Below are 72,089 nucleotides of genomic sequence, written 5' to 3'. Positions count from 1 at the left end.
TAATATTTTCTATAGGTCCAATCGACTTTGAAAAATTTTCATAAAAATAATTGAATTTTTGACTCTAATTATTTTTACAGTGTAGTTCTTTCCCTTTTTATTGTTGATTATTCCGATTGGCATAACAACCGACATTCCTGTCCTTATCCCGAGTCTCTAGCTCAACTCCTTCCCACTTCAAGTAATTTTGACAAGTGACATTTCCTATACTTATTAATTTGAATTTTGGTTAAAATTGGTTTATTGTTAATAACTAACGTGTATTACTTTTCAGATTCTTATTTTAAGACTAATTAGTATAATTATCCTCCAGGTTTCCGGACCAGGAGACAATTATACCTTTCTTGCAGATTCTTAATATAAGTTCTGTTATATCTTTTCTAACCTTTATAATTACTGTTTAATAAACTTTATTTATTGTGTTATTCTTTAAAAAGGCAATTTTAATCCCTAGCTAAGTGTCCATAGCCCGTGACTATGGCCACCGACAGAGAACCTTATGCCCTTAGGTCACTCCAAGCGACGGATAGAGCGGTTAACATGCCTTCTCTCTCTCCAGAAGGAGATGGGAGTTATACAAGTTACCGACATGGCGCCCAACTCACAGATCGAACATCACCACACCCTGAGACAACAGAGTCCTCACCGCCTGCGACGTCAGGCCTTTTCACACCACCCACAACAGCCCAACTTCCACCACAGCCTGCGACGTCAGGCAATGCAGACCTAGGACAGATGTTAGCAGCCCTCACACAAGCCGTGACAACACTAGCCCTAGCTCAAGGACAAGGAGTGAAGATCGAACAACCTCCCACACCACCTGCACCTACACCACGATGGAAGCCAGCACTAAAGAAATTCAGCGGAGCAGAGCACGAGAGCCCCGAAGAATTCGCCGCCTCAGCTACTCACCACCTACTGGACATGGCAATCGAAACGAGACACTGGACAGCATACCTCCTGGAGCATGGACTTGAAGGAGAGGCAGCCACATGGGCGAAGACACATACAGACCCCAAATTAGATCACACGACGTTCTTCAAGAGACTAGTGGACCACTTCAGCCACTCGTCTAGATTTGCGAAGTTGCTAGCCAAATTATACGGTCACAAACAGAGGCAAGAAGCAGCAGCAGAGTTCATCAACCAGAAGATGGCCCTGTTTGACCGTGTAGCACCTGCCACCACAGACGAGGAGCGCTGTGAGATTATCATTGACCAGTTGCGCCCTGAAATTAGAAAATACCTGAGGGGCAATCCACCACGTACTGAAGAAGACCTACGGCGGACAGTGGACGAACTGGAAATGGACATAAGACTCTCTACTCCCTCACCTGCCAATCAAAAGCAAGAGAGACCAGCTCCTAAGCCGGACCGTCCTCCACAGCCACAGCAGGACCGTCCACCACAATATCCACCACGTCACGACCGCCCTAGACAGTCAGAGACCCTCAATGAATGGCGCAACAGGGGAAACAACCGCAACCATGGCAGCAACAATGGCAACAACAACAACAATGGCCGCAACCAAAACGGCCAATCCAGCCAGCAACAAGGAGGTCAACCCATACCTCCACCACGAAACCAACCACCACGTCCAAACCAGGGAAACTCCGACGGGGGCACCGTCGAACACTAAGTCCCAAGACCAAGGTCCCCCAGCTGAACATCCTCCAGGTAGCCGCTGCTTTTTCACCACCACCCGAGATTTCCGTAGAAATCAACTCAGTCAGGATGATGGCCCTGATAGACTCCGGTGCAAGCCACAACTTCATCCGAGCGGGCCTTATTGAGACGGCAATGGTGCAGAACACTTCTACCAGAGTCCAGCTGCCCAAAAGAAGCCAATCACTGCAAACTCTAGGCTTCGTAGACGTGGACGTCCACTTTACTGATCAATTTTCAAGTAGAGTCCGATGTCAACTCGTAGATGATCTCCATCACGACTTGATTCTAGGCATGTCATGGCTGACGTCCGAGGGTGCCTTGCTAGACCTCACCAGGAGGTGAATCCACGTAGGGACCAACAGCCGCCACATCTTGTTCTGGGAGTCGTCTACAAAACCAACATCCACCAACAACGTCCACCTCCTACGAGAAGACCAGGCCCCAAGTTTTGCAGTGACTGAGATAAAACAGCTTCTCGAAACGTACCAAGACGTTTTCGATGACAAAGTCCGTCAACCAACCACCAAGGCCACGCAGATGACCATCAAACTGACTGACTCCACACCTATCAACACCAGGCCGTATAAATACTCCACGGCAAAGAAAAGGACAATGTATTCCGAGGTCCAGGACATGCTCTCGGCGGGCGTGATACGTCCAAGCAGAAGTCCGTACAACAGCCCAGTTGTAATCGTCTCAAAGAAGGATGGAACTCCTAGATTTTGCGTAGACTACCGCAAAATCAACGCCATCACCGTGGACGAAGTTTCAAACCTACCACCCATACACGATAGTATCAAGGAACTTGGCTCAGCTAACATCTTCACCACCCTCGACCTGAAGAGCGGATTTTGGCAAATTCCGCTGGCCGAGGACTCCAAACAGATAACAGCCTTCAGCCTTCCTGATGGGTCCCAGTTTGAATTCACGGTGATGCCATTTGGGTTGAAAAACGGACCTGCTGCATTCCAAAAGCTGGTGACCACCGTCTTCGCCGGCTTTGTGGACGAATTCGTCAAGGTGTACATGGACGATATAATCATCTACTCGTCCACCTGGGAGGAACACCAAAAGCACCTCCACCTGGTCCTGGAGCGCCTACGCACTCACGGCCTGTGGGTGTCCTTGAAGAAATGCCAGTTCGCCGCCAAAGAACTGGACTACCTGGGCCATACCATTACTTCCACCAACACACAACCGATGGAAAGACACAGAGACAAGATCCAAGGGTTCACGACTCCAAAGACTCTCCGCCAACTGAGGTCTTTTATTGGCACTGCCAGCTGGCTACGAGACTTCGTTCCAAACTTTGCGGAGATGGTGACCCCGCTGACTGATCTAACAGCGAGAAAACACCGTTTCCAATGGAACGAAGTAGCTGACAGGGCATTTAATAACATCAAAAATGCCATTGCCAATAAATTGGAATTACAACGGCCAGATGCCAGCATGCCTTTCAGCCTGCAGACGGACGCATCTGAGATAGGCATGGGCGCCGTCCTATTCCAAGGTGAACCTAACAACAGAAGGATCATCGCATATGGTTCCACCAAGCTGAAGCCAGCTGAGAAGAGGTACCATATAAACGAGAAAGAATGTCTTGCTGTCATATGGGCCCTGAAGCGCTTCAAACACTTCCTACAGGACCAGGCCTTCACCTTGTACACCGACAGCAGAGCTCTACTGTGGCTAGATCGTTACAAATCCGATAAAGCCAAGTTATCACGATGGGCTCTGCTTCTACAAGAATTCAACTTCAAGGTGATCCACGTCGCCGGTAGAGACAACCAGCTGCCGGACCACCTATCACGCCATCCGACCACCGAGGAGGAGACGATCCACGACCCTGATGCAGAAGTCGACCGCCTAGCCTGGCCACAGCAACCCATGATGGAAGACAATACCTTCCCGTTGCTGTGCCTCCTAGAAGCCCAGGAAGATGGTGCCAACCACCCCATCCTGGACGACCTTAATGACATGCCGCTGCAAGCACGAATCCAGAGGGCACACCTGACCCACCATGGAGTGCAGCGCTTCATTAACCGCTGGCGTCGCATCCAAACCAGAGGGCCTCGTGACGACGTCGAGACAAGCCTCCTCGATGAGTTTCTGGTCGAGGACGATACCGCCTACTATCTCCAGGATGGCTCGAAAAGACTGCTAGTCCCTGGTTGCTTCCGAACTGAGGTTCTGCAAGTTTACCACGACAGTGAGGAAGCTAACCATCTGGGACAAGAAGAAACTTCCAGAGCCATCCGTGAACTCTACTTCTGGCCCACCATGTCCAAGGACATCATACACCACATCCGATCTTGCCTGAAGTGTACCACCACAAAAGCATCGAAGAGACAACCCAGAGCTCCAATAGTTCCAAGGGCCACCGTCAACCCATGGGAGAGGATCTCCTTCGATGTTTTAGGTCCCTATCCTCCTGCTCGAGGAACAAGGAACCGTTATATCCTCCTGGCCACGGACTGCCTCAGCAATTGGGTTGAGTACCGATGCACCACCTCAGCAAAATCGAGAGACATCACGTCCTTCCTCCAGGACGAAATCTGCAATCGATGGGGACGACCGAACACCATCATCACTGATAATGGCTCCCAGTTCAGAACACCTACCTGGGAGAGATTCCTACGTCGTCACAACATGGAACACGAGAAGGCCCCCATATACCACCAGAGGGCCAATCCCATCGAACGTAGAGTCCAGGAGCTGAAGAAGGGACTACGGGCGAGAGTATCGTCACCAGAGGACCCCCGATGGGACTCCTACGTCGGAGACGTCGTCTTCACTCTACGAACCAGAGCCAACGACGCCACCGGACAGACTCCTGCGGAACTTCTCCTCGGATACAGGCCAAGACGAGCACAGGAAACCAACTTCCAAGCCAACCAGAGGGAGAACAGGGAACAACGAGTCCAGCGAGCGGTCCAAAAAACCACCGTCTACGCCAGGAACCTGTTCCCGGATAATCCTGATGCTCGTCCACCACCTCGATACGTTCCCGGGCAACAGGTGTTGGTGAGGAACCACCAGCGAGGAAATTTCGGAGAAACCTGGACAGGACCCCACTCAATCATCAGGGCAGCCGGCAACCATACCTATGAAGTCCACCGAGACAACGACATAGACCGGCTGATCCACGTAGATGACATCCGTCCCGCACCACCTCCACGTGTCGACGCCATCGTCGGAGAAGACGCCGAGTGACGTGGTGCAAAGACAATTCTTTTTTTTAGAGACATTTTTCTTTTGCATTTTCAATAACTTACACATTGTTTGCTTTCATTTTGGTTATTATTATTGTAAAAATCTTGTTTTTTTTTCAATAAAAGCAGAATCACCAGAAGGATCTTCGAAGCGGGGGGGATGTCGCCCAGCCTGCTGAATTGTGATTGGTCAAATGGCAACAGTAATTGCAGCCAATCATAATTCAGAAGTCTGTTGCTCATTTTCTGAATTATCGTTGGTCGAACGGCATCTGAGCTGCAGCCAATGATAATTCTGAAAAATGGGCATTGGTCGTCGTGCCGGTCCAATCGTAAAAAGGTCCAAAACAACCGTTACGATTGACCTACTTTTTTCTGCATAAAAGAAGTGCACGACGGCCAGGAAATCAGATCTGGTCAGGTTTGGTCCGCAGATCCAGCCTTCTAGGCATGTTAAGATCCTCTGGTCGATTAAGTTCCTACAGTTTCTTGTTTTATTTTTACAGCTCAACTTTAAACCCGGAACCTAACGTTCCCATCTTTAACCACGGTTTGTTTGCAAACCACCGGCGGCCATTTTTGAGGGATTTATCTGTGCTTTTTGACTTAGTCGAATTTGCTAATAAATTCCCTTAAGAGCGTCGTCATTTTTCATCGAATTAATCTGTGTTTTTGGACTTAGTCCAAAATCTGATTATTTCGATAGGCCTACAGGTCGTGTAAGAAAATTTCTCTTACAGGATTCAGCTAAGTTCCTACTTCACGGGACTTAGCCATCAGACGGTGAATATATCCTTTTTAAAAGATTGAGATTAAATAAAGACCTCCTACTTGTGTTTTATTTTCTCTTTCAGGATATTACTAACATATATTTCATACTTGAAAAATAAACGTATGAACTGTGTTTTATTTTTCCCTTTTATTTTCAGGTACACTGCTAAATTTTTATAATTGAATTTTTACTTTGATACTTATAATTTCAGGTACACTGCTAAACTTTTATATTTGAATTTTAACTTTGATACTTTGATAATTATAAACCTTATATTTAAACTTTGAATCTAATACTTTGATATATATAACTTGTATGCTATTTCTTTTCTCTGTCCCTTTCAGGTACACTATTAAAACTTATAATTTCTATCTTTGAATTTTAATATTTTATTTTCTGGTACACTGTTAAAATTTTGATTATTATTTTTCTGACTTTAATATTTGTTGTTATTTTATTTACAGTTATTTAAATTGGTTTATATTATTTATGCGTATTTATCACCACTTAAATTAACTTGTAATATTTTCTATAGGTCCAATCGACTTAAAAAATTTTTTATAAAAATAATTGAATTTTTGACTCTAATTATTTTTACAGTGTAGTTCTTTCCCTTTTTATTGTTGATTATTCCGATTGGCATAACAACCGACATTCCTGTCCTTATCCCGAGTCTCTAGCTCAACTCCTTCCCACTTCAAGTAATTTTGACAAGTGACATTTCCTATACTTATTAATTTGAATTTTGGTTAAAATTGGTTTATTGTTAATAACTAACGTGTATTACTTTTCAGATTCTTATTTTAAGACTAATTAGTATAATTATCCTCCAGGTTTCCGGACCAGGAGATAATTATACCTTTCTTGCAGATTCTTAATATAAGTTCTGTTATATCTTTTCTAACCTTTATAATTACTGTTTAATAAACTTTATTTATTGTGTTATTCTTTAAAAAGGCAATTTTAATCCCTAGCTAAGTGTCCATAGCCCGTGACTATGGCCACCGACAGAGAACCTTATGCCCTTAGGTCACTCCAAGCGACGGATAGAGCGGTTAACATGCCTTCTCTCTCTCCAGAAGGAGATGGGAGTTATACAAGTTACCGACAATACCAAACGCAAAGTATGTGTTATGACTGAAAAATAGGCCCGGAATTAGAGTGTTGCCTAGGGACCGCATTAGCGTTAGTCCGCCACTGAAAAGGTGGTATAGATACATTTGATCAACTCTGCCATTTAACAATAGTCGCCAGAAAAACTTGCAGATGGCCATTGCAAATTTTCTATGGCATGTTGGATATTGCAGGAGTTAACAGTTACGTCATTTTATCTTAGGGTGCCTGTCCCTTCCGATCATTGGCGATCATACGGCTATGATGACTTTGTTGGTTCCTATACGGAATAGCTGTGTTGAGGTCTTTCTATACCATGCTCTCAGTTTAGCAAGCCAGAATATTGTATTCGATACAGAGCAGCGACAAGCCGCTTATACGTATTTCGAACTTTTTAGGTCTCCTCAGAGCGGTATAGCCACTGCTCTGAACCAAATCAAAAATCTTTCCCGTCCTAGACAATAGTTATCAAAATAACTATATACGGGCGTAATTACGCCATCTAAAAACAAAAAGAGAAATCAAACGATTTCTAACTGGCGAAACCGAATTCAAATTTTAGAAGGCAAGGCATTCAAATTTTGCAAGTTTTAGAAGGCACAGTGGTAAAAATTTGAATTCGATTTCGCCAGGTAGAAATCGTTTAATTTCTATTTTTGTTTTTAGATGGCATAGTTACGTCCGTATATAGTTAGTTATTTTGATAACTATTGTCTAGGACGGATCTCTAGTGTAAGAAATAGACGTGTGTAAATTCTGCTCCATAATAATTTCAATTTTTGGTTATTGTGAGTCGATAATTTTGCTGATTTTGCGTGCAGTGTGTAATAAAAGAATAAAAGTGTTGGTGTTAAAAATGGTAATTATAGCAAAGACATTGGAAGAGAGGTAAGTGCATAACCTCGATAAATTTAGGAAGGTGAAGGAAATTTTATTTACTCTCAACACAAAAAACTAAAAACAAAACCGGCCCAGGCAATTAACGCTATATCAGTTTTAAAAGCTAGAGGTGACCGTTGCCACATCAAACCGTTCCAAAGTAACTGACAATTATTTTAATTGAAAATTAATTTATTCAGGAAGAAAACGTGAAAATAAATTACTACAAGCTACTGCTTGAGAGAACCATTTTCCTTCGACGCGTTGAGTGGGGAGGTTGGCTCTATCGCGAGTAGTAGCAGTAGAAATATGGATTCAGATGATAATACATCCGATGACAATCGGAAAAGAAATAGAGAAGAAGAGGGATTGTTATTTGGTCCCAGTAAAAAAGTACAAAGAAGTTCAGTTAAAAGTCTAAAAATACTAAATATTTAATAATAGAGTTACAAGAATTAAAAACTGATATAAAAGAAGTAAAAATGGAACAAAAACAATACAGAGAAGAAATGAGGGAACTCAAAACTGAACTAGCAGAACTAAAACAAGAGAATAGTGAAATCTGGAAAGAAAATTAACAAATCAAAAAGGATCTGAATGAGACAAAAGGACGCCTTGAAAGGCTGGATAGAATAAGAAAAGAAAATAATGTGATAATACAGGGAATGACAATAGAAACTGGAGATAGAAGAATACTAAAAGAAGTAATAGGAAATTTTATGACAAAAGAGCTAAATATTACCGTAAATATAGAAGAAGCAGTGAAGGTAGGAGATAAAACATGTTTTGTCAGACTGCCAAACAAAGAAGAAAAAACAAAAATTATGGAAAACAAAAGTAAACTTAAAGAAGTGAAAAAAGAAAAAATATATATAAACAATGATCTAACCACAGAGGAATTACAAATACAGAAGGAAATACGAAGAATAGCAAAAGATTAAATAAAGAAAGGTAAACGTTTCCAAATTAAAGCCAACAAACTTATAATAGATGGTCTAGAAAGGAGATGGAATAGGAACACCAACCAGCTGGAGGACCATCATGGAGGTGGTTCAAAAAACTAGCAAGGGATGAGACGATGCATTATTCGTTGACGGACGAGGCAAAGAAACAGGAAATGACTGCAGATAAACCCGGGTACAACAAAAGTGCAATAAAGAAAGATAGACAAGAAAACAAAAATAAAAAACGAAGACAACAGAACAAAAAAAAAATAAAGAGTTGAAAATAAGCACACGGAACATAAGAAGTATGCTAACTCCAGGAAAAATGCTAGAAATAGGAAAAGAACTCAAAAAGTATAAAATAGATATTGCAGCACTGCAAGAATTACGCTGGGAGGGACAGGGACAGATTGACAAACAAGACTTTACAATGTTATATTCAGGAGGAAAGAAGCAAGGGCAAAAAGGCGTGGGATTCATGATACTAAGGCACCTAAGAGAGAAAATTATAAATTTCAAGCCAATATGCGAAAGAATGGCCTATGTTAGAGTCAACAGCAAACCATTTAATATTTCAGTCTTGAATTTATACGCCCCCACAGAAACAAGTAATGCGGACGAAAAAGAAATCTTTTATGATAGGGTCGAAGAGGAGATAGAAAAAATACCCAAAGAAGATGTCATATTTGTACTAGGAGACCTCAACGCCCAGATTGGAAAAGAGGATTTTTTACAACAAATTGCAGGAAAGCATACAATACACGAAAACACGAATGACAATGGGCAAAGACTATATAACCTAGCAACAAGAACAAATTTGTTAATAAGCTCAACAAAATTTGAACACCCTAAAATACGTAAGGTAACATGGAGGTCACCAGATCAGAAAACATATAGTCAAATTGATCACATAATGATTAATAAACGAAAGCAATCGTCAATAAAAGATGTAAGAACGTTCAGAGGTGCGGGTGCAGATTCAGACCACTACATGGTCACAGCCACTATAAGACAAAAAGTTAAAATTGAAACAAAACGAAAAAACCAACATAAAAAGTGGAATGTCAATAAAATGAGTAATGAAAAAGTAAGAAAAAAATATGAAGAGGCAGTAACAGTTCAAATAATAAAAAATCAATAGAAGAAAGTGCAAATATGCAGATAGGTAAAAGTCAGGCTAAAACAAAAAACGAAAGGTATAACCAAGAATGTAGAGAAATAACAGGAAAAAAGTGCAAGCCAGAAATAAATGGCTAAGAACAGATAAAGAGGAAGACAGAAGAATATGAAAAATTAAGAAGGAATGCTAAGAAAGTGATAAGGCAAAATAAATGGGTAGACAAAAAAATGCAGGAAATAGAGCAGGAAAGAACAAACAGAAATACGAAAAGTTTTTACAAAAAGATTAAAGAACAAAACAAAAAATACAATGACAAAACAAACGGAATAAAAAATAGAGAGGGAATAGTGAAAATAGAGGACCAAGAATACAAACAAGTATGGAGAAATTACTACAGAGAGCTCTTGACGGAGGAAACAACAGAAGAAGAAATGCATAACGAGGAGGAAACGGTGCACGAAGAAGAAGCAGATGAAGTAGATGAAGTAGACATCGAAATTTCAAAAGAACCAACATTAGAGGAATGGATGAAGTAATACAGAGAAGCAAAAATGGAAAAGCCCCTGGTAAAGATGGAATTAATATGGAACTAATAAAATACGGGGGAAGGGAACTAAGAGGAAAAATACTGGCACTATTGAAAAATATATGGAAAGAAGAGAAAATGCCAGGGGACTAGGAGGTAGGGCAGATCATAACAGTACATAAAAAGGGAGACCAACAAATCTGTGAAAATTATAGAGGAATAACGTTACTAAATATATAAAAAGATCACAAAGAAGACAGTAGGACAGTACCAATGTGGATTCACAGAAGGAAGATCTACAATAGATGCAATACACACAATAAAACAAATAATGGAAAAAGCAAACGAGTATAAATTAGAATTGGAAATGTTATTCATAGACTTCAAACAGGCATTTGATTCAATTAAAAGGAACGGATTAATGATAGCACTTAAAAAAAATTAAAAATTTCACATAAACTGAGAAAATTAATAGAAATGACAATGAGAACTACAAAAATAAGCATAAAGACACAAAGAGGAGAGACAGAGGAATTCATTATAAATAAAGGGATGAAACAAGGAGATGCCTTATCAACAACGCTATTTAATCTAGCATTAGAATATGTACTACGAAATTTAAATAAAGGAAATCTCAGAACAAGAGGTGGTCAAATAATTGCATATGCAGACGATATTGCTATTATTGCAAAGAAAAGAAAAATAATGAAAGAAATGCTTGAAGAAATAAGAGAGAAAGGGGAGGTAATGGGGCTAAGATTAAATCAAGAAAAGACAAAAATATTAAGATTAGAGAAAAAACCAATGAAAGAAAAAATCAAAATAGGAAGTTCTGAGTTTGAAGAAGTAGAATACTTCAAATACCTAGGAGTTACAATAAGTAAATCCGGAGAAAGGAAATCCGAAATAAAAGAAAAAATATTAGCAGCGAATAAAGCTTATTTTGCAAACAAAACATTACTTAAAAGCAAAACACTGACTAAAAAAAGTAAGATGACCATTTATAACACCATAATTAGGCCAATATTATTATATGCAGGAGAAACAATGACGATGGTTAAAAAAGATGAAGAAGACTTAAGAATAGCAGAGAAAAAGATTATGAGAACCATACTAGGACCAATCAGAACAGAGCAAAATGAATATAGAAGCAGAACAAATGCAGAAATTAAGGAAGAACTTAAGGAAGACATCGTAACTAAAATAAAGCAATGCAGAGTTAGATGGTTAGGTCACATTTGGCAAGCAGGCGATGAGGCAGTGACATACGCAATGATAGAATAGAATCCAGGAGGAAAAAAGAGAAGGGGAAGACTGAGATCAAAGTGCCTGCAAGAAGTTGAAGAAGACCTCCAAAGGGCAGGAGTCAGAGAATGGAGAGGAAGAACTAGAGACAAGAAAAAATGGAGAGATATTGTCAAGAAGATAAGATAACAAAAAAGACTGATCCACTTAAGAAATCGGATCTAGAAAGCATTTGCGGTTTAACCTCACACTGGGGTGTATAGCCATTATATATATATATATATATATATATATATATATATATATATATATATATATATATATATATATATATATATATATTGTCTAGGACGGGAAAGATTTTTGTTTTGGTTCAGAGCAGTGGCTATACCGCCATGATTGACCATGATGAACGGCATGTAATATGCAATTTTAGATTCCCTTGCCGAGTAATTTATCAGGCTGTTTGCTTTGCAAGTTTTAGAAGGCACAGTGGTAAAAATTTGAATTCGGTTTCACCAGGTAGAAATCGTTTGATTTCTCTTTTTTGTACTATTATACGTTATTGCCATATTATCTATTTTTATTGCACTTCCTTACGCGCATAATAATATACCAGGTAATTTATTCATTATTGATTATTATTTTTATGACTTTTCATGATAATTTTGCTTATATTTTTGTATGGATAATTTTTAATTTATTAACTTTTTGGATTTTAATGGATATTTGATGATCTTATATTTCTGAATGGATATATTTTTTTTTGGCTAAGTAATTACTTTCAAATTTTATCGTACTACATAAGACTGTCGGATTTGTGTTTTCATTCTTAAATGCCTAGCAGTTGGGAAGATTTTGTTAGAATACTTGACACCATTACGCAGGATATAACTAAACAAAGCAAAAGAGTGTTGAAAAAGAAGATACCTAAAAGCAAGGAGGTAAAGATTGAGGTAACGATACAGTTAATTGAAGCATATAATAGATTCGTACACCTCATAACCAAAATATGGAAGGCCTTAACCGATATTCAGAGAGACACTTGTAGGAGATACTTTAGTAAAAACCGAGATAAAGTCATACGATCGTTCCAAGCCATAAATTCCAGAATATTAAAATCATGAATGTGTTGCTTGTGTGAGTCCATTTCAAAAGGTAAAAGAAATAATAAATTAGACTTACAATCAATTTAATTTAACTATCCAGACGACCGGTTTCGCTTTCTACAATATGCAAAGCATCTTCAGGTCTCGATACAAAGTTAAATAAATGATGCCGGTACTCTATTAATTAATGGTTGAAACAACACGGTTCAAACCATGGACGTATAAACACAGATGGACTCAGTTATTTACATAAAAATGTGAAGCCAAAATTATTTGACTAGGTCACATTCTCAGCACCTTCAAATGTTGTCACATTTTTTTATTAAAATATCTTATTCACGTATCGCTGAAAATATTACTATATTTATTTTATACTCTACAGGTGCTATCAAACCAAAATAATAATTTATTACTTATATTAATATATTTAATTGTAATTAAAACATCAAATGTGCACATAGTGTGCATATCATTTAATAATAGCGTATAACAGATACCAACCAATTATTTTATATGTATACAGCACTGAAACCTATTTATTAATGGCAACGGTGTTTACATTTCTCTGTCTTATGGCTCTACGTCAAACTTCAAATGCTGTTCCATGTCATGTCCATGTTTTGTTTACTTTTTACCCAAGATGAGGAAAAGTTGTTTTTCGATATTTTGTTATACATTATTAATGTATTATGTATACATTAGTAATGTAATTATACAAAATTATGTTTTTCTTTCTTCAGTCCTGTTTCATCAAATAATCTGTGCTCGATAGGACCACGAAATGAGGGAGCCTTATAACTGGCTACCTACACTCGAGGGTTGGAAATCTTTTGATTCCAAGCCTTACTTCAAAGGACTTGTGAGTGGATGTATCTCCATAGGTTTGGTTCTTCAGTGACCGTTGAAGGATAAGGATTGTTAATGTGAGCAAATATAGCTCCAGAGAAATAAAATCACTTTAAGTTTATCGACTTATAATTAAATATTTTTAGAGTAGAGAGGCCCAAACACAGCCGTAGCGTACTATACAATGTCAAATAATTCTTTCTTTATATCACGTGAAAGAGAAAACCGTTATTTTAGAGAAAAATGCCCGATTTCGGCGTAGAGAAATATTTTATACGTGAATTGAGAGTTTAAAATTTTACATGCCTTAAGGGCGGTGTGTAAGAACGAACTGATAAAATACTACTTGATGCGTAAAAGTGAACATTACCCCTCTTTTATTTAGGTGTGAAAACTATTTAAGATATTGAGGCCCCAATGAGTCGGGTGTCCCGAGCAAACTTAATATAGTGAATATTTTACTTATTCTACACTAAGAAAAGTCTAAAAAATTACATTTTTATTTTATATTTTAAAAACAATATGTTCATTTCTGGAACAAACGCCTTGTGGAGAACATTCAAAAGGCCTTCACCTAGTTTCCAGAATACACCTCCAGGGTAATCAGCGATCATAACAGCCACAATACACTTCTTAACTCACACGCTACGGAAGATGATTCCGATAGCACGTATGAGGAGATAACAGTGCCTCTCACTGATGAGGTGCCATCCACCTCTCGTGCTTCTTCTCAGCCAACAACTAACATCAAGGCCACTAAAGCCTTAAAACCAAATGCCAGTTCGGAGAACCAGATGAAACAACCGCAAAGTTTTACCTACAAGGTTCTCAATATTCCCACTGCATACGAAACGCAACACAAATTGTTTTAACTTGTTAACACTTAAGGACTTTTCAAGGGTGTTATGGTCAACCTTAAATTGGTCCCTAAGGACCGCTTAACATATCTGGAAACGTCCAAAACTTTGAACGTGAAAGATATGTCCAAGAAGTTACAAAATCGAACTGGCGATCCTGCTGTCACCATCGAGCCAAAAAACGTTCACGTCCAACCAATGAAAAGCCGTCACCATTCCACCTCGTGACCGATATAGACCACTCTATTTCCACCGAGGAACTAGCCGTGAGTCTGAATGAGACCGTCTTTCCCTTGTAGCATTTTTAAAATTCCCCAGTATGTATTGAAATCCCCTCGTATTTACTAAAGCAACGAGGAATATTTTCAGCGTATTTCTCTTTATTTTTGTACAAGTTAAAACACCGAATTCTTTCAATTCATCTTAGTTTCACCGAGGTCGAAAATAAACCATTTTAGAGTTTGTTTATTATTTCACAGATATGTATTTTCTCGGCATTCTTTGATCGTTAAACCGCTCGATACTGCGTTTTAAATAAATATTCCCGTTTAGTGTTTTGTTTATACCAAGTTAAGCGAATGAATTTAAAAGATAATTGCTCACTCTTGCTGAGGAGTTGTCAGCGCTGACAGCCGCTTCTAGCGTTTGTCCAAAATTCTACGTCAAATTCGTATTATTTCCTCGTCCTTCGTCCTTTTTTTATGGGAAAATGTGTAGCAGTGTGTAGTAGCAGTTTAATGGTTCAGTTACAGTTTTAAATGAGGTTTTGAAAGATATCCACATGTTCCAGTGTCCTGTTATTTTAAGAAGCCGAATCTAAAGTTTGTGTTCCAGTGCCACTTCAATCTCACTTTTGTTTTGTCCCTGGTCGTTTTTCCAGATAACAGATGTAGTCTATGGGTTCGTGTGGCAGAAAGTGTAAGCCCAGAAATACCAGTGAAGTCTGGTTTCCACCCACAGCATTTTTGTGTAAAACCCCAGTGAAATGCAGGTAACTTTTGTGTTTAAATTTTAAAGGAAAATTTTGATTAATAATTGCTTTCATCATTTAAAAAGATAATTTTTTATTTGTAATATTTTATTTGTGTTATAAATTATAGCCGAGTAACAAAAGTAAGTGTTTCTCTTTGTTATTTTTGTATTTACTTGTGTGACTATTAATAGAGTATTTTTGTATTGTCTATTTTTGTAACTGTTTGTGGTGAGACGACAAATAAAATTTGTTTATTTCTCTTAACTAGCTCTCTAACCCCTTTTTTGAGTTTTATTTAAAAAGATATATTTTTCATTTCTAATAATTATTTCAATAGTTACTAGTTGTTGTAATCGGTATAATTTGGCACCTCGAAGCGGCGTCCTTTTTAAATTACTAGAGGTCTTTCTTGTGTTTTGTTTTGTTTGTTCCAAGAGATTCATGTAAGTACACTTTGTTTCATTTTTGTAGTTGCCTTAATCCAGCCCCCTCGCCATTCACTTATCCACGATCCAGCTCTCCAAACAAACCCTGAGTGCCGTTCACACAAGTATCGTTTATTTTGCTTGCTCTATCTCCACCCCAGTAACTTCTGTCCCAATTTATATATATATATATATATATATATATATATATATATATATATATATATATATATATATATATATATATATATATATATATATATAATAACGGATTTATTACGGCTGTCGCCGCTTCTCCGCCCCCAATTTCCATCTTTTTCTGTCATATGCCGTTGCCTCTTCTAAGTCTCTTGTCGCCATTGCTTCATCAGTATCGTTGCGCCAACTTCTCCGTGGTCGTCCTCTCTTTCTTCTTTCAGGAGGGATCCATTCCAGTACTCTTCTAGGCCATCTGTACTCTGGCATTCTTTTAACATGTCCGAACCAGATTAATTTTTTTCTTTCTATGTCATCATTGATATTTCGCTCCATTTTCATTTCGTTTCTTATTTGTTCGTTTCTAACTCTCTCCAGTTTCGATCTACCGCAGCTTCATCTCAGATAATCCATTTCTGTCATCATGAGTTTGTTTCTATTAGCTTTGGTGACGTCCCATACTTCTGAACTGTAAAGTGTAATACTTTGGACTATACTACCGTAAATGTGTTTTTTGATTTCTCGTCGAATTGGTTGTTGCCAGAGAAGAGGGGTTAAGGCACGGGCCGCTGCTCTGCCCTTGTTTATTCTTTCCCTGATTTTATCTGCGCAATTTCCCTTCTTGTTGAAAATGACCCCCAAATATTTGCAGGATTGTACGACTTTGATTTTATCGTCTTCCAAGACTAGGTCACATATTTCATCTGTTCCCACTGAGAGATATTCACATTTTGTCATATTCATGTTTAGACCTGCCACCTCATATTCTTCTTGCAGTTTTCTTACCATATAGCTAAGATCGTAGTTGTTTTCGGCAATTACTACCTGGTCATCCGCAAAGAAAAGTATATATAGCTTATTTTCTTCCACCGTTATTCCCATGTTTCTACATTTTTTTACTCATTTCACTAAGGATCTGTCCAAATAGATTTTAAATAAGGTGGGTGACAGACAGCAGCCTTGTCTTAGTCACTTTGTTGTTTGAAAAAAAGGAGAGGTGATTTCTTGTCCCATTTTAATTCTTGCAAAGTTTTGTTCGTAATATTTTTGAGTGACGTTAATAAGAATTGGGTTTATTTTTAAGTTACCCATTTCTATCCATAGTTGGGAGATCGGTACACTGTCATATGCTTTTTCCAAATCTTCAACCCCTTCATTCCCAATTTTCAACCCCCTATAATAATACCCTATGTGGTAGGCAAAATATTTCTTTACAAATTAGCGCCCAACGTGGCTGGCCTGTTTTAGATTTGTGTCAAATTGTATCTTCATTACAATTTGTCGTACAACCATATGGGGCCTTTGAATATTCCTGTATTTGATGCCAAAGAGGCATCAATTTTCATTCGTTTTTCCCATAAGTACTTAGTCTTAACAAATTAAGACAGATTCCTTTCCTCCCAGCCATTTATCTTTTTATCAATTTTTCCCCTTGTTTTACGTCATTTATATATGAAACCCTCTCTTTCGAATAGTTCCCCAGTGTCTCACAAACAGTATTGTTTATGTATTGTATATCAACATATGTATTTGTTGTATATTAACATATGTATTGTTGTTTTTTGATATAATGTATTGTAGAAATTTATATGTTTTGGAAATGAAAGCAAATATTTTGGGATTGAATATTTAAATATGAATTTTAAATGATGTTTTGATATTGAAATGATTTTTAAAAGTTATTAACAGTAACAATTAATACAGATATTGTTTGCATTTATTTTTAATTGATTTGATAGGTTTTACAGAATAATCAGTTTTTGTAATTTTGTTTTTTCTGTCATTTTGAGTAGATGTGTGTATTGTTCGAGTGACTTTTGTTTAAGCTGTGTAGTTGTGTTTTGCCCTTTGTATCAGCTGAGTAGTCGTGTAGTTGTGTTTTCCCCAATGACCTTTGTTCCCTATTAGCCATCTCAGACGGTGTTTTTTATGCCACGGGTTAGTTGGAGATTGTGTTCCCCTGTGTTCCCTTTTTTTGAACGAGTTCAGCGTTGACCTTTTTCTTTGTTTCCTACTAAAGCCTATCTTGAACTGTGTTTTTTATGCTACGGGTTAGTTGGAGATTGTGTTTCCCTGTGTCCCCTTTTGTTTTCCTAAAGCCCATCTTGGGAGATGTTTTTTATGCCACGGGTTAGTTGGAGATTGTGAACGAGAAGCAGGGATTGTTTTTTGTGTTCCCTTTCTTGTATCTGAATGACCACAAGTGTAATACTCGTAATCGGAGGTGCTGTTTAGATTTGTCTAGGAGCAGTCTCATTTAGTCAAAACAAGAATTGGTTTATTTTGTGTTGTTTCTGTAGCTCAGTCAAAAGTCAAGTTTTCAATATTATTAGTATTTTTAATATTGTTCTGAAGCTATTTTCTTGTGGAATTTTAAAGTTATTACTATTTAAATGGGAGTAAGCCACAATTAAAGGCTAAAGTACGTTTGTATTACAAAATACAAACATTACTAATGTTTGTATTTTGAGAACGATTTCCGAAGTGGAAATTGAAACGTCAATAAACATATTTTAACCTTTAATTGTGGCTTATTCCCATTTAAATAGTAATTAATGAATATTTGTTTACGTTTATAAAATCGTTTATTTCGTAGGCAAGCCCTGACCTTCGTATAAAGTTGTTTTTTTTTTCTTTAAAGTGTTTAGATAATTATGCGTTTTTAAATCAGCTGAGATATTTCGATGACCCAGTTTTGTTCAAAAATATAGGTCAAATATTTTCGTGAGAGAAAGGAAGATTTCATAGCCCAGGTGTTTGTGATATAGTGTTGATGATTTGGCAGAAGCGGAGGTAAAAAACACTTGCATTGTCCATTGTGACGCTTTGATATGCTGAGGTGAAAGTACCTGGCCGCCGCTTATCTTGAAAATATTTTGTATGTCGACTGTGAGACCACGTTCTTGAAACCACGTGAGACCACGTTCTTGATGAGTTTTTTTTTTAATTCCCGAAAAAGAAAATGTTTTCTATTTTACAGTCCATGTTTTGTCCGTGTTTCCGTGTTGTCTTTTGTTTTACATTAGGAGGAAATAATGATGCGACTTTGCTTGTCCATGGCTAATGCCGAATTGTTAGTGACAAAGTGAAAGTATTGTTATGTTTCTTCTGTCTGTTAGTTCCGTGTCTCCCCGTGTTTCTCCTTGGTTCTTTTTTGTGTAAAAGTAAGAAGAAATAATGATGCGACTTCGTTTTGTCCGTGGTTAAGCCGATTTGTTAGTGAAAAAGCGAAAGTATTGTTATGTTTCTTCTGTCAGTTAGTGTTGTGTCTTCCTGTGTCTTTGTGTGGTCAGATCTTGTAGTAGAAGTATATTAGTGGTACTGGAATATATTAGTTTGTAGTTTGAATATTGTGTTTTTAAAATATCATGTAGGACGTACAGGCACGTGACCTGGATTTGTGTATCCTTGGATATTTCTGTTTGATATAAGACTGCGTAGCAGCATTCTTTTCCGTGAGTTTTCATTGTTGTGGTCTTTTAATAAAGTTTATTGGACCAAATACAAGGGATAAGCCTTTCTATGTGTTGATATAAGACTACTAATGTCTCGGTATGATTCATTTGTGTTGTGGTGTTTGTGATGTAGTGTTCATGATTTTGCAGAAGCGGAGGTAAAAAACACTTGCATTGTCCATTGTGACGCTTTGATATGCTGAGGTGAAAGTACCTGGCCGCCGCTTATCGTGAAAATATTTTGTATGTCGACTGTGAGACCACGTTCTTGAAACATCTGACGTAGTTCTAGTACTGTTTTTAAGTGACCCACTAAGAATTCCCCAGTCTTATGTTGTGACCCTGTTCGAGTTTTGTTAAAGAATAGTGAACGTTCTTTTTGATTTGTACGACGAATATGTTGGATTCAATTATCATCCGGTAGAATGATGAGGTTTATTTCTTGATGTTGCCCTTTCATTTCCTTCCCAAACTGTCTTTGACCTTATTAGTTGTCACGAGAGGAACGGCTAGGGCGATGAGTTTTGGATTCGTCCGTCAGGAAACCTGTTAAGCTTTTAAGGAAGATAATTAGTTTTCGCCTTGTATATATATATATATATATATATATATATATATATATATATATATATATATTCGTCTTCTTTACCCTTCTTGCCTTTAAGTTTGAAATTTGTGTACCCAGTTGAAAGTTTGATTAGTGATGACGGACTGTAATATTTTTTTGTTCCCTTTGGAAGATTGTCATAACTTTTTTTTTCTTTGGAAGACAGTTACGGTTTTTTTTTGTTTCTTTTGGAAATATTAGTTTGAGACTGAACTGTTTGTGTATCGATTATGCATATGTATCCCTTTTCTCCTTCTTTTCCAATATTGGGTATTACCATTTTGGATTGGTCTTTTTCTTTTGTCGTTTTGGGAGTTTCCTGACTTGGAAATTTTTCGTTGTGATCGATACCGGAGGATATCCCTATGGAACTATTGGCCATCCTGTTTTCTTCTGTTTGTGTTAGTTAGATTTTCAATCAGTGGTTGGAAATTCATTGTTTGACTGTTATAGTCAACTTTATAATTGTTTGATGCTATTTTGGTTATCTACATAGTATATAACCATAACGAAGCTTGCTTAAACTACTTTGTTCGCCATCCGCCTTTGTTGAGCTGGAAGCAACCCTGTTTTTACTCCCAGAAACTTCAACACTGGTCTGTTCACGTTTTTGGTTAGACTTGAACCATGTTTATAGAAATCTGCCATTGTGTGGTTGTGCTTAGAGCCAACAAGCTGTACCTGGTGCCGATTCATCAAGGAGGAATATTTTCAGTGTATTTCTCTTTACTTTAGTACAAGTTAAAACACTAAATTCTTTAAATTCACCTTAGCGTCACCGAGGTCGAAAATAAACCATTTTAGAGTTTGTTTATTATTTCACAGATGTGTATTTTCTCGGCATTCTTCGATCGTTAAACCGCTCGATACTGCGTTTCAAATAAATATTTCCGTTTAGTGTTTTGTTTATACCAAGTTAATCGAATGAATTTAAAAGATAATTGCTCACTCTCGCTGAGGCGTTGTCAGCACTGACAGCCGCTTCTAGCGTTTGTCCAAAATTCTACGTCGAATTTGTATTGTTTTCTCGTCCTTCGTCCTTTTTTTATGGGAAAATGTGTAGCAGTGTAAAGTATACTAGCAGTTTAATGGTTCAGTTACAGTTTTAAGTGAGATGTTGAAAGATATCCACATCTTCCAGTTTCCTGTTATTTTAAGAAGCCGAGGTTAAAGTTTATGTTCCCGTGCCACTTCAACCTCACTTTTGTTTTGCCCCTGGTCGTTTTTCCAGAATATAGATGTAGTTTATTTGTTCGTGTGGCAGAAAGTGTAAGCCCAGTTCTACCCCCTGAAATTCCAGTGAAGTCTGATGTCCACCCCCAGCATTTTTGTGTAAAATCCGATTGCAATCCAGGTAACTTGTGTGTTTAAATTTTAAAGGAAAAGTAAAAATAAACATTTTGATTAATTATTTCTTTCATCATTTAAAAAGATAATTTTTTATTTGTAATATTTTATTTACGTTATAAATTATAGCCCAGTAACAATAGTAAGTGTTTCTTGTTGTTATTTTTGTATTGTCTATTTTTGTAACTGTTTGTGGTGAGACAACAAATAAATGTTTAATTTGTTTCCTAAACCATTGTGTTTATTTCTCTTAACTAACTCTCTAACCCCTTTTTTGAGTTTCATTTAAAAAGATATATTTTTCATTTATATTAATTATTTCAATAGTTACTAGTTGCTGTAATCGTTATAATTTGGCACCTCAAAGCGGCATCCATTTTAAATTGCTAGATGTCTTTCTTGTGTTTTGTTTTGTTTGTTCCAAAAGATTCATGTAAGTACCCCTTTGTTTCATTTTTGTAGTTGCCCCAATCCAACCCCCTTGCCATTCGCTTATTCACGACCCAGCTCTCCAAATAAACCCTGAGTGCCATTCGCACAAGTATCGTTTATTTTGCTTGCCCGATATCCACCCTTCTGTCTCAATTTTCAACCCCCTATAATAATTCGTTACATCCTTTAAGTCGCTTCATCGGATTATCTCCAAAAAATACAACAAATCTACAAGGCTAGTCCGTATATTCCTCGATTCTGAGGATTACTTCACAGATGCTCTGATGAATGGCATCTGCATAGATGAACTTATCAGACCCTGTGAGGCTCCTCACAATCCCAACATTATCCGCCCGTCCTCCAAATATTGCAGCCGTTGCTGTAAAAGTGGACATGAGATCTCAGAATGCCAAAAGAGACAAACGACTTGCCCTAATTGCGGTAGTGGCAAGCACAAAAGCCCAGACTGCCCACAAATAAAAAACCCAAAATGCCTCAATTGTAAAGGCACGCACGCTGCCCTAAAAGGCAGGACATCCCTTCATCACACCAGGAGACCAGGCCTCTGATTGCTGAGAGAAGGATTCCTCCTGCAACCCTCACATCAGACGTTAGGCTGTGGATCCAATTCACAACCACGTTATTAATATACACCTTGCCATATAGAAGGGAAAAGATTGCCAAATATTCCTCCGATCTATCCTGTAAAATGTTTGGGCACTCCATAGTGCCCACCGTAAGGAACAACAAGGTCGAAATGATCTTTGTCTTCCACCAGTAAGCCGTAACATTCTACTTTTTCAGAATTTTCTTTTAATGTTTTATTCGAAGTCGCCTTATAATTTTGGTACGTCGTAGAAATGGAATCTTCTGCGTTTTAATTCCTGTCAAGTGTTTGTTTATTTTCAACTTATATGAACGAATTTTTAAATTCGTCATTCATGCTTGGGTCGCCGTAGGAGGTGCAGGTGTAGAGAAATTCTTACTTGGTTCGCTGTGTGGATCACAAGTATGGATCCGCAAATTCACCATCGAATTTGTATTTTCCTGTTTTTGGCCCCTTTGTGTAGAAGTATGTAGCAGTGAAGCCTTAAGTAGTTAGTGCATCCTAATATTTGGTAGATTTGTGCAGTACACTGATGAAATTTTGAAGCAGTATATATAACGTCCCACCAGTTTTGTTGTCATTTTCCTGTTTGATCCAACTCCATCCACGTCAGATTTTCGTTCCAGATTATGGAAATGGTTTCCTTTTGTTCCAAAGTTTCGTACTTGCAGTTTCAGTCCAGAGATGTAGCAAGTTTCAGAGTTATGTGCGAAATAGTGAAAAATTAAGGTAACATGTAATGTTTTAAATTTTAAAGTAAAGACAGACATTTTTTTGATAAAGTAATAATTGCTTTCATTGTTTAAAATGATAATTTTTTTATTTGTAACAATTTTTATATTTACCACAGTTTATACGTCAGTATCACTAGTAAGTTTTTGTAGCATCTCCTGAATTTGTAAATCAGTAGAACGCATGTAGGTTTTTTGTATTTTGCGACTATTGTAGTAATATTTTGTATTTTTTTTAAGCATTCTTGTGTTCTCTATGTTTTGTAACTGTTTGTGGTGACACAAAAATAAATGTTAAATTTTGTTTCTTAACATTTGGTTTATTTTTTTTAACTAACCCTTTTTTTGAGTTTCCATTTGGAAAAGATATGGTTTTTTATATTTAATAATTATATCTCCAGTTACAACTAGCTGTTTGTAATAGGTATAATTAGGCACCTCAAATTAAATGTATTGAGGTGTTTCTGGTTTATTTTCATTCTGTTTGTCCCAAGAGATTTATGATCCTTTATTTCATTTTTCTGTAGTTGCCCCAATCCAAACCCCCTTATCTTTTACTTATCTACGACCTCAGCTCTCCAGCAACCCCCTGAGTGCCGTTCGCATATGTTTCGATTATTTTGCTTACCCTTCTCCACCCCCATAGTTTCTCTTCCCTCAATTTTCTACCCCTTGTATTAATGCCGCGTGTGGTAGGCAAAATATATCGTTACAGTGTTAATGGGCGATCTGAATAGCAGACATACTCAATTTGGTGATACCTTCATAAACCTCCCCGACAGAATGCTCTGACACCTTCTTCTAGAGCTGCCCATTTCCAGAATCACCAATAACGAGGTCACGTTTTTCAATCACCGTGAAATGTCCATTGTCGACCATATCTTTTGCACTAACAGCTTGCTAGTTCGACGATAAATGCCCCATTGGAGATTCAATAACCTCTGACCACCTCCTACTCCTAGTCAAAACTGACTTAAATTCTCCTCCACCTATAAGAACTGCTATCTACAGGCCAAATTATAGCAAAGCAAATTGAGAACTTTTCCAACAATATACTCATATCAATCAAAACCTCCCTGAGTTAGGCAATATGTCAACACATAACCAAGTTGACGTAGAAATTTAAAAAATTGAGCTTCTTCAAGATTTTAAAACATTTCAATTAAAAAAAAATAGATTGCAAAATCTATTGATTTTAATGAAATTTGGTAGATTTCATGCCCACGATAGGAGAGCATACTGCATAGCATAGACAACCTCAGTAGCGATAATGAATTACGACTGATAAACTTCGCAGCAGCACTAAATACGACAGTCAATAGCACCTATTTTGAACACAAGAATGCACAAAAGGTAACCTGGACCTCTCCTGATGGAAGAACAACTAGTCAGATTGATCACATCTTAATAGATTCGAGGCATGGAACAAACGTTATAAACGGCAAAAGTTATAGAGGCGCAAACATAGACTCAGATCATTGCCTAGTGATCTCAATATTAAGGGCTACAGTTTCAAACATCAGTAAAGAAAATAAAATGGATAGAAAAAATGGAATGTGCAACATCTGAGAGATGCTACAATGTCAGACCGGTACTCAGAAAACATCACCAACAGGCTAAGGAATCAAAATGTAAATGAAGTAGGCCAAATAGATATAGACTTCTACGGGACAAGAATAAAGGAAGACATTGAAGGTGCAGCGAAAGATGAAATAGGAACAGAAATTTGTGCCCGTAAAAATAATTGGTTTGACGATGAATGCAAGAATGCAACAAAAGAAAAAAATGAAACCTACAGAAAGGTGCTTACCCGACGAACTAGAGTAACTGTAGAGAATTACCAGACAAAGAGAAGAAAAGAGGATACACAAAAGACAAAAACGAAACCACATAAATATATAGAAAACCTCAACAAAGAGAAAGAATTCAGAGCATTCTATAAGAAAGTTAACATCAGCAGAAAATAATTTAAGGCAACCACAAGCAAATGTAGAAGTCAGAATGGCGACCTAAAATTTAGTCGTTTTTTCACAAATCCGCCCGTCTATTTGCTTCGTCTTAGCCTTGATTCATATTAAAGTTTCTTTCAAGTATATTGGAAAAACAACTTTACTGGATATAAATAGTTATTTATTATAAAAGGAAAAAAATAAAACAAGAGCTAAAATCTAATATTTTTATTGTGTATCATACATATTTTTTTTTCTGTGACAGAAAAATCAGATTTAATAATGAAAAATATTATTACAAGTCAGAATACTATAAATGCGATGTACTTGTAGCAACATGTAGACCTACGTTGTTAAAAAAACCTTCAAAATAATAAATTTAAATCGAAATTAAAAAATAATTTCTGCAAAATTGTGAACTTAGTGGTTGTTTACATCTTATTATCAATGTATTGTACCAGTGTATTCATCTTTTTTTCTTGTTAGCCGGATTTAACTCTGTACGTAAACTATTATCTAATTATAATCGTAAACCACCTGTAAAAGAGACGTGTGGTAATTCTTCCACTTGTGGAAGGTCCCTTCTTCCTAAAATCCATCATCTCACAAGAAATCCACGATGATTTAAGTGCACTTAGCCGTACCGTTGAGCTTATTGCGGGAGACATCCCGACTTGTAGCAAAGGAGTGGTTGCCCGTTTTGTGTCCCTATCTAGTGTTTTTTCTATGTCTGAATTTTACAATAAAAATAAAAATTTCCCTCAAGGGGGAAAAACCACTGTTTATGTTAGACTTTTTGGTTCCTTTCTACCATCCTAACAAGTTTACAATTTACTAACCAAAAGGCCCTACTATACTAAGTGTCGATTGGCTCAGTTTTTACAATTTTTTATTGTTTAACTTTGCAAAAATAACATTTGGCATGGCATGTTTAAACTACTGTATAAAACTATTACCTAATATTATTATATTGTGTTATGCTAGCAGCCTGCATCCAAAAATTGAAGTGGAACTCTTCATCCTCAGATGCAACCTGCCAGTACACTTTTCCTATCTGTTAACTATAAGTAACCTAGTCTAGTACGGTCGAATTTTAGATGCGTGGCTTCTTCCTCTGGCAGTTCGGTGAGCCTTAGGCCCTTAGTCCAAAACCTGATCCAGAGTAGTTCACCACGTACCCGGTTTTTAAGTTTTTTTACGTAGTTTTTCCCTACTTTACTTCCACATTTGTGGTATATTTACTTTTTGTTTTTATTGATTTGAATTAATTGATTTAATTTTTTTTGTCTAGCTAGATTTCTTCTTTCATTGTAGAGTTCCAGTTGTTTTTTGAATACTCTATCCCCTAAATCGTTCAGGTAATTAAAAAGTTCTACCTCGTTTATAGTTCGTTTTCTTCTGATGTCTTCTACATCTGTGTACGTCATACATTCAAATAGCGCATGCTATGGTATCGCAACTTGTCCATACTCGCATGTACCATTTTCTTTCAAATTTAATTTTTGAAGATAGTTGTAGTATGGGCTCTGTCCTGTAAGGAAGTGGAAGTGGATTTTGGATTTAAGTATTCTGGTATGTTACCTAATCTAGTAGAAACTGAATTCTGCGTGCTTTTTCTGTTGCCATTTCTGCATTATGATTTCGTATAACTATTTTCTTGTTCTCACATATATTCCTAGTATATCAAACGCGAATTGAATTCCTAAAATAAAGGCAACCGCGTTCTTGTACTTCCAAATGCAGTGGAAGGACACCTGTGAGTACATTGAGAGCTTGTGTTACCGTCGTACTAAAGGCCCCTGTCATTCTGATTAGGAAGCCTCTTTGTGCTCTATCTAATTTTTCTCTGTTTTTAATATTTCAATATATGTGCCCACGCACTTGCACCGTACCTCACTATCGAGACGAGTATCGTACCCAGGTATAATCTTACTTGACCAAATGGAATCCTGTACTCCCTTTGTGCAAGGCTTGCAATTCTATGCATCACCATTGTTGCTCTTTCGCAGACCCTACTATGTTTTGGACATAATCTCTGTTCAAATATGATGATACCAAGATATATTGTTGTCGTCGATCTTCTAATTGGCTTTCCATGGATTTTTAACACAGGATCTCTCTCCAGCCTTCCTTTAATTAAGCAATATGTAGTCTTTGGGCTTGGTATCGTCAATCTGACTTTATTAGCCATCTGCTAATTTCTTCTTGGACTTTATTTGTCTTCTCGAATTCGCATCTATTATTATGAGTAACAGGTCATCCCCAAAGTCCATACCAGCACTTCAGGGAGCAAAGTCATCCGGCCAAGTAGTTCCTCTAACATGATGTCCCGAAAAATGGGACGACAAACTGAACCCTGAGGCCACTCTTTTATTATCTGCCTTGTCTTCTTTACACTTGGGCAGCTGTGGCTCGCATACCTATCTTGACAGTAGTTTCTGAAACTTCCCTACAAGTCCTTGGCGCACTACATAATTCGCAGTCTTTCAAATGCAGGCCATTGAAGATTGTCGAAAGCTCCAGAAATGTCTATAAAGACCGTCAGCACATATCTATTTAAGCTTGTGTCTCCTATTTCGTAGACCCTGTTAATATTATCATCGTCTGTAGATTTACCATTTCTATATCCATACTGATTCGATTGTAATGGCTTTTGTTTCCGCTACTTTTTTTTATAGTTATCCTTCAGATTTCTGTATTCTCCCAGAAGTCTTTGCCTTTCAAGATTTCTTCCACAGCGCTGGTACCGCTTTCGCGCATACCTAACTCTGCTTTTCAATCTTGTTAGGCTTTTCTTCCAAGCTGTGTTTGATACCATTTTGGCGGTAGCTACTTTTCGAATCGTCCTATTCATCGCTTTCCTAATTACTGTCGTAAGTTGTTTTGGGATCTCATGTACATCACATCCTCTCAATATTGGATGCGGTATCCTGAATTCAGTTCAGTACTTCCCAATTTGCTTTCCCTATATTATAGCTCGTGGAAGACATCTCAGCATTTCTTGATATTATGTCGCTAATCTCAAAAATTATTAAATTGTGATCGCTTGTGGTTGCATGTTTTACAATATTAGAGTTTTGGGCTAGGTTTGCAGACATCACATTCGATATGGTAATATATATGCTACTTGCTGCACTTGCCCCATTCTGAAATGTTGGTGGATTTCCGGGTCTATTGTGCACAATTAGTCGAAGTTCATTTATCATGTCATCAACTAATGTGCCTTTGTCATCCGTATGTGGAGCATTTCACAATACCGATTTAGCGTTCGCATCCGCTACGATCACAACTTTTTCGTTTCGATGGGCTATGAAAATAACTCTAATTTGTTCTACATATGCCTCAATGTCCTCATTGAACTAAAAATACAGGTTTGCAACTACTATCTTTCTGACTCTTGTTTATAACTCAACACAGACGCAATTCTGATTACTAAATTCTCTTTTCAAGAAAAGTTTCATCTCCCTGTTGAAAAGTATCCTATGGGATCATCACCTACACACGCTTTTTGTGATATTATGGACAATCATTGCATTTTGCGTTGTTTTGTATATGGTTCTTGTACATAAACCATATTTTCTGCGGCTACTTTCTCAATGAATCAGGGTCGTGCTACACATTCGTTAATTTTCACAATTCTAAGCCTGGTGTGTATATGGCCGAGTGGCTATTTCTGTGTTGCGATTCTCACATAGCTTTTTACAGTCACTGTATAGTTCCTCCAGGTCGAGTACATCCTTTCTTCTAACAAAGACTCGTTTTAGCAATTTTAACAGCTCGTCAGCATCAGTCGGTATATTTTTCGGAGAAAGTTCCTCTAACGTTGATAATCTCATATTAAGCTTCATATCTTCATCCAGAGCCAATACACCTTCACTATCTTTTTTCAGTAAATCACAAGTCTTTTTTTCTTTCTTCTTTCTTCTGAAAGAAAGCATTCTAAGTATGTTCCTTAGTCTTTTAGATGGTGTTTTAGACTGTCCCACTACATATGTTGATTGTATTTTACAATCTTCACTACCGAGTTTACCATAATCGGCTTTTTGGATAAAACGATCCAGCAACATTTTATAAGTAGGACAATCTTTTGTGTCTTTATTGCAAATTTTAACTCTTATCTTGCATGGTATGCACACTCTTGGCTGTCCCGTTTTTGAGCAGTCTTTCTTCGCATGGCCTTCTCCACAGTGACTACAAGCCGTTTCTTTGGTACAATGTTTGATAACATGGTCTAGATCCTGACATTTCACGCACTTTGGTACAACGATGTAATCTTTCGCATTTACACTGAAGAACCCAATGAAAATACGATTCGAGATAAGTCTCTTCCTTAGATCCGGGAAGACCTCTGCTACATAATGTACCGTTAGCTTTCCTCTAGGTCCGGTTTTAAATCTTATTCTAAAACCTTCTGCGAATTCTTTTTTTGACATGCCTTCAAAAATTTGCATATGTATTTTATCTACGATATCTTCCTCCTTTTCGTTGGAAGGGATATCGTATATGATAACCATCGATTTTCTTTTTCGCAAAAATTCAGACTTGAATTGCTCTTTAACTTTTTTAACATTGCATATTTTTTCCAAGTCTTCTTTACTTGTTGTTTCGATAATAAAAGCCTTCCCCGTTGTTCTCATTCTATTTATTCTTATCTTTGACTGTCTCGGATCTAGAACCTGTGTAAATTGTTCCTGTGCCTTTTTTTCCGTCTGTGCATTGTCACTCGTTATAAATAGCGTATTTGACTGCTTCTGCATTTCTATTTTTATCTCAGATTCAGTTTTTGCAGTTATACGCGCGTACGACACGCGCTCTGTTTGTTGTTTTTGGCTCAACTTATTCCTCAACAGTTCGTTTTCTGCTCTTTGTCTCCCATTTTCTTCTTTTAATACCTGTATTTGACCTATCAGGTTAGCCTGGTCCATAGCTGAGGCCATTATTCGTGTCTTTAGGCCATCTTTTCCGCTTTTAGTCATTCTTTTCGAGGGATCTGTGTCATTATCTATAAAGTCAAATAATTCACTCATTTTTTCTGTTACTGTTTGAACCTGTTCGACCGTACTTAAACTATTTTTTAATTCTAACCTCAAACTACATCTAAAGCTCTCTTCTGTATCTATTGATACAGTAGAGTGTCTTTTTTCCATTTCACTCATGGAGAAAATTTAAAGTCTTTAAATGAATCAATAAGATAACCACACAATATCTACGAAAAAGGTCAGTGCTCTTAGCTGCTCGGTTGAGCTAATTGCTCGAGGCGTCCCGACTTGTAGCAAAGGAGTGGTTTCCGCCCTTAACTACGTCGAGATGGCACGTTTCGGTTCCCTACCTAGCGTTTTTTCTATGTCTGAATTTTACAATAAAATTAAAAATTTTCCCTCAAGGGGGAATAACCACTGTTAATGTTACACTTTTTAGTTTCTTACTCCAATCCTAATATTAAGTCTACAATTTACTAACCTAAAGGCCCTACTCTGCTAAGTGTCGATTGGCTCCTAAAGTTTTTACAACTTTTTACTGTTTAACTTTGCAAAAATAAACTACTGTATAAAACTATTACCTAATTGTGTTATGCTAGCAGCCTGTATCCAAAATGTGACGTCCCGACTTATAGGCGCGATGGTGACACTTTGGGTTTCACTATCTAGCGTATGTATTTGCTTACCAACTAACAAGAAAAAATATAAGTCCTCACGGGGAATTTACAACAACACTTTTCCATTACACTCAGCTACAAACACTTGCAGGCCGTTTTCTACTATGACAATTCGACAAGTTACCATAGGCTCGTAAGGGCAATAGGCAATTATAAAATTATAATTATCAGAATTCCGTCTGAGCTGCCGTAGTTGCCTTAAATGTGTTGATTCTTCATTATTTCTTCCATAACTACAAAAAAATATATAAATAACTATAATATATTTAAGACATGCTTACATAGTAAGCAAATTATCTATTTCATCTACTATTCCTACTGTAGTTCGTCGAAACGATTTTGACCCTTAACTTGGCAACGTATGTTAATACATTATAATTTTCCAAATTTTTTATTTGACAATCAATAGTATTTGAAACCCAGTTCTTGGCACTGTATAGTGAGTATACACTACCGTATGTAGCCGACTAGAAATCGGTCCGAAAATTCTTAATTTCGCGCATTTATTTCTGATGGTACGGATACAGAATAATGTCTAGAGCTTGACCCACTACTCTGAGCCGCGTAATGTAGGTTGTCTATTATGAATTTGAATCTGTGAAATTATTGACAGACTTGCGCATGACGTCCGACATCGGATAATCATGTTTTACTAAAATAGATGTTATAATAATTATTTTTCTTCCAAAAACGAATTGTTATTAGAACAGGCAATTTTAGTTCTATCATATAATGATTTAATGACTCCCTTTTTAACATTTATGTTGTGATTTAATTTATAATTTAGATATATGTTCATTTGCGCAACAAAAAATATTAAAAGCCAGAGCTTTTCGAGGAACTAACCATCATTTAATAAATAATTTTTATATGACTGTGCTGAATAATGTATTTCGAAACGGAGAAATTATTCATTTATACTTAGATATTACAAAGAAAAGGTCTCTAACACGTTTTCAAAAAAATCACACGTACAAGGCATGAATAAATCAAATATGTAGCACCTTTTTTGTAGATGTACTATTTAAAAACAAACTGAAAAGTTATTACTATAAACAGAGATCTGTATAGCTGTGGCTATGCTTGACTTAAATAAAACAACGATTAGATAGAAAAAAAATCACAAATTTCATTAAAATTATCTATATTTTTTAAATTTAATATAATTTGGTACATTGATTTGTATATGCAATATTTTCTAAGTAAGTTTTTATATAAATAAATAGTCTATATATAAATGTACCATTAGATAAAACAATGAGGACCAAATTACAAAATGATAGATTAACAACTAGAACCAAATTAAATGTATAAGCTATAACGGAACTGTTGACATTATCTACTGACAACACTTATTTTCATCTAAACAATGATTTCTACAAACAAAATTTTTGGGCTGTGCTTTAAATCCATTATTAGCTAATATATTGATGGAAGACTTCAAAACAAATATTCCTAATCAAAATTTAAAGCCCACAATACGTTGGAAATATGTAGATGATATGTTGGACACACTTCTGATTAATATAAATAAAAGGTAAAAAGGAGGAGTCAATAAAACTTACAATGGAAAAGAAATAAAATAAATCGTTGCCTTTTCTGGATGTTTTAATCTCAAAGGAAAATAGTGGATATGGGACTATGTATACAAAAAACCAACACATATGAACATACATATATCCAAATTATAAATCAAATCACAACATAAATGTTAAAAAAGGAGTCATTAAATCATTATACTAAAATTGCCTATTCTAATGACAATTCGTTTTGTAAGAAAAATAATTATTAACATCTATTTTAGTCAAAAATGATTATCCGATGTCGGACGTCATGCGTAAGTCTGTCAGTAATTTCCCCGATTCAAATTCATAATAGGCAACCTACAATACGCGGCTCAGAGTAGTGGGTCAGGCTCTAGACATTAGTCGGAAACAGTGTCCACAAAATGGCTGAGCAAGCGTGTTGTTCCAACTCTAACCAACAAGTCGTAAATTTTTATATGTGTTTATATCAGTTTAATGTTTTATATTATACAGTGCTATTTTTTGGGAACTTGTTTTTGAAGCAATTTACTGTTTATGTATAAATAAATTTTTGATGTACTTACTGTAAATATTGTTTCAAAAAATGGAATCAAAACTTTTTGTATTGTATAGCATACACCGACCGATATGGCTTATTTGACATTAATTTTTTTCAGACTAAAAAAAGGAGAATATATAAAATAATGGCTCTTTTGCCTCCAGTTGGTGCTGAAATTGACCCAGAAAGTAGTAGTGATGACGAACAAGAGGTATTATTATCATAATGTTGAAGAAAATATAACTTCTGAAAAAGATATAGAAGAAGCTGTAGAAATATTACCTGTTTCAGTCATTAAACGAAGACTAGCAGCAGCTACTCCCTCAGTAATGTCACAATTTTCTCTAGTAGTCTAAAAACAAGCAAGTTCTTCAATAAAACGGAAGGGGAAAAAAGTTGAACCTTCATTCAACTGGACGACTGATGATTTTGAATATGAAAAAACAAGAGAACAAAGTAATGATTTTACAAAACTCCAAAATATAAAAACACCTTTGCAATGTTTTAAAACCTTTTTTAGTCCAGATATTGTTGAATTAATCGTAGAACAAACTAACCTGTATTCGATACAAACATTTCACAAATATGTAGACGACACAAATATAGATTAGATGCACGATTTCTTAGCTATCGAAATTTTAGTGGGGATTGTTGACATGCAGGCGTACACGGACTATTGGTCTCAAGAGACGCGATATGAACTTATTGCAAATGTAATGTCACTAAAGAGGTATTAAGCAAAACGACGCAGCCTACATTTTGTCAACAATGAGGAGTTTATTGACAGATATTTAAAAATAAGGCCTATTTTAGATCGTGTATGAAGAAAGTCTCACAATTGAATCAGAGTCTAGATGTTCAGTGGATGAAATGATGGTCCCATACAAGAGGAAAAAAGGCAGGCTTGAGAAGACAATATGTGAAGAACAAACAAAAAAAGGGGTTTCGACATAATTATTTAACAAGTTTAGAATTTATTACATATCTTCGTAGTGAATTTGGAATACTTTTTTTGGGCACTTGAATCTGATAAGAAAATGAAAAAAGATGGGAGAGGTTCTTTCGACCAAAGAGTAGTCAATGATAGTTGCATTGTCGTTGTAAAATGGTACGATAACAAGTCCGTAACCTTATGTAGTTCTTATGTAGTCTCCATTTTAATGGCTACCATACAAAGATTCTCCAAAATGGAAAACAGAAAAATCCACATTCCATGCCCACAGTTAATAAAACACTATAACAGTCATATGGGTTGTCTGGATTTGGCAGACATGTTGATTGCTCTATATAGAATACGCTTCAAAACACATAGATGGTATATGGGCATTTTTTCTCTCTTAATAATGCTTGGCTTTTATATAAACGTGATGCAAGCATTCTACAAGAAGATAAAAAGAAACAGTGATTCCTTTGAAACAATTTAAAATTAATCTTACCAAATATCTACTGTAGGCTGACAAAATAAAAAGAGGACGTCCTAGCAATGAGCAGCTACCACTACCTTCCAAAAAAATTAAAAACCCGGTAAAGCCTAGACCTCAAGATGATATCAGATTAGATCATCTGGATCATTTTCCAGTATACGGTGCAATGGGCAGGTGCAGAAATTACAAGAAGGGACAAACTACCATATTTTTTAATAAGTGTAATATTAGACTATGTTTAGTGCATAACAGAAATTGTTTTATGGATGTTCACATTAATAAATAAATATTTTTGATTAAATTTGGATAGTTCTTATTTATATTACTTGTCCTTCATGATTTGGCAATGTATGATATGCTATACAAAACTATTTTTCGGTCTATTTGGCGATGTATACTCTGGTATACAATCCAAATTTTTGACATAGAGATATGTATCATCATATTTTTTGTTGTTATAGAATATTTGTATGATGCCCAAACAGCAAACATACCAATTTTCAGATTTTTCGATTCAAAATTAATCTTTTGCCAAGTTAAGGGTTAAAATATTGTAGGTAAACTATTTGTTTTATTTTATTTTCAAATACAATAATATTAAAAAAATGAAGATGCTTAAACTGATCAGTCAACACAGACAAGGTGAAAAGCTTGGGTTAGTTCGGAAAAATAATCCTATGAGAGTGTTTTACATAATCACTTTTATGAGATACATTAGAATAAGATTCAAGAGGTCACCCATCGAAAAGTGGTCCTAATTCATTTACACAACTTTTTTTAAACAAATTGTAATAATCAATTTTTTTAGATTGATCAATTTTTAATATGTAAAAAAAAACGAGAGGTCCACAATGAAATGAAACAAAGCAGTTGATAATAATAACAAAAAATGAACACTTCAGGAAGTAGAGATAGCTATAAATTCATTCAAAAATAGAAAGTCGCCAGGACCAGATGAAATAACCAACAAACTTCTAAAACACGGAGGAGAAAGTATAACCCTAGAGATGACAAAACTTATACAAAAACTAATATTGCACTGCAATATACCAGACGCATGGAGAAACAGCATGATGATACCAATGTTTAAAGAAAGGAGATAAAGAAGACTCCAACAATTATAGAATTATAGATCTACTGAACGCCACACTTAAGCTTACCACAAAAGTCCTAACCAATAAAATCAATAAACTAACAACTATATCAGATGAACAACAAGGATTCAGATCCGGAAGTAGGTCATCGAGTATAGTACATCCACTAATAATTTTCCAACATAAACATGTCTTATTCTGGTATCAAAGAGACCGCCTTTCAAATCAAGGTTGTCAGACATATTTCCTAAAATTCCTAAGGTTATATTTAAAAAATATTCTCTATTCTCTATTCGTTATTATTCAATTGCTAGTCAACGAACGACACTCTTAAAAAATAATATGAACTTATTCTCAAAAATATATATATAAATTAATTAACTAGGTACTAATATTTCCATGGACTCTTCACTAATGAATTAAAGCAACCGTGAACTTTGTATATATTACTTATATTCTAAGTAATTTTCGAATATTGGCAACATTGTAGTCTGGAGAGAATTTGAACGTTCGACGTTGCCCTGTTGATGAATTTAGCGGTAATACTTTTATAGATATAATGATCGACTTTTAAGAAATCAGACAACTTTTAAGAATCCAAGTTCTCAAAAACGGTTTCAAGAATTGTATTATTTTTTTCCAAATTTCATTGATTTTATACCTTACCTGGAAACATGAAAAATTGCAGATATATTAATAATGGTATTAAGGTTATATTCACTAATTTTAAACTCATGCATTATGGCAACAGCGCGAAGCGCAAAGCCATAAATTCTAATGAACACCTGTTGTCTGGCTATGCGATACCCTAAAATATTTCCTATTGCAGAGGCGGAGGCTTATAAGGTATAGGTAATATAAGTTATAAGTAATATTATATTTTTCTAGGATGGCATTTTTTAAGATGCATCAACTTCTGTGTTATCAATAAATAATGACAATTATGTTAATGACAGCTCTGAATTAAAAAATAAAGATTTGCACGTACAATCCCAAAGAATAGTTTTAAATATGTATGAGTGTTTGAAAAAAGAAAATATTGGGATGGCTGATAATGCAATTGTTTCGAGAATTCATGTATTAAAAAAATCGGGTATAAGACGATATATACAATTATTAAATTAGGCACAGTTACAGATCATTCCTTAAAACGAAAGCGACCAAATAAAAAATTGGGTAGGATTGACACTGCTGCAAAAGACGTTATTCAGCGAACAGTTTACAATTTTACAGGCACACTGACGATTCTTTTCAGTCCTTCTAATTAATTTCTTTACAGCTATCGCGATGCATCTTGAACACTAGTATTCATTATTATACAGTGTGTCGCATTTAAGATGAAGACAACTCTATATATCAGCTACTAAAATACATACAGATTTGACATTTTGCACAGTCATACATGTTGTTAGTGCACATTTTTTTAAGATAGTCATCTGAAATTTAAATTTTAAACGCGGCTTACTGCGAATCCACAAACAGGGTAAATTTTCGATATTTTGCTTCGCGTTAGAGAAATCGGAAAAACTTATTTGGAAAAGTTGTTCCACTTATTGTAAACGCACATACCAAATTTCATGACAAAATTCGCAATTTTAGTTTTTCAGTATTATTTGTAATCTCGATCCTAAATCTACAATTGGCTGTCTAAAGATGCATCTCGGGACAGCCAACTGTCCGTTTTAGAATCCTGACTACAATTGAAGAGCTTATTTCCAAAGTGTCTTACATCCATATAATGAAATCCATGAAATTACAGATTTTCATACAAATTTAACATACAAATTATACAATTTTACAATTTTCATATGCACTTTTAAATGGTAAATAAGAAGTTGTTTTGGTACATATAACTTTATTCTAGACTTGAAGAAATCTATAAAGTTTAAAAAAAGAAAATTTAAAAAATCGAAATTTTGGATTTAAGACACTGGAAATAAGCTCTTCAATTAATGAAAAAAGTAAAAGTGCGAATTTTGACATAAAACTTTGTTATGTGGGGTTAAAATAATATTTGGAACATCTTTTCCAAATAACTTTTTCAGATATCTCTAACTCGAAGCAAAATATTGAAGATTCACCCTGTTTGTGCATTAACAGTAGGCCGTGTTTAAAAATTAAATTTCAGTTGACTATCTTAATTGCTGGATAGACAATGTTTTAAAATTTTCTGACAGAATGAGCCATTATTTACAGATAATTGTAAAAAAATATTATGGTTTATGTAAAAACTAAATAATAAGTCCAATATTCTTATAAATCACTAAAATTAACAAGCTTTAATTTGAAAGAATTAATTTGTTATTTATTCGGTGTTGTGAGCCCGCTCCCATTTGAAAAAAAAACTGATTCTGTCCTTTGAAGAGTCCTATTCAAAAATGCCCCGTTTAAACAAATCGAAGGTTGAAGGGTGCCGGACATTTTTGCCGGAAACAATTCAAATTCAAAAGATCACCTTTTTCTGCTACGGAAAATATTGCTCCGATTTCTCACCAAAATCAATGTTGATACTTTAGTTTAGATACTCTTGAATCTCAAAAATACTCATTTACATATTTTTCAAGCCTCGAAAATGCATATTAGGTATCGCATTTTTCGGATTTTAAATCGCTTATATCTCCAAAACTATTAACTTTTGAGAAAAATGACATAGATCTTATTTAGAGTCACCCAAAAACCTAAAAAATATTTTTTGGAGCACAAAAGGTGATATTTTGAATTTGTTTAAAAAATTGTTTAAACAATTTCTGCCCAAAAATTGAGAAATTTTCCTGAATATAATTATGTAAAAATTAATAAAAATTATATGATTTTTCTTGAAATATGCGTTTGATAACTGATCCCTTTTCTTAATTTCCACGCCAATGGTCGGCATCGACATCAAAGAACCTCAAAAGCCGACGCTTGGCAAATTGACAATGGAAAAAGTATACCATAAACCAGCATATCTATGTTTTATAGACCTGACAAAGGCTTTCGATCGCATCCAAGTCGAAGACGTCTTACACCTACTGTATAAAAGAGACATCCCAATCAATATTATACAAACCATCTAAAACATCTACTTATATAACCGAAAACAGGCAAAGATAAATGGAAAACTAATACAGTGTATACCAGTACAAAGCAGAGTCAGACAGGGTGTCTCGTTAAGCCCACTTCTCTTTAATATAATAATAAACGAAATAATATGAAGCAGTACGTAAAGGTCATGTTTACAGAAGGGGGAACAAAGATATCCAAATATTATGTTCTGCAGACGACGCCGCATTAATCGCCGAGACAGAAGACGGGCTCCAAGATTAACACACATATTCAATACAACAGCCAAGAAATACAATAATCAACATCTAATCAACAGACAACATCTAAATACCCACTACGATGTAAAATCGAAAATGATGGAAAAATAATAAAGCATGAAGCAAGGTTTAGATATCTGGGAATAGATATAACTAGTTACGGAGATGTTGAAGAAGAATTACGACAACAAAGCTTAAAAGCAAGTAAAGCGGCGGGATCTCTTAATGACAGAATCTACGATAACTAAGACAAGACACAAAAACAAGAATCTATAAAGCAGCAATTAGACCTATATTTACATACACGGCGAAAACAAGACCTGGCACATCTAAAACGAGACGACTACTAGAAACAACAGAGATGAAAATACTTCGATGAATATCAGGGAAAAGTCTGTTAGATAGGGAGAGAAGCGAAAACATAAGAAGATCATACAATGTAGAAGATATAAGGGGATGGGTGACAAAACGGAAACAAGAGTGGAACTTACACATTAGTAGAATGGATAGATTAGATAAGATTAGAAAGATAATAGGAGAATAAGATATATTAGATAATTAGATAAGTCACCAAATAGACGAAGAAGTATTTGCAGACCAAGAAAAAGAAGATGCGATAGTTTAAACAATTTACGAGGCTAACATTGAAAAGAAACAGGCTTTATAGCCTACATGCAAAAAGGAAGAAGAAGAAGAACACAATAATTTCGGCAATAATCCAAGTTTCAGTAGAAAACCTCTCCCTAAAAATATGTATAATCGACGAAATATTCCAAAACCAGATTATAGTTCCCCTATGAGTGGTGTAAAAAAATTTCAACAAGAAATCAACCAATGGCTATTTTTACTAGGACAATTTTAACATAGATAATAGTTCTCATGAGAATTCCGAAAATTTCACTCAAAACTTCGAATCAGATAGCCATGAACATTCTCAGAATTTTGAGTATCGTCTTTTCAACAACGATTTACCTCCATTATAAATTTAAATATTATTAAAAATTATCTCCGATTAGCATAAGAAATCTGTAGGTTCTGATACATTTATTTCCCCTCAAACTTCAAAATATTTCAATTCTGTCCATATTTAAAAAAAAAACCCTCTACATGAACTTCAATGAACGTAACTCGTAAATATTTTATAAACAAAAATCCCCTTATTTCAAGAATATGGCATAAATGAAATCATAGATGCCCGAATCGCAGATAGGAATAAAAAATTTGATGTATTACTTTTTTACTATTTTAAATTATCCAAAGACATTGACTTTTAAAAGTCATGACATTACAATTCCTTTACAACAAAATACCTATCGTCGCAACCACGTCGCAACGTTTCCAAATGTGAAATTATATTCGCTGAAACAACAATTGAGTCCATTCTCATTGCGAAAGACAACACATAGATAATATTTCTTTTTGTAATACTATACGAGTTGAACCTATTCACGGAGAAAAGTAAAACATGAAATCTCAAACGCCCCAACAAAATTTGATATTTCCGTTATAACTACTTATTTAAATTTAGAAGAAAAGATAAGATTTTAAAACTGTGGAAAAAATATAAAGGTATTCTGATGTATGATGAAAAAACATATTTAACTTAAAAAAAAACTTTTACTTCTGGCGAATTAAACACGAAATTAGAACGCGAGATGAGAATACTATTTACGTTAGAGGGCTCAGACATTCAAAATTATTTCAAGAAGAAATTACAAAACAAGTAATTAACTTATTAAATAATCAAATTATCTTATTTAAGCGAAAATTTAGAATGGCAATTGATTACCGTAAGTCAAATGAAAATACTAAAGCTGATAATTTTTCGACTGTTCTAACAACCATTCAAATTTCGTCATTTTGTGTCATGTGGAACAATTTACCCAACCATGTCAACATTAGACTGATAATTGCATTCAGTGCAATTTTCAATCCCTATGACAACACTACTCACAAATACAACCTACAGTCACAAATATATTTGGGGAATATTCAGAGAACAGCAACGAATCTAATGTTAACTTAAATTTTAATAATTGTACTTTCACTAACTGTACTTTTAATAAATAAATGTTTCGTTATGTTGAGTTATTTTTTTTTTTTTTCGAAAAATTATCCGCCGAATATCCCTCAGACATTGATGAATGCCTCATAATTTCATGACAAATTTCTCAAGCTCGTTGCTTGGTAACAGCACTCAGCCTTCGGCTTCGTGCTGTTACCAAGGAACGAGCTTTCGATTGTCATGAAATTATCTCGTCTGTTATCAATGTCCTAGGGATTTTACTACTGATAAGTGCCCCTTGTCCAAAATTGACGAAATATTGGACAATTTAGGTAAAACCACATATTTTGTCAGTTTGGGACCTTGTTCCAGGTTTTCACCAAATGGAAGTACATCCCAATGGCATCGAGAAAACTGCCTTCACAGTTCCTCATGGTCATTTCGAATTTATAAGGACGCCGTTTGGTCTAAAAAATGCCCTAAGCACTTTCGAAAAACTAATGGATAATGTTCTTAGACCTTTTCTTCATAAGTTCCTTCGTCTATATGGACGATGTTATTAAATTTTGAAAATCGCTACATATGAACACCTTGTTCATATTACTACAATATTATACATTTCGAAAAATAATTTGAAAGTAACAATTAAATAAATTAGAATTCCTCACCAAAGAAGTTGCTTTTCTTGGTCATTTAGTGACCGCTGATAGTATTGAACCGAATCCTAACTAAATACAAGCTATTAAAAAATTTCCTAAATAAAAAAATAATTTATTGCCCTTGCTGCAAAATGGCAATAAATACAAAAAAGAGGGGGAAACAGGCCTTTTTTTATTCAATGTTTTTCAACCACTAAGATTACGTTAGGACTTTCATAATTCGTCTAGAAAATCATTTTAACATAGTAAAATAGTCCTCCTCATTAAAATCGATTTAACGGCCTTCATATAATAATTTTGTAATATAAACTTTTTAAAAAAATTGAATTTTTGTAAAATCTTGCTCAACAAAAACTAGACCCTAAGAAGTTTGCCAATTTTTTACTTAAAAAATCGCACTTAACCTATTTAACGTACTTTATGGAATTGAAATCGGATTATTTAGACAGTCTTAGGAATGTTTTAAATTCTAAATAATTTTTTGAATTATAAACAAATAAAATATCTCGGTAATTATTAGCTTAAATTAAATTCGGGAAACGGCGTTGGAAAATACTCGTCAAGATGTTATTTATCAAAAAGAAAAGTTGAATTACGAGCAGTGGTTCCTGAGGTACAGCCGGTCAAAGTTGGCCGGCATTTGCAAGTTATAAACAATAGAATGATAATCTTTAAACCATTAAAACAATAAGTGTGAATCGGTATACGTAAAAAAATGTATTTTCTAGGCTTCCAATGAAGCAATTTTCCTCATTTTTTTAATCGGGCGTAACTCGAATAGAGCCATTTAAAAAACGCTTTACCAAACACCGGAGATGTTCCAGTTTTGTTATAAAGAAATCTATTTATTTTATACTTTAATTGTCTGAGACGAAAATGCAACTGAACCTCTAAAAATCATACGAACAAGCTGAATTTGTCTGAGAATGTTAATTTTAAGACACCAAAAAATATGTAGAAAAGTTTACTATTCCTACCCCCCAGCTGCCTCTTAAAACCACCCTGTAGGGAAAAAAAACGGAAAAAATTGATTAACCAAGAATCTGTACACCGTAGAAAAAAATGTTTCAAATAAAAAATGTAGTTGAGATAATTTTAAACATTTTAAGCATTTTTTTTGTGTAGAATGAACCGTTCTCTTAGAAACAACGCTTGAAGCGACTGTCGATTTTGCATGTCAGTTACGCACGCGAAATCAATGTTCAATAAAATTTGTATCAGCTCGACGGTAAAAATTCGATATCTTCTGATATGAGTGACCTATTGATAAAAATCAAGATGCATTTTAAAGATAGAGAGTTCAGCTTTCGTATGCAGTTTTAGTATTTTGCCGCAAATAGACAGGTGTTAAATAAATAAACGTGGCACGATTTTGCCGTTGAAATCTGCTTAAAAAACGTTGAATTTGAACTTTCACACAATCAAAAACATTTAAAACTTTTTTTTTCAATTACACTAGCATGCTTTTTAAAAGAACAAAACTTCTGCAATAAACTATACCCAAAACCATCTTGTTAAATGCATTTACCGTATGGTGTTATCGTTTGTAATGTAAAACATTAAATTCTGCGTTTTTTATTTATTTTTCAAATGTCTGATATTTGTTACCACAACTCAAAATTGAAATTTCATGTGATAGGTTTTAAAGATTGATCTCTAAAAATGGAAATTTTACTACAACTGGTAAATGAAAGTAATCAATTTTATTGATCTCACGAGAATCATTAAAAATGGCAAAAATTACGATATGTTAATTTATTTAACACTTTCATAAAAACTGAGTTTATTTTTTGCAAAATACAAAAACTGTATATGAAAGCTGCACAGTTTGCCTTTAAAATGCATGTTGATTTTTGTCGATAGGACATTTGGATCAAAAGATATCGAATTTTTACCGTCAAGCTGATACAAATTTTATTGAATATTGATTTCGCGCGCGTTACTGACATGCAAAATCGACAAAACTTCAAGCATTGTTTCTAAGAGAACGGTTCTTTCTACACAAAAAATGCTTATAAACATTTTTGTTTAAAATTACCTCAGCTTTATTTTTTAATTGAAACATTTTTTTCTACGGTATACAGATTCTTATTAAATCTTTTTTGTTTTGTTTTTACCCTCCTGCAAGGGGGTTTTAGGGGGAAGTCCAGGGGTAAAAGTGTTAAACTTTTTTGCATCTTTTTTGGGGTCTCAAAATTAATATAAGAACGGTTTATTTTACACAAAAAGCGCCAATAAACATTTTTGTTCAAAATTTTCTCAGCTACATTTTTTATTAAAAATATTTTTTCTACGACGCACGGAGCCCAAAATTCAGAATAATTCAGCTTGTTTGTATTATTTTTAGAGGTTCAGTGGCATTTTCGTCTCTGAAGACTGGAGTATAAATAAATTTATTTATTTATAACAAAATACCGGCGTTCATTAGGTGGCTCTATTCGAGTTACATCGGATTAAAAAAAAATTAAGAAAACTGCTTCATTGGAAGCCGAGAAAATACATTTTTTTACATGTACCGATTTTGATATTTGAAATTCAATTAGCTTCAACGTAATTTTTTGGTATCTTTCACGCGCAATATCGATGTTGTTTATTATTATAATAATGTTAAAAATATCTTGAAGATATGAAAATTTTTATAGAGACAGCTCCGAAAGAAAAATGTAATGGTTTGAAGATTATCATCCTATTGTTTATAACTTCGTTGCAAATGCCGGAAAATTTGACCGGTTGTGACTCAGGAACCATTGCTAGTAATTCAATTTTTTCTTTTATAAACAACGTCTTGCCGAGTCTTTTCCAATACCGGTTCCTGTTAATTTAAGCTAATAGTTACTGAGATATTCTATTTTTTTATAAGCAAAAAAATTGTTTGTAATTTTAAAACATTCCTGAGACCGTTCAAATTATTTATTCTATATCTATTTAAATTGCAAAATTATTGTGCGAAATCTGTTAAATCGATTTTAATGAAATTTGGAGTTAGTGTATAAAAATTTCCTAGTCGAATTATAAAGGTCCCAGGAGCAATTTTAGTGGTTGAAAACATTGAATAAGAAAAGGTGTGTTTCTCCCTGTTTTATTATTATTTCATAAGTGTATACACTTACGAAAAACCAAAAGTTGGAAAAGGGGGAGTATTTTTAAAATGTGTAAAAGATTTTAATTCCTAGCTGAGCTCTTTCGGCTTACAAAGCCATCTTTGGGGCTATGGTCAAAGATAATACTAGAGAGAAAATTAAACCAGAGAGAAAATAAAACACTAGAGAGAAAATACTTGAAAATAACAACAACGCACATAGAAGACAGTTCGTAGCTCAAAAACACTCAAGGACTATCGCCAAACACATAGTGGGCCCGGTTGCCTTAACGAAGATAAAATTTATATTGTCTTATATTTATATATTTTTCAATGTTATAGTATAGACTTTACACTAATTTTGATTTTTGTTTCAGGGCCACCTACAAAAAAAGTTACAAAAAACAACAAAAAACCGGCTTCGGCCACCAAAAAAAATTAAATACACTAACAAAAACCGGTGCAAGACACATTTACATTATATGTAAATATACATTTTTCAATGTTATAGTATAGACTTTACACTAATTTTGATTTTTGTTTCAGGGCCACCTACAAAAAAAATTACAAAAAACAACAAAAAACCGGCTTCGGCCACCAAAAAAAATTAAATACACTAACAAAAACCGGCGCAAGACACCAAAAAAATTAACAAAAACCCCAAAACCCGGGCACGTAGGGCCCAACGCCTTGAGCACCAAGTCGCCGATTTGAGCCGGGGCTCAGAGCGGAGACTTGAGGCTCAAGTAAGCAATTTTAGTTCGCGGATAAGCCACATCATGATAACAGGATCATAGCGACAATGCGCTGTCCTGAGTTTTGCATTTGGTTAGGAAACCATGTTGGGGTTCTATTACCCAGGACCTCCACATGAAGAGTATTTGGCTGATAGTTGTGCCTCTATCGCGCATTAGAGTGCTATAGGGGGGAAAGGGATGGTCTGGAGCATTGGAGCGCGGTGGGGTGACTCCTGTTTTTACTCGAGTTAAGACACCTCGCTCCAATGAATTGTTACACCCGAACGTAATTCCTAGGGGTGAACATTTCTCACAGGCTGGGTTCAATCAAATTGCTTGCTTGCTTGCTTGCTTGGTCAAAGATAAAGTCGTTGTCCCGGTGGAACATTGACGTAACTGCAAATTTATCGAAAATGAGTTTATGTCATTGGGTTCAAACTTGGTTACCCCATTCATCAGATCACTGTCAGACGTGTTGTTCAGCTTTTAGTCACCAGGAAGCAGATGCGTCATTTTTGAAAAATCAAAGGGAAATGGGAAAAAAAGGGAAATGAGAAAAAAAGACAAAGGAATGTGGATAATTGTTTGAAAGAAAAGAGGAAAAGACTAAAGAATTCAGTACAGAGGTATACTTCTAGAACAGGAAAACCTGTAGCTGCTAAAACAATGGGAGCTGTGTGTACCGAAAAACGCCGTTTTAAATGTCCAAATGAGGTAACTGAAAAGCTGAGAGACACAGTTTAAAGAGTATTGGGCATTAGGGTCCTTGCAAAGACAGCGAGATATTTTGGCTTCTTGTATTTAGCCACTTGAGTTGAGCTACCGACGTATTTTTACATCAAAAACCACTCCCCGAAATACAAATTATGTAAAACCTTTCTCATTAAAACTTTTGAAATAACTGAAAGAGCTATTCGCTCTCTAATTAAAACAGTTTTAAGTGAAAAACTACTATTATACCAGAAGGTAAACGTGGGAAGTATGAGAGGCACAAGAAAATAAGTGACAAAATTTTGGATTCTATTCGTAGCCATATAAATTCAATTCCACAAATTGAAAGTCACCATCTTCGAAGTGATTCTTCGAGGCAATACATAGACGGTGGTTTAATTTTTGTGGAACTTCACAGGAACTATATAAAGGAACGAAAAGAAGCAACAGAAGAAGAGTCAGCAACCTACGATTGTTATTCTCGTATTTTCAACAGCGAATTTAATATAGGCTTTTCTATCCCGAAGAAAGATCTTTGTGACCAATGCGAATGTTTTAAAAATGACGGAGCAGAAGAAAAAGAAAATATTCAAACAACCATTGAAAGTCACTAAGAGGAAAAGAATCTAAGTCGTAAAGAAAAAACTAATGATAAACTGAAAACAAAATATTCTGATAACAATATACACCTGGCTACTTATGATTTACGAGCAGTGTTACCTGTACCAATAGGACAAAGTTCTGCATTTTTTTACAAATATCGCTGAAACTGTTTTAACTTTACAGTAGTAGAAGTAAAGGCGAAAAAAGACCAAGTCTCCGAAACAGATAGCACTTGTGAAATTGATAAAGCTAGCTGTTACTTTTGGAATGAAGTGATGGGGAATAGAGGAGCGATAGAAATCGGATCTTGCGTTTATTACTATCTAAAAGAATTGTCATTAACCAGCCCAAGAGTTGATGTGACTTTTTATTCCGATAACTATGGGGGCCAACAAAAAAAAATAAATTTTTAATAGCCATTCACATAAATGCCAGCTGTGTAGGGCTTACTCTTCAAAAATTCCTTTAGGTGATAACAAACTAAAAGATTGGAAACAGTTACTTTCAAAACATATAATTCCTGGATTTGTAAAGCCTTTTACGATTAAATTTTTCGTTGATACTTTTTTTGTAATTTCAATTTTATTTTTAAGTTCCTTTTTATTAAAATTGTTTGCTTTTACTATAATTTTCAATTTGTTTAATAAACTTTTTCAATTACTTTTTGCGCTTATTTCGATTCCAACTTTCAATACTAGCTAGGTAACCAAAAATTTTACAAAATGAGTATTCTGTGGAAATTTTATCTTTAAAACTAAATTCTAAATTTTTCTTTCTAAAACTAAATTCTAAATTCTTATTTTTTTAAATTTGATCTCCAATTGTAATTACGTCATTGTTGAATCAGTTATTTTGTGACAACAATGACGTAATTGCAATTGGGGATCAAATTTAGGGATGAAAAATTAAGAATTCATTTCGAATGAATATAGGTGAATAATAGTGAATTACGGTGGCTAAATATAACTGCAATACTAATCCTGTAACTTCATTATGCTTCATTGCATGAGGTATTAAGTAAAATAATTTTACATTTTTGGCTATCCTGAAAAGTTACACTTTTGTAGTTGCGTCATTCTTTCACCGGGCCAGCGAAGTATCCCACTAGGAGAGATCGTGTGGTAAGCAGAAAAATGCGGGTTCTATTTTTTTTCTTTTTTAAACATTGAAAAAAAACACACAAAGGACTGTACACTGGACTCCACAAAAACACATTAAAAAATTGTTTGGTTATGGTATGGGTGTCAGAACCCAACCATTTTTACTGGAGTTAAAGCAGCAGATACAGTTTAAATGATCTTTAAACAGTATCGAATGGCTTACACGAAAGACTTAATCAAACATTAGTGAACCGAATAAGATGCAAATAAAATAAAACTTGAATTAGAGCATAAACACAACTAGCTGACGAATGTATAGCTGAATATAATAAAACTGATTGCTCCGTAACCGGATATAGCCCAAAAGATTAGCTTTTTGGCAAAGCCCATTCGATTGTCCTCGAAGAACTGCTTGAAGTAACAAACTCACAAAAAGATAAACAAATAGCCTATAACAATTCGGTAAAACATCATGAATATAATAAAAAATTATATAAAAAAAAAACAGAAAATTCTATGATTTAAAAGAGGGAAATTGGACAAGGAAGACTAAAGGTCCATTTCAAATAAAAACGAAAAACTGAAATACATTAATAGACCAGGGAGGACCTGTTTTGAGGTAGATATAAGAGGTGGCATTCGGATTCTTATAGAAATAGTTAGGTGATAACTTCAGTAATAATAATTGTGTTATCCTTCCTCTCAAATAGCTCGGGAACATTAACAAAACATTTAAAGTAATTAAAAATTACTAAAAACATCGTTTTTTTTTTGTACTTTAATTGCTTATAACTTTAAAACGATTCAGTTTGGAGCAAAGTCTTACTGAAATAAAATAGCGACAATTAAAATTTCCTATAACATACAGCTATAATAACGGCAAAATGCAAAAATTGCATAAGAAAGCTTCTCTTTCCACCTTTAAAACGGTTTTCGATTTTTGTCCATAGAATACTCTTATCAAAAGATATCGAATTTTTACCGTCGAATTGATATAAATTTTATTTAAAATTGATTTCGCGTTCGTAGCCGTATCGCTTCAAGCGATATATCAGAGAAAACTGTTTATTTTACACAAAAGTGCCAATAAATATTTTTGTTCAAAATTGTCCAGGTACATTTTTTATTTAAAATATTTTTTCTACCACGCACAGATTCTTGGTAAATCGATTTTTTCCGTTTTCTTTTTCCTACGAGGAGGAGTGGTTTTAGGGGAAATCCGGTGCATCTTCGGCATATAGTAATGAATTTTTTAGATAGCTCTATTTGAATTACGTCCGATTAAGAAGAATGAAGAAAAAAATGAGAAAAATTGCTTAATTGGAAACAGAGAAAATACATTTTTTACGTATTCCGATTTTGATATTTGAAATTAAATTCTCAACTTAATTTTTTGGGTATTTTTCACGTGTAATATATGGTTTTTATTATAATAATGTATATTAAAAATATCTTGAAGATATGATAATTTTATCGAGACAGCTTCAAACGAAAAAGATAATGGTTTAAAGATTTTCATCCTATTAACTTTAACCGGTTGTATCTTAAGAACCACAGCTCGCAATTCAATTTTTTTTTCTTTGTCTTGTCGAGTGTCTTTTCCAATTCCGTTTCCTAAATTTACTTTAAGCAAATATTTACCGAGATATTCTATTTGTTTATGAGTCAAAAAATTGTTTATAATTTTAAAATATTCCTGAAACCGTCCGAATAATCCGATTTCAATTTCATCAAGTACGTTAGATAGGTTTAGTACGTTTTTATAACTAAAAAAAATGGTAAACTTCGATATGATATAGTTTTTGTTGTGCAAGATTTAAAAAAAAATTGAGGTGCTTTATTATACTATAAAGATTTTCTAGGCGAATTATGAAGGCCCGAAGTGGAATCTAAATGGCTGAAAAACATTGGATCAGCAAAGGGTTGTTTCCGCATCTTTTTGTGTATTTATTTCTATCTTGCAGCAAGGATAATAAATTAAAACATTATTAACCAGCCGTATCTTATGGAAAATTTATTTGTTCCTATTTTATTTCAGTACGACTTTATACCAAAATAAATTCTTTTAAAGTTATAAGAAAGGAACTATTTCTGCAAAAATCCGAATGCCACCTCTCACATCAAAATTTGGTCGTTTTTTTACAGATCTGCTCTGACTAGAAACAAAATTAGTAAGCTATTTGATAGAGGAATGTAAACATAAACCTATGTTTATTTTATTAAAACAACAGAGTGTGTTGTATCTTTCACAACAGAATAGTTGTAGATTGCATGAATGTTTGAAGTGAAGTATCATTGACAATTAAAAATTATATGACACAATAATTGTCAAACAAATTCAAGGTATGTAACAGACGTAATTAACAGCTGAAGTTATAGAGGCGCAAACATAGACTCAGATCATTACCTAGTGATCTCAACATTGAGAGATAGAATTTCAAATATTAGTAAAGAAAATAAAATGAATACAAAAAAAAATGGAATGTGCAAAAGCTGAGAGATGCTACAATGTCAGACTGGTACTCGGAAAAATGTAAATGATGAATACCAGACAGATATAGACTCCTACTGGACCAAAATAAAGGAAGATATTGAAGCAGCAGCGAAAGAGGAAATAGGAACAGAAATTTGTGCCCGTAGAAATCGTTGGTTTGACGATGAATGCAAGAATGAAACAAAAGAAAAAAATGAATCCTGCAGAAAGATGTTTACCTGACGAACTAGAGCATCTGTAGAGAATTATCAGACAAGGAGAAGAAAAGAAAAGAGGATACACAAAAGAAGAAAAAAACGAAACCACCTAAATAAAGAACTTAAATATATAGAAAATCTCAACAGTTAATAGGTCGTCAGAATGGCGACCTATTAATAACAAGGAAAGGCGTATTGAATAGATAGGTGGAATTCTTTAACTAGGCACTTAATATAGAGGAAGAAGAAGAAAACCTGAAAGACGAAAGAGATGAGGTAAGGGGAACAAACGAGAGGGAAGAGGAACCACCAACGATTCTTGAAGTTAAAGATACAGTTAAAAAAACTAGCCAGAAACAAATCACCCGGAATAGATAATCTCACAGCTGAACTATATAAATCAGGTGGCCATGATAGCATAATGGCATTACGCAGCTTATAAAAGAAATATGGACATAGAAATCCCTCCCCAATGATTGGAATATTGGAATACTTTTTGCACCATACACAAAAAAGGAGATATCTTTGAATGCTCTAACCACAGAGGAATTACGCTTCTAAATGCAGTATATAAAATATTTTCCACAGTACAGTCATCGTATGGCACCATATGCAGAACGGATAGTAAAAAAATACCAGGCTGGTTTCGAGGTGGTAAATTGACAATTTATCACATTGCAACCCTGAAAGAAATTTTGGAAAAAACACTGCAATATGGCATTGATACTCATCACATAATTATAGACTACAATGCAGCCTACGACTCTGTGAACAGAAGAGAAATGTTCAAAGCATGGAAGAGCTAGGAATACTAAATCAGTTGGTAAATTTAATATAAGTACGAATTCAGGGGGAACTGATGAACCTTTTAAAACAAATAACGGGCTGCGCCAGGGAGACTCTCTTCTGTATACTGTTCAATCTGGCTCTGAAAAAGTAATACTTATGTCACAAATCACAACCACTGGTTCAATATAAAATAAATTAGTGCAAATCCTGGTCTATGCTGATGATACCAATATTGTTGGGAGAACGGAAAACTCTGTACAAGAGGCATATGTAGCATTAAAAGAATCAGCTACAAAAATTAGTTTAATAATAAACACCAACAAAATATATGAAAATAAGCACGCAACTACAAATCCTACGACCACTTGTTATAGAAGACGACGTCATAGAAGCAGTGAACGAATTTGTATACCTGGGAGCGCTCCTTAACACTAAATGTTAAAAGTAATTAATGTATATTAATGTTGTATATTGTGGGACGGCACTTTTACAAATTCATGATTTTGAAAAATGGTCCAAAAACCGACATTTTGAAGCTCTACAACACAATCAATAGAAACAATTAATTTCTGAGTCACTGAGAACATTTGATCATCTAGCTACTCCTCTGCACAGTTTCAGTTAATTTAACTATAACCACTTTTACGTAAATAAATAAGAAAAATACACCACGAATATTTGCGCGAATATAAAAACCAATGAGACTAAGAGTTGAATTTTGTGTCACGTTTAAATAAATATCTCAGTGGCGCACCATTTGTTTCTTTAAAAAATTAAGAAAATTTCCCGTATGCGCACCAGTAATGAATATAAAATTCTTAGTTCTATGGAAAAAAATGCGCAATAACTACCATTTAAACCTCAGCAAATTTCATTTGTATATATCAACCGGTTTCAGAACAATAAATTAAATAAATCATAAATTTATAAGAAAAATTCCAACACCCCGTATCACGGTAAACGAAGTTTTGGCACAATGATAACTTTTGATCAGCATGATCAAAGCTACCTCTCTGCAGTGTTTCAGCCAATTTACCTGAAACCACTTCTACATAAGAAAAGTGACCGTTTTTGACCTTAAAATTTGTTAATAACTAATTAAGTCCAAAAAAACTGACTGCAGGAAACATAGGTTTTTGTAAAAGAGTTAGAATTGTGCTGAAATACTAAAGTTTTTGAGAAAAAATGAAATTAAGTACTGTGTGGTCTCTTTAACAGAAATTATGACATTGGGATATTACCAACTGATTCGCTTAAGTCGACATTTCGATACATCAGTTCAATATCGTAATAAGTCAAAAAAATTCAAATTTGAGTTATGGCAATCATGGCATTCCTCATATTTCCTCTACCAATTTCAATATTGAAATAAGTGGTAATTAGTCTTTTAGTTCATAGATGGCATAATCAATTTATGTATAATAACAACTCCAAATTTTTAAATGTTTTAGTTCAATAGTGCAACAACTTCACTTGTTACAGTACTGAACAGGAAGGATTATTCTTTCAATTTGACACGCAGTTTGTTTTTGTTACATCTTTCTTTAAAAATAAGTAAATTTAAATTAAATATTATAAATAAAAAGCTTTTTGCGTCCTGTGATGCATAATTTATTATATTTGGCGAGAACTAGAGCTCAAGAAATCAACGAAAATGCAGTGATAAGAAAATGTTCATGCACCATAATTAAAATGTTTTGTTTTGTTATAAATTATTATTTAAACGCTAAGAATATAATAAATATGCACTGAAAAATATTTAAAATTGTAGAAAGAATACAAAAAAAAAACTAAAAACAGTAATAAGCAAGGCTGTTTATTAACAGATCAACGGAGAAGACATGGGAAACAAAAAGGGATCAAAGAAGTACTTCAAGGAATAAGAGATTACATCAATTCATTTCCGAGGAAGAAATCACATTACTGCCGACACCGAACAAAGAATATTTAGACTGAAGTCTAAACATTTCTACTATAAGTAATAAGTACCTATCGCCTTTACGTGGGAAGCTGCACGGTAAATAATAAACAGGTTGCCAATGTTTGCATGTATTTAAAAAAAATATTGAATACAGAGACTAATATCGCTTTTCACATATCTAAAAAAGATTAATGCATCTAGTTACAGCTTTATCATGTTTGACATAAAATCAAAAATGGGATATTGCTTTTTCTGGTATGAAGGAATTGCAAAGAGCGGGGACAATTAAATTGGTAGCTATATCTATATTTTTTGAAAATTAAAGCATGCAACAGAGAACATGTAATTTTCTACTCTAATAACTGCGTAGGGCAAAATAAAAATACATTTTTGGTTTGTTTGTACCTGGTCTGTGTGATGCATGTCAACAAAATTACACACAAATTTTTAGAGAAAGGTCACACACAAAATGAAGGTGATAGCATGCATACCAGCGTAGAAAAAGAGAAAACGCGTGGTATTAAAAGTGGTTCATGGTCCAATATACGTCCATGCACAATGGGTAATTATACTCAAATCGCCAAAAAAAATTTAGAGTCCGTACAGTGTGAATGAAATTTGCACCAATAAAAACACAGAAAAAAAACAGATATTTGGATTTTTGGATTGAAAGGGGAACTTCCAACTTTGTCAATGAATTACCAACCAAAAGATATAATAATAGGTCTTTAATTTTGGACTTCTTTCTTGGGGGGGGGGGGGGATTTCCCTAGTTTCACCCAGCATCAAATAAAATAATAAAGAACTGTAATCGATTTAAAAAAATTAAAGATCTACTGGATCTTGGTAAGGACAATACCACTGTTTATTGGTCATTTTTGTAAAATTTGCGGCAGAGCAGGGGCAGAGCCTAGTCCGAAACTAAATAATTATTTGTATTTTTGTTTCAAATTATAAGTTTAATTACCTTAGATTTTAATATAATTTATAGTCACCAAACAGATGCCTATTTACAAAAAGTAGGTAATTCAACAAAAAAGTTTAGTTCGCTGAACTAATTACGGACTATTGAATTATCGGACAATTAGTCTGATGAGTCACGTTTGAAGATCTTCCTGCGAGTAATACATAGCAGAATATACACGATATTAAAGTAGAGAATTAGCACTACTCAATTCAAATTTAGGAGCGGCTTTTGTACGAGACAAGCCTTGTTCAGTATCTAAGTTTTAATCCAGAGCTGCAGGGATATAAATCAACATATAAACATCTGTGCAATCGATTTTAAAAAAGCTTTTGACAAGGTCCAACACACCAAAATGATAAAAATATTGCAAACAGTTGGATTGGACGATAAAGATTTACGAATAATTACAAATCTGTACTGGCAGTAAGTGACAAGAATGGAAGTTAAACAAGAACTGTCGGAGGAAATAAATATAAAAAGTAAAGAACTTGTATGTAGAAGAAATATTTAAGGAAGCCCTAATAGAGGCAACAGAAGGTATTATTGTTAATGGTGTAACCGTAAACAATACTAGATATGCCGACGATACCTTAGTGCTGGCTAATTGCGGAAAGACCTTCAAAATCTAATGAACAAAATAAAACAAACATGTGGTCAGTATGGATTAAAAATCAACGTTAAGAAAACTAAATAATATATGATAGCAAACAAAACTATATACAGGATGACGGTATAAAAGCCGGAGATGCCGTACTGGACAGAGTAGAAAAACTCGTGTATCTCGCCAGTAATATCAATGTCAGTTGGGATCCAACTGTCGAAATTTAAAGACGTATAGAACAAGCTCGAGCCACTTTTGTAAAAATGAGGAACATACTTTGCAGCCACGATTTTAGCATTGACCTTAGAGTTTAAATGTCATACTTCTATATTTTTCCAGTGCTACTGTATGGAGTGGAAGCATGGACCCTAAGTGAGGCGATGCTTAAATACTTGGAAGCTCTTGAGATGTGGTTATACGAATATACGAATAAGCTGAATCGCCAGAGTTAGAAATGAGAAGGTCCTTAGACGCCTGAACCAAACAGTACAACTGGTCAATATAATAAAGAAACGCAAGCTGGAATACTTCGGTCACATTATGAGACAACCTGAAAAATATGAACTTTTACATCTGATCATTCAGGGCAAGATCCACGGTAAAGGTGGTCCTGGTAGAAGAAGAACATCATAGCTGGAAAAATCTAACACAATGGTACAGAAAATCAACTACATCATTAATTGGAGCTGCTGTCAATAAAGTCACGAGAGCGAATATGGTAGCCAATATGATATCCAACGATCGATAACGGTAATGGAAGTAGAAGAAGAACAGAGGTCCATACTACGCAAGCCAACTGTTTGCCTGGCCCGGTCAGTGTCACGTAAAAAACTTTATTTCCCTGGTCTAATAGGTCAACGTTGACATACAGAACAGAAAACTGGATCTTAAATAGTAGACACCATAGTAGGATACAAGTAGTAGAGATGAAATACCTCAGAAGAACGACAGAGGCAAAAAGGATAGACAGACTGAAAAATGAAGAAATAATAGACAGACTTAAAATTAAACCGTTACTTGACACAATAGAGGAGGAAATATTAGCATGGTTCGGTCATACAACACGGATGGATAGTAATAGGCAAGTGACAGAGTGTGGGAATTTAAACCAATAGGAAAAATAGAAGGGACAGACCAATAAAAGAGTGGAACAGCAACATAGCAGACAAAATAAGGGTAAATCATGACGAAGAACATTCATCAAAAGCTAGACGCACCTCCCTCGTACAATAGGAACAATTGTGGATTTAATGCAAAAGAATCACTTAAATTGTTTTACAAATAGAAAAATAAAACAAAATAAAATGTTTACTAAGGCAGGTATGAGGAAAATATGAAATAATAAAAAATTGGTAACAATTCAAAATTTAAGTAGAAAGCAGATAAAATATATAAATCTTACCATTTATAATCAAGCTAGAAGGCCACAAAAGCTGACAAAATCTTTCTGGCCTGATCCAAAATCTTCCTGGAAAAAATTGCTTCATAACCCCTTGTAAAACCTGATGTAAATGCTTCACAAATGGAAGAAATCTTGTTTATTTGTTTTCAGTCCTTTGAAATGTTCCTAAAATGATTTTTGATAGTTAAATTAATGGACTTCAGACTAACTTAGCCACTTAACAAAAAATAATGTAGTTATTATTAAATTAATTAAATTATTTAAATTACCTTAAACAATTTACTGTCGATATACGTTGGAACAGACAGATCACTATTGTAAGAACAGATTTTGTAAAACAACATCTATTCTTTCATAATAAGGTGGAAAATGGAAAATCGAGTGTCAGTGTTTTACCTCTACTCTACAAATATAATATCACATTTAGAATAGTTTCGTTTTCGTTGCATGCTCTATTTTATTATGATAAAAAAAAGTCGTACAGTAAGCAGAATTCTGAATTGTAGAATATATCTTGACAAGAAAAAGGAAGGGGGTAATTCATTTCTAAGAACCAACGATGCAATAAACTGCAGAGACGTGCGGTGAAATTTGAAAGAAGGGAAGCAATTTATTAAAAAATTGTAAAAACTCACCTATTTATAATGTAATTCAATTCTACCATTTTTCGGAAACTCGTATAATAACTTCCTTGTCAAAACGTGGATACCTATTGTGAAATTTCTTTAACCAGATTATTTTCAACTTCTAAAAGGTAAACGTTAAAGTTGGCAAAACACAAAAACGTTAAAGTTGGTGTGAATACAAGTTGTTTTGCTTTCTGTTGTACAACAGCTTTTGTAAGAAAATAGACAACGGTTTTCGGTGACATTTTCACAAAGTGTGTAATAAGTTACAAACGACCATTATAAGTTGTCTTTTTATTCATTTAATTAACGTAAAAGACGATATTTGAAAGATTATTGTTAATATGTTATGCAAGATATACAGCAAACATATTGAATATAACAAAAACTTTTATAATTCAGCTTTAATAACTGTTTAATAATTACTATACGTAGACAAATTAGAGAACAGGAGTAGAGGAGTACGGTCAAATATTCTGCGATGTTGCCGGCGTGTGCAGAATATCTGGGAACGTAGAGAAAAGTAAAAACAGAAGAAAACTGTGCCTTGATAGGTTTCAACCCTTCGACGAGTTGATTGGGGGTGGGTGCCTACCGCATTGCAACAGTATTTCTTGTTATGGGTCGGATCACGCTGTCAGATGTTAAGAACTACATTAATTAGGCAAAAAGCGTAGTTATTTTTTTGACATAGGTTTCGTTTTGTATTTTGAGGGTATATCTTGCGTTTTAAGTGAAATAAAAATATATTTTTATGGCTTTATTTTGATAAAACTAAATATATTAGAAGGGGAATTATTAGAATAGGATTTTTTAGTCTAGAAAGCAAACAACAATACAAATAGATGAGCAACGAAGAAAATAACAACGGAGGAACAAGACACAAACAGGAACACGACAGCTCGATTGAAGAGGACAAAGAAGAGCAACATAAAAGTAAGAAAGCTCCAGACACGTGCATAAAAAAAGTAAGTACAATATTAACGGACATGGAAGATATTAAGAAATTGCTGAATCAGATGAGGCAGGAAATTAAAGATGAAATCAAGGATACGAAAAACGAACTGAAAGATATAAAGCAGAAACTTGTTTGTGTGTATGTACAGCGTTAACAGGCCTTTTAAGCCCATTGCTGGATGGATAATTTCCATCGTTTTCTGTTCTTAGCTATCAGCTTCCAATCTCTGATTCCCATCTCTCTGACATCTTCCATCACTACATCTCTCCATTTCTTTCTTGGTCTTTCACTCTTTTTTTGTCCTCAGGTTCTTTCCAAGCAATATTCTTGAATAGTCTATTACCTTGCATTCTTTCTAGATGTCCGAGCCATTTTAGTCTACGTTTTTTTCACCACTTTTGTAATTGTAAGGTTAGCATACAAATGGTACATGTTTGCATTCGTTCGTCTTCCCTATTCTCCCTCTACTACTTTTCCACCAAACATTCTGCGAAGTATCTTTCTTTCCCATGCTTCCAATGTGTTCTGTATAGTTTTCGTTATAGTCCATGTCTCGGCAGTGTATAGCATTGTGGGTCTAATTATAGTTTTGTATACTCTTATTTTTGTATTACGAAATTTTGCTCATGGCCCCAGCACACCTGTTGCTCTTGGTCAGTCTCAGGTTGATTTCAGTTTCTTCCTTACATGTCTGATCAACAAGAGTACCTATATATTCATCCACCTTCTCGAATTCTACAATTGATCCATCCTCCTCCTCCAATTCACACCACAAATGGTTTGTCTAATTGTCATTTTTACCATTTTTTCTATACTCTTACTATTTTTTCTGACACTTGGAATTCTTTTAGCGTTTTTATTAATTTGTTTTTGTCTATTGTATCGTAGGTGGCTTTGTAATCAATGAAAAGTACTTGTGTTGAAATGTTGTATTCATGGCAATTGATCAGGATTTGTTTTAGATAAAAATTTGAACGGTTGTTGATCTTCCTTTCCGAAATCCTCCCTGGTATTCTCCTAGATTCTTCTCTATATACATTTCTTATCGTTTTTTAATTAGTATGGCAAGCACTTTATATATTACCTCTAATAAGGATATTCCTCTATAGTTTGCGCATTCAGTTCTATCTTCCTTTTTGTGTATAGGAATTGAAATTGACTTATTCCATTCTTGAGACATTTCTTCGACAACCCACACTTCTAGTATTAGCTCACTAAGTTGGTTTATTAAAGCCTTTCCTCCATATTTTAAGTCCTCTGCCACAATACCGCTCTCCCCGGTGTTTGATTTTTGATATCTTTTATTATTTCTTCAATTTCTTTTCTCGTCATCATCATCTTGGTGCTACAGCCCTTAGAGAGCCTCGACCTTCTCAAGCTTTCTACGCCACTCTGTTCTGGCCCTTGCTTGCATTTTCTAGTTGCCGACTCCGATCTTCTCGGCATCTTGTGTTACCCCGTCCATCCACCTCAGCTTTGGTCTACCCCATCTTCTCATTCCCACGGGTTGCGCTGTTAGAATCTTTTTTATCATGTTCGATTCAGGGGCCCGGGTTACATCTCCCGCACACTGCAGACGGTTTCGCTTAATTATAGTGGTAATATCTTTACCACCAAACGTATGCTTGTAGATATTCTGCAATTCAAAGTTATATCTACGCCTCCATATTCCGTTCTCACAGACCGCCCGGAATATTTTGGGTAGCACCTTTCTTTCAAAAATCGATAGAGCGGATTCATCTGTTTTAGTTAGCGTCCATGCCTCTGATCCTTATGTGAGAACGGGGACTACCAGTGTTATATACAGCCTTATACAAGTTTTTTGAGATAGACGTTTATTAGTACTTTGATAGACCATGATAACACCTGTTTGCAATTATTATTCGCCATTTTATTTCCTTAGATATTATTGGGGTTAACCGATGTCTCTAGATATATGAACTCGTTGACTGCTTCGAAGTTTTAGTCATTGATGATTAAATCTGAGTCAACATTTCCAGCTCTTATGTTTGTGTTAGTCGCCATGAATTTGGTTTTATTTTGATTTATATGTAACCCCATTCGTTCTGCTGCTGCTACTAGCTCAATTAGTATTTCCGCAGTTCTCGCCCTGGTTCTTGTTATAATCTCCACGTCGTCTGCACATGCTATAATTTGGACTGATCTATTAAATATTGTTCCCCTGCTATCTAAATTAGCGTCTCGTACAACTTTTTCTAAGGCGACATTAAAAAGCTGACACACCAGCGCATCTCCCTGCCTTAATCCCCAATGTATTTCAAATAGGGTTGACGAGTCGTTTTGAATTTTTACTGCTGATAGCATCTTCGCCATTGTCACTTTTATCAAACATATGAGTTTTTTTGAAATTCCTAACTTATTCATAGCGTTGTAAAGACTTGGTCTTAAGACACTGTCATATGCCGCTTTAAAATCGACAAAAATATGATACATATCTATGTTAAACTCTTGGACTTTTTCGAGGATCTGTCGTAGTGTAAAGATCTGGTTAATGGTTGAACGTCGACGCCTGAATCCTGCCTGATATTCTCCTAGAAACGTTTCGATATAAGGTTTCAATCTCTCGTGCAAAATTTTTGACAATATCTTGTATGCTGTATTTCTTCTCTTGTGGGCTTTGGTATTTCTTTTATTATTATTTGAAGTCTAGGAACATTATAACTTTTTTCAGTAGTCACTCCGTCATTTAGCATATCTTCGACTAGGACGAGGACCAAATATGTGAAAGGTGAAGAGAATATTCTTTCCACCTTTCACATATTTGGTCTTCGTCCACGATCAGGTTTCCTTGCTTATCTTTCATATTTATCGTTGTTCCTGATACACATTTTTAGCACAGCAAAGAAACTTAAGCAAAACAAAGGAGAAACAGAAAATTTAAAAAGAGAATTAGAAAAGAAAGAAAAAATTGGAGAAAAAAAACGAAGAACTCAAAAGAACATTAACACTCATGGAGAATAGATTAGAGAAGATCGATAAAGAAAAAACACGCAATAAATTAATCATGTCAGGAATTGAGGTAGACCTAGAAGATAAAGAGAGACTAAAAGAAGACATACACAAACTGATAAGAAAAGAGCTTAAACTGAAAATAGAAATTAAAAGCGCGTTTAAGGTAGGATACAAGAAATGTATAATAGAAACAAAGAGCTGGGAAGACAAACAATAAATACTGCAAGAAAAAGGCAAACTCAGATACACAAGAGACAGTAGAGAAATATATATATAAATGCAGCGCTAACATCCACAGAAGCAAAGATACGAAAAGAAATCAGAGACATAGCAAAACAAGAAAGAAGAAAAGGAACAAAAGTAAAATTCAGATACCAGAAATTAGAAATAGATGACAAGGTGCTGAAATGAAATGCAAAAGAAAATAAAATCACAGAAATTGAAAATGCTCCAAAAAACTAGAAAAAGAAGAATGGATGGATAAAAAGAAAATAGACAAATCAAACGAAAAAGAAACTGAGTCAAGGTATATTCAAAATAAACAAAGAAAAAGAGAATGACAAAAAACATTGGAACATAGAACGTGAGGACGCTGCTGGAATCAGGAAAAATGGAAGAACTAGCGACACAGTTCACAGTTAAAACAATACAAGATAGATATTGCAGAAATTCAGGAAACCAGATGGGGAAGAGAAATTCAGAAAAATTATACAGTATGGTATGAAAGCGAAGAAAAAAAGAAAAACAGGGATATCGAGGAACGGCTTTTTTGGTAATAGGGGAAATGAGACACAGAGTTATGGAATTTAAATCCTTAAGTGAAAAAAATCATACATAAGAGTAAACATCAAACCGAATAAGTTATCCATAATAAATGTCTATGCACCTACAGAATACAGTGCTGACTTGACAAAACAGCATTTTTATAAAACACTTTTACAAAAAAATTAACACCTGCATTAACGATTTCTGATGATTTCATGGAGTACAAAGGTAGAGTAGAAGTTGAAAAAAAATGTAAAGGAAGCAAGGAAAAATCAAAATCTTGAAGAAAAAGAAAAAAAGCACCTAACATCACGAAGAAAAATGCAGAATCTGATGTCAAAACAGATACATTTAAATTTCGAAAGCTGTCAAGTTAAAAATAAACATTGAGAATGAAGAAAAACAAAGAGGAGAGATAGATGGAGCAAATGAAAAAGAAAATGGAATTTTAAACAAAACTGGCAGAATAACAGATGAAAGAACTAGAAAGCTGAAAGCTAACAATTCTATGGATTTAGAGGTGGGCGACTATGAAATAGGTCACTACGTCATTGTGGTTTACAAGGAGAACCATTTTCCAGGAGTAGTAGAAGAAATAACAGAAGATAAATTAAAAATCAAAGCTATGAAAAAAAAATGGATATCATTGAACATGGCCAGAGACAGATTATATTATTTGGTATGATCAATTTGTATTCCATACATTAATGAGAGAGGTCTATTTTCTGTACCTGAGATAAATAATTTGTAGGTCTTTCATAGCTCTTTGCTATCACGAAAAAAATGAAAAAAAGACTGTTGCTAAGTAACTTATGAAAGTATTTCATGTTACTTTTATAGGTTCAAAATGTATTACGTAAGTATATCTTCTAATTTTATTTAACTTTTCTATGCCTCTTCTATATAAAAATTGTTTTTATGCTTCTGTACTTTTTATACCTACTTTGAACATACATAATATTAAACATATTTACAAAAAAATATTCTTAGAAAGATTTTTGGAGCCGTAAATGAAAACGGGCTATGGCGTCGGAGATACAACTTTGAACTATATCAGTTATACACCGATCCAGATATTGTGAAATTCGTTAAAGTGCAGAGACTTAGATGGGCTGGACACATTGCTAGGATGTCAGATCACGAATACACGAAGAGATTAACATTTTTAAAACCAGAGGGCACAAGAAGCAGAGGACGACCACGAATGAGATGGATTCATGATGTGGAAGAAGACCTACAGATTCTAAGGGTTAGAAGATGGAGGGAAGTTGCCAGGAATCGACAGGAGTGGCGACTTCATTGTGAGCAGGTCAAGATCCACAACGGATTGTCGAGCCACTTATGATGATTTATAAAAAATTGTGTGTACAGTTTAAAACAAAAAAAAGATAATCCTTTTGATATACAGGCCGGAATTAAATTTTTTGCATTTTAATATTTTCATAAAGAAACATCAAGCTGTCAAATATACTTTATAACTATTTTCTCTATTACTTCGTTTCCTTAATATTTACTTCTAAAGTCAAATATTCTTTAATTTTGCAGTTATTAGATCGGTTTACCTTAGTAAGATATGAAAGAGCTTCATGTACAATTGCAATGAAAGTGATCCCTACACCCTATGGGTAGAAGGGAATTAGATTATAATATAAACTAACAAATGCTCGTCTTTAAGAGTGTAAAATACCTACATATACGTGAATGAAATGATAAACAACATAAAGGTAGTATTTCTATTTCACATCCTTTCTTCTTTATCTGTTGGTTTTTAAATAAATTTGAAAAAGTAAAACAGCAATTTTTGAGACTAATTTTTATTGACATTAAAACAGTAAAAGTTATAGGTAAAATATAAACAATTTATCAAGTCAAACCATATTTTGCAAAAACTTCGAACACAAGATCTTTTAAAGATAAGTAACTTAAATCTGCAATTCTATCCCACTCTACATAAGACATCTATGAACGAATTTTACGACAGTCACTTGTAGATCACGACAGTCAATTTTGTAGTTAGAACCAGGATTCCATCAGAATTCACAGTATGGATGCCAGGCTCGATCTCTGTGGGCATCCTTTTTGTTTTGTCAGTGATATTTATGTTCAGTTATAATTTGTCTGTTTTGTAGGAATCCAGGCAGAGTTGAACGCCTTTTGTAGATCCAACGTAATAATAACTGAATGGAATTTGTTTTTTATTGTATATTATTTTTATTTAATCTATCGCATCAATGGTCGATCTACCCTGCCTGAATCCGATTGTGTGTAGTTTATTACTGTTCCAAGTTTTACCAAGTGTCGGAAGGAGGCAGATTGGTCTTTTGGCTCCGCCTTTTTTGGGTAGCCAAACCATATCTGCCTTCTTCCAGCACTCCGGAAACTCCCCTGTGTATAGACAGTCCTATAGTTTCAGCAATATGTTGGGATTTGCGTCGTGTATTATTTCTTTGCGAAGCCTGTCTGTTGCTTTTTTATTTTTCATTTATTAGGTATAAAATTACGAACTTTGCATTTTCTTTTCTTTCGTCTGTAGGTAGTGTGTAAGTCTTTTGGCTGTGAGTTTGTCTAGGATCTTTCCTAGTGTTGGAAGAAGGCAGATCGGTCTTTTGCCCCCGTCTTTTTTGGGTAGCCAGACCATGTCCGCCCTCTTCCAGCACTCTGGGAATTCACCAGTCTGTAGGCATTCGTTGTATAGTTCCGTTAGTAGTTCTGGTTTTGTGTTGTGTATTAACTCAATTAGTTCTTTGCTGAGTCCGTCTGTCGCTGTGGCTTTCTTGTTTTTCATGTCGCGGATGGTATTATGTATTTCTTGTTGTGCAAATTTTGTGTCGTTTTCGGTGTCGTGTGTGTAATCTTTTTCCCCAAGTGCTCTGTGTGTTTCGTTGTCGTCATTTTCGCTGTCTGGCGGGAAGTATTTTGTGTGGAGGTATTTTATTGTATCGTCTCTGTTTGTCGTGTATGTTCCGTCTGGTTTTCGGATGGTGTTTAGTGTACTGTTACTGTCCTCTTTCTTCTTTATTATTTTGTACCCTAGATTCCAGGGGTTGTCAGGATCATGATTTGTCAGGTACTGCCTAATTGCTGTCTTCTTAGTTTGTTTTATTGCGTCCTTGTATCTTCTTCTGCTAGCGATGTAATCTAGCTCATCCCTACGTTTATTTATTGGGTCTGTTTCCTTTTGATACTTTCGTCTGCATTTATTGGTCGCTTTTTTGAGTTTGTCTAATTCCTCCGATCACCAAATTTGATTTGGTGTTCTGTTTTTCCGTTCTTTCCTGGATGATTCTTTTGTAATTTGAATTATGTCCTGTTGTAGTCTTTCAGCTTTTAGGTTTATGGTACCTGACAGATCCCAATCCTTTGTGTTTATAAGTGTGTTCAGTTTGTACTTGTTTATGTGGGTAATGTTTAGTTTGTGTTTGTTTATGTTTAGGTTATTTTGTGTTCGTCTATGTATGTTGAATGTAATGTATTGGTGGTCGCTGAGGGTTTCCTCCTCCACGACCATCCAATCATTGACTGTCGTGTTTTTGGTCAGTGTTAAGTCTATCCAACTTTTCCCCCTCAAGGTGAGAAAAGTTGGAGGACTATTGTGTTTATTGTGAATGTATATGTGGTGTAGGGTCGTCCAGTCTATTATGTCTTGTCCTCTGGAGTCGGTTGTATTACCTCCCCAGCTTGTATGTTTCGCGTTAAAGTCACCTGCTAAAATTGTTTTGTTTGGGTCCGTTTCTAATTGTGTTTTGTGTTTGTCTAGAGTGACGTTGTTGTCTCCTCCTGGTGCGTCGTATATGTTTGTGATTGTGTAAATGGTGTTGCCCGATTGGAGGTGTATCGTTGTTGTGTTTTGGTCGGTCCTGTTTGTAATGAGTGTAACTTGTTTTGTCAGTTTTTTGTTTACGAGGATAGGAGCTTTAGAGGTTTTGTATAGCCCTACGGTATTGTAATCAGTGTTTTGCCAGATGTTATGGCCGGGTTCTTGTATGAGGGCTATATCAATTTTCTCGCTGGTCATTTTATTTATGAGCTTATCTGTGGCCTCGAGACCTCTTCCAGCATTAAATTGAATGAAAGAGGTCATCGTAGTGTTGTGTTGTGTGTGTTTGTTTGTTTTGTTTTGTGTTTGTCTGTTTGTGTTTTGTTGTGTGTGGTTTGGTTGTCTAGTTGTTGTAGTTCGTTTGTTGTTTAGCTTCGTCCATCTTTTTGATTTGAATGGGGCATTTCATGTCCTTTGCCATGTGTCCCCGCGGCTGCAGATCCATAATCTGACAGTTGGCACAATTGTACGTCTTGCTGGAGCAAGACGCACCCTCGTGTCTGCCAGCACACTTGAAGCATATTGGGTGCTGTGCACCGCAGTACTTTTGGGAGTGATTAAATCTGCAGCATCGGAAACACATGCTGACTCGAACGTACTCCTGAACGTAGAACTTTGTAAGGTCGAAATAGATGAAACCATCCTTTAGTATTTGCTTGATCACATCGGTAGGACCCTCCACAATTACATTTTCGACCCATGGATTGCGGCAGGGTTTTGCATGTATGATTTTTAGGTTGTCAAGTTGGTCACCAAATTTCTCGTCCAATGAGTCGTTCTCTGCCCTTATTGCTTTCGCGAAATTTTCTCTATTTTGTCTTTTGTCCATTCCTGTAATCATTATGAGTGGGTCTTTGGTCCTTGTGACGTCTTTTGTCTCTATGTTCTCGCATTGTTGTGTCCTTAGTTTCAGTTCCTTGTGTTTGTTTTGGTCCTCAGTTGTTATAATTATTGTGTTGTCGTCTTTGGTTCTTTTTATCGTCATATTTTCCAGGTCCTTGGGTTTTATTGTATGTCTTAGTTCGTCCATTATTTTCCCCTTGTCTCCGTGTTTTAATTTGATCATCGTATCGTAACGCCTTCTAGCTTTAGGTGTGGTCCATGGCTCTTTGTCTTGCGGTTTTTCGGTCGTTGTTTTTGTAATTGTGGCGTATGTTTTACCCGGAGTTGGTAGTACTGGTGTTGTGTCTTCCTGTGTTTTTGTTACCTGCGTAGATGTTGATGGTCTTTGTGTTGGTATTTGTGATGTCTGTGCTTGTTGTGCAGCATGTGTGGGTTGGGTTTCTTGGGTGTGTTTATGTGTTTGTTTAGGTATAGAGGGTGTGTGTGTTTTGTGTGTTTGTTATTAGTTGTTTCAGGTCGTGTATTTCTTTTAGCAGTAGTTTGTTTGTGTGTGTCTCCTGTTGCTCGAATTCAGATGTGTTTTTTGCATTCATCATTGTTATTAGTTTGTCTTGTAAATCTGTAATCTTATTTTCTTGGAGATAAAGATGTGTAATTAGCTGGTCATATATATTGATGATTGAGTTTGTATTGTCAATAACTGTGTTTCGGTCTTTTGTGTTGAAGGAAATTTTGCCCCTGCCCTCGGGTGTTGTCCTTGAGACTGAGGCAATTGTAAGTTCCTTAAGTTCTTGAATTTTCGCTGCGTTTTCCATGATGATTTCTCTTGTGGATTTATTAAAATTTATGTCCATGGTTTGGTCTTTAGTTTTGATTTCCTGTTCCGTGTTATTTTCTATTACTAGGTCCATATTGGATTGGTAAGCGGAGGAGGGTGGGCCTATGCTTAGACTCCTCCCTCTTGTTGGAGTCCGTTGCAGTCCAACAGAGGCTCGAGGAATTTCCTCTTCCATATCTTTTTTCTTTATGTTTAGTTATAGTTATAGTGTAAGTCTGTCTGTGTTTGTTAAAAAGTTCATAAAATAGTTTATAAATATTGAATATATCACTCGAAAAATGTCACTTAGAAAACTGATGAATATGTTAAGAGTTTCTCTATCAAATGTGAGTTTAATCGATATAACTGTATTATTCTATTATTAAAACACTTTTAATTTAAATAGTCTTTGTAAAGTTTGTTGGATCAATTAAATTTGCAACTAATTTAAATAGTCTGTATAGATGCATAAATTTGTCTATTTGTTAAAAGTTATTTTTCAATTATTAGATGGTTTATCCAGTTTCACTAATTTCACAATTCTCTTTCACTTTTAATCCACTTTTTGTGAACTTCACTTTTAGTTTTTAATTTTTGCGATTTTATTGAATATTTAATTCACCCCGATATTTGTACACTGCACATGACTGTGTCTGTGACGTCACTAATACGTATTTAGTTTACCGCACATCCTAGTTCCGTCAGATAGGGCGTTCCTTCAAGGTACCGAACGCGCATCGGCGCCGCGCACACGGATGCGCGGGCGATCGCACGTGCGGGCGGACGGGTCGGAGCTGCGACCGTCCTCTGCGATGTTCTAGGCGCAACTGAAAAATGAACCGAACGCGCAACTGTTTTCGCGCATCACCTTTGTACGGGTCGGTCTGGCGGAGCGATTACACGTATGCGTCCGCTCTGTATGAAGGTCGGCGGTAAACTGAGTGAGGATCAGACCGGAAGTCCCGATCCTCATCCCCGCCTATTATACACTACTCGTACGGTCGGAGCATCCACCGAGGATACGTCTCGACCGCCGCTCGTGAGGTGGAGCGAAGGTCCTTCGCCTCTCTCCTCTTCCTCGTGGATATTTGTGCGTTCTCGTTCACACTCGTCGAGAAGCTTGTGTATTAATTTGTCAGTGGCCTCTAAGCCTCTTCCTGCATTGAATTGTATGAAAGAGGCCATGTTGCTGTGTGTTTTGTGTTTTTTTTTTTTTAGTTTTAGTAGTTCGTCTGACGTTTTGCTCATTTTTTAATGTAAATGGGGCATTTGGTGTCTCTTGTCTGGTATGTCCTCGGGTTCAAAGATTGGCGACTTCTGGCAACATTGACTTCCTTCAACCATTTTATGAACATTTCTGCTATGTCGTGAATCTCTTGGCTTACTTCTTTGGCTACATATCTTTGGACACCTGTAAGACATTAAGATGATTAATTAATGATAAAAACATGTTTTTGAACAAGTGTTGTATTTATAAACTATTTCCCATCGCCAAATATAGACCGTGCTAAAATGTCTGCTCATAATGCTCCCTAAATACCCCGAAAGTCCTCCAATGATTTCTGATATATTGCAGGATAGTCTGTCGCCAAGCCCTACAGAGTCACGAAAACGTTTCACACTTCCACAAGGAAACTAAATTCCTGTAGCTGGCTGTATACCATGTATCACAAAAAAATTATTTAACATCCTTTATAAAAGGTATATAATTAAAACACCCAATCGGGCTAATACGAGTACTTAGGACATGTGATGAGAGGGCAAAAATACGCATTATTACAACTTATTATGCAAGGCAAAATCCGAGGAAAGCGAAATGTGGGAAGACGAAGAATATCCTGGCTTAAAAGGGAATGGTTTGAATGCAGTAGTGCAGAACTTTTTAGAGCGGCAGTCAACGGAGTCCGCATGATGATTTCCAACCTTCGATAGAAGTTGGAACTTAAAGAAGAAGAATCAGGCTATATCACAAAAGTTTTTGGAATCTATGTAAGACCCTACATGCTGGTCCTGGGACAAAGTGTCTACGAGGACTTGTGAGAGTTGCTATCAACAAGTCCTCGTAGACACTTTGTCTCAGGACCAGCAACCTCATGTAGAGTCTTACGTTACCATGTTATTAATTCCACTGGTAACTTTAACATCTTGTCTTAACACATAAGATCGAATAATGTAACCTAAATATAAACTAATAACATTTAAAGAGTTTTTACCCAAATATTTAGTGGCTCAAAACATCTACACCTAGACACACTGATGATGGAATATAGATTCCGAAACGTTTTGTGATATAGCCCGATTGGGTGTTTTAATTATATACCTTTTATAAAAGATTTTAAATAAATTTTTTGTTTCACACTTCTCCGAAATCTTCCTGCAATATTCACAGACATCTTGAAATATTCCAGAGCACAGCAGAAATGCTCCAGTTTTGTCTAAACTCTTTTGGAGTCTTTTTTAGAACTTCGGGAAACATTCAAAACTTTTGCAATATTCACTAATCTAAAGCCCTCTACGTTACTTTAAAGTCTTCAACAGACCTGTAAAACACTCCAGGACATACAAGAAGTATACCATGTCGCATTAAATTCTTTCAGATTAATAATTTTTCCAAGCCTTTCAACAACATCTGCTCTTAAGTTAGGTTCAGAAATCTTTGAAACATTCCAATATATACCACAAATATCTCATGCTGCTCTGGTTCGTCCAAAGCACTCTAAAATATTTCAAACAGACCTGAAATTTTAAGTCTCCAAAAACATTCCAGGCTGCTATGAAATTTTCCAGTGTCCCCAAAACATTTTAAACTGCTCTAAAGTATTGCAGAGATCTTCGAAACATTCTAAGACAGACCAGAAAAGTTTCATGCTGCCATACGTTGCATTTGATGATGCCCCAAACTCCTCTAAAGTCCTCTAAAATATTCCAAGCTGTTATGAAATCTTCTAAAAACCTTTAAGACTTTAGGACCTAGTCTGAAGTCTTCTAGATGTCCCTACAGCACTTCAACAAGACAAATCAGAAATACATCAAGTTGCTCCGAGTACTTCCAGATTACTCTAAAATAATCCTGACGATGTTAAAATCTCCCCGAGTCCTTAGAAAATTTCAGAACCACCTTCTAAAAACATTAAATACTGTCCTGGCATCCCGGCAATCCCGACACCGACAAAATTTTCAATTTCTAATTTAACTGAGCTGCCACCGTGCTTAGGAGGACACGTAAATTATCAATAACTTCATTAATCTAAAACATTTAATGCTATTCTTTAAGAAACATACCAAAAGAATTTCACGTTGCACTGAATTATTCCAGCGAACTGTAATGTTATGAAAGAGCCTTCCAAAATGTTTTGAAATCTTCCACAGTACTAGTAAAATATTACAGCCTGCTTTTGAGTGTTCTAGAAACAAAAAAAATGAAAGAAAGACAGTTAAGATTTGATTGCACGTATAGTGCCTCATTATATTAGCTTATACATATTTTATCCAAAAGGAAATCATCAGAGCGACTATTTACAGAATCTCTGAACGTGAAAACAATATTTCTTGTCGAAAAGAAAACAACAATAAAATGGCTTCAGTGTGTTCGAAAGACAAGTTGTTCCTTTATGAACACTGTCAACAAATTCGACGCCCATATTATTGAGTTAATCAACAAACATTCTTCATTTTTGAAATTACAGCGTATATTCGCTTGTGTTTTAAGGTATATGAGCAATCTTAGAATTCCTGAGAGCTCCTCTAGATAGCTGGGTCCTCTAACTGTCGTTGAACAGAATCAAGCGCTTTTCTTTTTGATTCGTACTATGCAGCAGTACCATTTATCTGAAGATATTACCAGTTATCTTCTTCTAAACCTCTTAGCAGAAAAAGCAAACTATTATCTCTACATCCCTTCTTCGACACCACACAAAAGGTAATACGTGTTGGAGGTCGACTACATTCCAATTTTGATTTTGGTCAAAGACACCCAATTATTCTCCCTTCAAAATGTCACCTTACAACCATCATAGTATTGTGAATCGCTAAAAACCTCCTTTCTGTCCTCGTTCTAATAAGAAGAAGAGAACTGACAGATGATAGACAGAATTTAATGTTAAGAGATTGAATGATTGAATTTGTATTTTGTAGTAATCCAATATAATCGGAGGAAATAAAGGTTAAATATGAAAGCAGTTTATTTTATTAATTAGCCAGATTGATGATTAAAGAAAACAAAACATAGCACGTTCTGAACACATTAGACTTCTACATACCGAACCACAAGCTCTCTTATTATCAGCTTTGAGAGAGAGATTTTGGCCTCTAGGGGGACGCAACCTGGTAAAACGTGTGGTTCGTGAATGCATACACTGTTTTAAGGTAAATCCTAGACCTGAGTCACACCTCATGGGAAATCTTCCTGCTTCTCGTGTCACTCCATCTCGACCTTTTTCGATAACTGGATTAGACTATGCTGGCCCATTCCATCTACGTGATCGAAAGGGTAGAAATTTCAAAACAACCAAGGCTTACGTTTCACTTTTCGTGTGTTTCGCCACTAAGGCTATCCACTTGAGGTAGTCAGCGATCTCACAACTGAGCGCTTCCTAGCATGTCTACGTCGCTTCACTTCGAGACGTGGTAAATGCAATGAAATACATTCTGACAACGCAACTACATTTGTAGGAGCTAATAATGAATTAAACACATTTCTTTCTTCTCGCGCGAATAGCATCGCAAATGGTTTGTCACAAGATGGTATTCAGTGAAACTTTATTCCTACAAAATTTCCCCATTTTGGGGGTCCTTGGGAGTCTGGAATTAAATCCACAAAACAACATTTAAAAAGGATAATGGGCAACGCTTTACTAACTTTGGAAGAATTTACTACAGTATTGTGTCAGATAGAGGCCTGCCTTAATTCTCGTCCTCTTTCACATGATCCCAATGACCTAATTCCTCTTACACCCGCACACTTTCTGATTGGAGACAACCTGATGGCGCCACCTGATAGCCAGTTACTTGATGTGGCCGAAAACCGACTCTCAAGATTTCAACGCCTACAGTCAATGGTCCAGCATTTCTGGACTAGGTGGTCCAAGGAATATGCATCCTCCTTACAAGCCCGTATTAAGTGGAATACCAATTTTCCACAATTAATAAACGTTGGCGCTATGGTTCTCATTAAAGAAGATGGAATCCCACCACTAAAATGGAAATTAGGACGAATTTCCCAACTACATACTGATGATGATCAATTTATTCGTGCCGTCCTTGTGAGGACTTCTACCAGTGAATTGAAACGTTCCGTGACCAAAATTTGTGTCTTGTCGAATTAATTTATTTTCTTTCGAACCCCTACAGTGCTTCAAGGCCGGGACTCATGTTAATGCCAAAACCGGACCTGTTCCGAATTCCAGACGGCGCGACGAAGAGTGCAGTTCGCTCGCCACGCACCGAAAAAAGAG

At 35.2% G+C, this 72,089-nt stretch overlaps 1 protein-coding gene across 1 annotated transcript; it reads right to left on the bottom strand.

The window, feature by feature from the left end:
* Positions 1 to 28,497: 28,497 nt before the first annotated feature.
* Positions 28,498 to 55,998, bottom strand: LOC140448174 (uncharacterized). Its single transcript, XM_072541284.1, has 2 exons — positions 55,838 to 55,998; positions 28,498 to 30,900 (listed from the first exon to the last, which is right to left on the bottom strand). Exon 2 carries the CDS (start codon positions 30,165 to 30,167, stop codon positions 28,650 to 28,652), a length of 1,518 nt encoding a protein of 505 aa, XP_072397385.1. The 5' UTR covers positions 30,168 to 30,900; positions 55,838 to 55,998; the 3' UTR covers positions 28,498 to 28,649.
* Positions 55,999 to 72,089: the final 16,091 nt, after the last annotated feature.

The sequence above is a fragment of the Diabrotica undecimpunctata genome, chromosome 8, assembly GCF_040954645.1.
Source record: "Diabrotica undecimpunctata isolate CICGRU chromosome 8, icDiaUnde3, whole genome shotgun sequence".
Taxonomy (NCBI): Eukaryota; Metazoa; Arthropoda; class Insecta; order Coleoptera; family Chrysomelidae; genus Diabrotica; species Diabrotica undecimpunctata.
Note: the sequence above shows the minus strand (reverse complement) of the source record. Positions and strands in the feature narration are given on the sequence as shown.

Coding starts and splice junctions, on each gene's coding strand:
- LOC140448174 (XM_072541284.1), bottom strand. CDS start 30,167: ATGAGTGAAATGGAAAAAAGACACTCTACTGTATCAATAGATACAGAA.